Raw genomic sequence first — 72,089 nt, forward strand, 5'->3', positions numbered from 1 at the left:
CAAAATGTGATTTCATCAAAGGTGATCTCATTAAAATTTCTGGTATATTTGAGAAAGGCTATATATTGAGTATATATTGAGGTATATATTGAGAAAGGTATATATTGAGAAAGGGTCTCCCACTTATTCTTGGGAGAGGTCCGGGACAGGCAGGTATTTACTGAACCCTCTCTTTGTGTGTGATTACCGGCTGGTGGTGTCATGTTTTCCCAACTTAAGTTAGGACACATTGACTTTTGCTTTGAACTATCTAATCTTCACAGACAAAACAGCACAACAGAAATGAAATTATGTTGGAAATTGATGATATGCTTTTGGGGACAGCTATGGAAGCATACCTTGTCTGCCTCAGAAGCAGAACATTACTGAAAACATAGAAGCGTTAAGAAAAGGCCCCCTCCATGTCAAAGGAACATGATTCACTCAGTTTAGAGATATCCTGATTTACTCAAAGTTCAATCTTGAACAATTTTTTTAAGTGTATCCATTTCTGCAGTTGTAATTCTTTTTTAAAAAGCAAAAGTGGGGCTCAGTTACCTCTAACTACTGCCTCCCCCGAGGCCCAGCTATTGCTAAAACTTAGAAACTGATAAAGCATAACATGAGCTCTTTTTGACGGCAAGAAGCCCAAAGATAGAGCAGAGATTGTTAAAACACGAGGTTCCCTTTTGGCTTGGTTTTTCCTTTAAAACTAGTTTATAAATTCTTAACTGTGGCTACCTTATCTTTTCTGCAAGCTAGAACACGCTGCGGATATTAAGGGTGATCATTGAATTAAAACCGCACGTATACAATGCCAGTATCGACATAGATGTGCATTATATCGCTACTCCTCATCCCTGAGAATGAGCAAGAAGAGAGAAAAAGTCCCCATCCCTGTATGTACACATCGCCTGTCGCCATGACATCTAAGTCACGGTCATTCTCTCCTTATTAATGAGACGAAACCCATAATATCATAGAAAGGCAAGGTTTTGAGATCTTGCTGTCCAACAACTTCCTTTAAAAGAGGCCAAGAAGGGGGTGCTTGGGTGGCTCAGCCAGTTGAGCGCCCGACTTCGGCTCAGGTCATGAGCTCACAGTTCGTGAGTTCGAGTCCCCTGTCGGGCTCTGTGCTGACAACTCAGAGCCTGGCACCTGTTTTGGATTCTGCGTCTCCCTCTCTCTCTGCCCTTCTCCCGCTCATTCTCCCTCTGTCTCTCTCTCTCTTTTTCAAAAATAAATAAGCATTAAAAAAAATAGGCCAAATAAGGGTATTATAAGGAGGGAACTTGTTGGGATGTGTACTGGGAGTTATATGCATATGATGAATCACTCCTTAAACTTCTACTCCTTAAACTTCTGAAACTAAACAATACACTATAATGTTAACCAAATGGAATTTAAATAATAACTTGGAACTACAAAAAATAAAAACTAAAACAGGCCAAGTGATCTTCCTAAGTTTACAGAGAGAAAAACTGACTTTTCTGGCCTCTAGTCTGCAACTCATTTAATTACATTATTTTCCATTACGAGATATTTAGCAGTTAACTAATTTAGAATTCATGAAATTTTCAGGAAACATATTATTCCATTAACAACTCCCAGTCTGACTTCCCTCAGGCTACTTATTAAATGGAAACACTTGCCAATTTTCTCATTTATTCATGCATTAATGCCACAAATGTTTATTAAACCACTATCTATGAGACAGATAATGTTTCTGATACAGAAGTGTGCAAGGCACGGTCCCCTGCCCTATGTATCTTTCATAGTAAATGAAATGGTTGCTTCATTCAGTTTTTTCCCACCAGCTTTTTAAGTGCATTGGAAAAAAAAAAAAACTAATGTTCTGGGAGCTTCTAAAAATCCAAGTTGAAGTGTCTGGCTTTTTCTTATATTAGAGTAGCTAATATCAAACTAAACCTCCCGGCACAAAACACAATGAGAGTGGGATAGAAATACACATGGCTTTTTGAAAGCTTCAGAAAACAATAAAACTAGGACTTCAGGATTCACATCCCAGAGAGAAGAAAAGTCCATGAAAATCGATCCCTGAATTCTCCGTATATATTTTTCCCTTAAATTATTTTCCAATTAAGTGTGTGGTATATAGAAGCTAAAGAAAAAAGCCCTACATTATGTGGCAATCTCAATGATGCCTGAGATTATGTCATCAGGGTCACGTAAGGATAACATAGAGGGTAAATGCCGGGAAATGATATCTCAGAACTTCCCAAATTTGACAAAAGATGTAAACCTACAGATTCCAGAAGCTGAGCAAATTTTACACACGAAAGATTCAAAGAATAACACACCAAGACACATCATACTAAATTCAATGAAAACTAAAGACAAACACTTTAGAAAGTAACAAGGAGAAAACACCTAATGATGGGTGAGAGGGGAACAATTTGGAAGACCACGGATTTCTCATTGAAAACAATGGAGACAGGGCACCTGGGTGGCTCAGTCGGTTAAGCGTCCGACTTCGCCTCCAGTCATGATCTCGCGGTCCGTGAGTTCGAGCCCCACGTCAGGCTCTGTGCTGACTGCTCAGAGCCTGGAGCCTGTTTCAGATTCTGTGTGTGTCTCTCTCTCTCTGCCCCTCCCCCGTTCATGCTCTGTCTCTCTCTGTCTCAAAAATAAATAAACGTTAAAAAAAAATTAAAAAAAAAAAAAGACTAGTTGGGAATTAAGCAACCAACTCAACTTTAAAAAATAAATAAATAAATAAATAAATAAGAAAACAATGGAGACAAGGAAAAAATGCTACCATAGTTTTCCAAATACTGAAAGAAAACTGTCAATGCAGCCTCCTATATCGAGTAAAAATATCCTTCATGAAGGACTGAAAATGAAGATATTTTCAGATAAAGGAAAGCAAAGAGAATTTGTCACCAGCAGACCTATAATAAGGAATGTCCAAAGGAAACTCTCTAAGAAAAGAAATTATAAAGGGAAAAAAAAAGAACTTGGAACGTACAGGAAAAAAAAGAACATGGTATGCAAAAATATGGGTTAAATAGAATAGAATAGACTTGCCTTCTCCACTTGAGTTTTCTAAGATATATTTAAGTATCGAAGGACAAACTGTAACACTATCTCATCAGGGAAAGGGGACAGGGGCTCACAACAACCACAACATGCATCTGAAAAACCAACCACAAATCCTTCTTAATGTTCATTTACTTTTGAGAAAGAGAGAGACACAGTGTGAGTGGGAGAGGGGCAGAGAGAGAGGGAGACGCAGAATCCGAAGCAGGCTCCAGGCTCTGAGCCGTCAGCACCGAGCCCGATGTGAGCTCGAACGCACTAACCTGGAGATCATGACCAAAGTCGGATGCCTAACCAACTGAGCCAACCAGGCGCTCCAACCACAAATCCTTCGAACTGATTCACAAACTCCACCAAGAGGCTCTCCCAGTAGCCGCATGGGACACCTTACCTGCAGCCCTCCCCCCCCATAACGGGCTGACAAGTGCCCCCAGCACCCTGTGCGTGCCCCTGAGACAGCACCTGTGAGCCCCCGAATTCAGTGTGCACATGCTGCCGCAGATGGTGTGCACAAGCCTTCACAGATGGTGAGAGAGAGCTCCGCAGAGGGGGGAGCTGAAACTCCCAGAGAAAGCACATTGACATCAACAGTCAATTAAACTCTTCGAGATCAGGAGAAGGCACGCAACGCGTCAGGGCACTACCTTGGGAAAAGGAGCTCAGAGGCTCTCAACTCCTCGCCTGATTTTGTGGGATGGGGAGAAGGCACACAATTCCAAGACTTCTCCCCACAAGAGAGACCAAGAACATTGGGACCAGCACATCCACAGAAAATGTGGCAAAAAGTAATCATTTTCTTAGGCAGAGAGCATTTCAAGTAATTCACCTGAGTCACTCTGAATTTATGCCCTCAAGATTGTAGCAGATAATCTGCAAAAGCATCTTGTTATTGCAACATGCAAAAGAGGATTATTACTTCCCAAGAGATGCTTAAAATACTTTTGGCTGGGCTAAGTGGAGTTTATATCTCAGAATCTCCATTGTGTTTAATTGAAAACTCTAGTTTATTAGAATGGTTTTAATATGCTAAACCCCAAACATGGTTAGTTCTGATAAATTCATTTCCTAAAAATATAAGATTAAAGAATATTCTCCCTCTTTTCCACTCAAATCTCAATTCATTTGATTTGGCCGTAATGGTTTGAAATAATCTGTATTTCATTGACCTTATTGTTGTTCATTTATTCCAATCTCCAAGATCCTTAATTCTTGACAATATATCACATTGTCCAGTAGGAAATGATCATTTGGAAATGCTCTAGACAAGATGAGCCTGTATCACAGTAGTAAATAAGAAATTGGAGCTGAGTTTTGATTGAGGTAACCACTTCAGGTCCATTGGGAATAATTCACCTTTGGATGATTCTCAGAACTTTTGGATTTGTATGCCTTATGTAGCTAATGAATTTCCCAGTCCTGAATGAATCATAATAGGAAGTCACAAATATCTATTAAAACTCTATGCTCCATCCACTCAGGAATTCTTCCAGTAAGATTCCAATGAGGCAAGTTAAGATACAAAAAGAGGTTTGGCAAAAGCAAGACAGAACAAACAAGATCATATCACAAGGCAGTTCCACACCCAACTGATGAACACACAAGTAGGTAGGGCTTAGCTTTCTTCATTTATATTTCTCTTTATCATCCCATACAGTGGTCCCCATAGAGAAAGGTGAGATCATAGTCTCCCGCATGGTACTCAATGAAGTACCCTTTTGGGTATCCATAAAGAAATGTTTTAAAAAGTAAACATAAAATTGGGTAACGATTACTCTCTGAGTTAGACACTTGGGGGACCTGGAGGTCATTGACATCAATTTATGTATCAAAATCATGTGGCCGATGAGTTAGACATTCTGATTCCTAGTTTCCTTCTTTTTCTGTTATTTAAAAATATTTCGTTCTTACTCTGCTGTAAAAGACTTTCGAAAATAGCTTATTCATTTGAGTATTTGTCATTAATGGTATATATCATTGACTACAAAAATTCAAGGCATACTTATTGATCAGTTTATTGGATAAAGTTGGAATATGATTCGTCAGAAAGCATGAGAAAGTAATCCATAGAAATTAATGGTGGAGCGTTGGTGCAAATCTGTTGTTGAAGTCCACTTCGTCTCTGCTTTGAACACTTTGGGAGATTGGACTATGAGGGTATGTTGACTCATTGGCAGGACCACAAGTGCTTCCCCAGGAAAGCCTGTGTACCACCCATGCTGAGTGTTGAAATGTTGACCGGTCTGTCCTTCATTTTATTTTGAGTACATAGAAAGCTAAGAAAGCCAATTAAAATTACCACTCACAGGAAACGCGGGCAGCAAAGTTGACTAGCTGTGAGAAAGCCAAAATTATTCAAATGGAATGCATTTAATAGGGTCGCTGGCTAAGGAAGAAGAAGGTAATGCCAATTTTGAAAAATAATTATATGAATTGGCTGAGAGCACCACCATGTAGTGCTAAGCAAAAAAGTACAGAGAATTCAATATTCCCACGGTGTTCTTAATTGCAGCCTTTTAAAATTGGGTATTATTTTGCTTGGATGGGGAATGGCAGCCTATGACTCGTGGTTAACAGTAAAATGGCTTCCTCCTGGATCTCCTCACTGGGGGCATAGGTCCCCATAACCACCAGTCTTGTGAAAGATGTTGATGGTAATCTCTGACAGAATGCTATAATCGGACAAGGAGGAAAGTTGAACTGATGTGTACACAAAACTGCTATATGGACCAGTGATTCTCAGAAGATTCTTAGCTAGTGTAACTGAACAGATGCAACCTTGCAATTGGAAACACCATTTGGATAATGAGGAAATGTTCGTTCGCCCCAAGTGTAGGGGTGGAAGAATTTTTCCTCTACCCTTCTAGGTTTTTTGGTCTGGTCTATGAATTAAATTGACATGAGACAGGTTAACAGGAGAAAAATAAGTTTAATTACATACATGCAGGACCTCCATAAGAATATGAGACCCAAAGAGAGGCGACTGAGGCTTACACGTCATCCTAAAGTAAGGAGAAGAGGGTTGGGTTCTGGGGCTTCAAAGGGGAGGAGGGCTGGGGCGCCTGGGTGGCGACTTCAGCTCAGGTCACGATCTCGTGGTTTGCGGGTTCCAGCCCCGCGTCGGGCTCTGTGCTGACAGCTCTCAGAGCCTAGAGCCTGCTTCAGATTCTGTGTCTCCCTCTCTCTCTGATCCCTACCCCATTCATTCTCTCTCTCTCTCTCTCTCTCTCTCTTTCTCAAAAAAAAAAAAAAACCATAAAAAAATAAAGTACACTTTGTATAATATGGAATCTGAGTTACCCATGGCTTTATTTTGGAAAATGCAGCAGAAAACAGGTATGGATATTGCCAAAGTCATCACCTATTATTTTTAAACAGTTACTTATTTGGATGAATGGTATATTTAAGATTTTTTTTTTTAATTTCAAGGCCTTACCCCTCATTGCCTTTCCCAGTTTATAGATAGTTATCAACAGAAGCAAAAGTTAGAACGAAAATTCAAAGGTCTGGTGATAATTGGTCTCAAGACCTGAACAAATTTCCAATTTTTTTGCATATATGTGGAAAAGTTAGTTACATAAAATAGCCCTAGTTCACAAATTCACTGTTAAAGAATAGCACCAGTCTCTGGGTCTCTTTTCTCTATCTCTCTGTCTCTTTCTCACATCCCTCCCCCCTACACAAGCCCACAAAGCACACATACACACACTCATCACCATGATCACTTTAGTGGACTAATAATTTATAAGAATGGATTTTATGTTTATGATATTTATGGGAGATTATTATTTCACTGTGCTATTTTTTGGTAGTGGAAAACTAAGCCAAAATTATTGGTTTTTTAAATTGGTTTAGAAACTTAGAATAGTTCCTATTACATAGTGCATATTGCTATAGAACACATCAATACACAAAAATAAGAAAATTCATTTTAATTTATTTTTATCATCAAGGTAATCATAGGCTTCATTAATATTCCAGATGTAGGTAAATTTTCTCCCACAGGACTCTGGTACCCTGTATGCCACACTTTCAAAATATATTGTCTAAATATCTTGTGATGGCTATGGAATTGCTTACTTATGGTGGCTCACATTGGATGAATGAATGAATGAATGAATGAGTGCTCACGGCAGGTCGCAGTTTCCCCTCTAATGGACAAGAATAACTATGTGCTCCTAAACCATATTGCCTAATGCTTTCCTTTATCTGGATGCCCTATATAGTCTAAATCTGTTCCCACTGCGAAGAAAATCCAAATTCTTCTATATCTAAATTTTTTAGCGTGTCATAATTATTTTATATGGCGCCCTATTTATAATTTCAAAATCAGTAGGACTTTACGATGGCAAAGAAATATCTGGGAATGGGGCGCCTGGGTGGCGCAGTGGGTTAAGCGTCCGACTTCAGCCAGGTCACGATCTTGCGGTCCGTGAGTTCGAGCCCCGCGTCAGGCTCTGGGCTGATGGCTCGGAGCCTGGAGCCTGTTTCCGATTCTGTGTCTCTTCTCTCTCTGCCCCTCCCCCGTTCATGCTCTGTCTCTCTCTGTCCCAAAAATAAATAAACGTTGAAAAAAAAATTTTTTTTTAAAAGAAATATCTGGGAATGATATTAATAGTTTTTAAACAGATTTGGATAATCAAAATTCAAATGTGGAAATCGTTGCACAACTCTTATGCTGTATGAAGAAAAATGTCTCAAAAATTTTACTTGGTACGATTATTAGTAGGCCAATGTCATGTCCCCATTCTGATGTACTTTGGGTTTGCTCCAGGTAAAGAGACAATAACGGAAGAGAAAACTGGATTAGCCAGCTCAAACAATTTTGTTAGAATATGCCGACTTCACGTGGAAAAGCTAACTCATATAAATTCAGAATCCGACACTTAGTCTGTAGACTAGCTCCTGTTGAAATTTTACCAACTGGACTCAGAGGATTTTGATTTTTTAAATTGTATTTGGAACGATTACACTAATGGCTAACACGGGTAAAAATCAGATATGTCTTGAGGAGAGAAAATCAGTCAGGGCTTTCTCTTTGAACTTGTCATTAATTTTTTGACATGTTTAGCCTGGTTCAAAGAGAAGAGCATTGGCTATACAGGTAAAGGCCAAATGCTCACCCCAAGAAGATGTCATAGGGACTCAAGCCAGAGCTATAGGCAGGAGGTCTTCCTGTTTACCTCTAGCTATCTTCTGAATAATTAATATAGACTGCCACGAAATCAATATGGATCTAGGAATTCCTACTGTTCTCTTTAAAAATTAGCTCACGGACAAGATTGGATACATTACAAAATAAACCCTCTAGTTTTCTAAACAAAGTTTCCATTTTGCCCAAGAATTGTTTCCATATGTTTACAACAGTGTCTGGATCAATAAGACTAACATGGTTAACACCATTTTTTTAAATATAATTTATTGTCAAATTGGCTCACATACAGTGTGTAAAGCGTGCTCTTGGTTTTGAGGGGTAGATTGCCGTGGTTCATTGCTTACGTACAACATCCAGTGCTCATCCCAACAAGTGCCCTCCTCAATGCCCATCACCCATTTTCCCCTCTCCCCCACCCCCATCATCCACCTGCAGTTTGTTCTCTGTAGTTAAGAGTCTCTTATGGTTTGCCTCCCTCCCTCTCTGTTTGCAACTAGTTTTTCCCCTTCCCTTCCCCCATGGTCTTCTGTTCAGTTTCTCAACATCCACATTTGAGTAACATGGTTAACACTGTTTCTGATGAGGTATCTATGGTCTATATGGTCTAGGTATCTATCTGTGTGTGTGTGTGTGTGTGTGTGTGTGTGTGTGTGTGTGTTGTTTTGCCTCCAGAACCACTCAGTATGGGTCGGCAGCCACAAAGCCAAATTATCTTTCAGTGAAACCCTGTCAACTACATTTGTTTCTTTAAAGAAAAAATTAATGTTTTATGTATTTTTGAGAAAGAGAGAGAGTGGGAGCACAAGCAGGGGAGGGGCAGAGAGAGAGAGAGAGGGAGACACAGAATCCGAAACAGGCTCCAGGCTCTGAGCTGTCAGCCCAGAGCCCGAGGCAGGGCTCGAACCCATGAACAACTAGCCTTAACGTATGTTCTAGCTTACTAGAACCTTCAAACACTTTCACATGGTTTTCAAAATCATCAATCTGCAGTTACTTCATGCTATTCATGAATACGAAAGTTCAAAAGAAGTTCAATCTTTTATAAGGTTAAAATTATCAGGATCTTCTTGCATGTGACAGCAATACTGGGAGTAACTCTCATCAGTATTTCATGACTCACACACAAAAAAAGGCAAATATTGGGCTGGGCACTTGTGCCAATTGCGGTGTGTGAGTCGGGGAGTGGGCATAATGTTTCTGAAAAGAGTTTCGTCTGTACTCCTCAACAGTTTGTGAAAGAATAGACCTGAATAAAAGCTCTTAACAAAGCTGTATCTCCTGATTTTTGCTTGATATGTTGAACTGTGATGTTAAATACCTTCTTTTAGGTCCTTGATCAGAAATTACCCTGCAGGAATGCCTGGGTGTCTAAGTTGGTTTCAGCTCAGGTCATGATCTCATGGTTTGTGAGTTCGAGCACCACATCTGGCTCTGGGCTGGCAGTGCAGAGCCTGCTTGGGATTCTCTCTCTCCCTCTGTCTCTGCCCCTCCCCTACTTGTGCTGTCTCTGTCTCTCTCAACATAAATAAATAAACTTTTTAAAAATTAAAAAAAAATTACCCTTCAAAGTTAAGTTGCTATGACCGCATTTGTGGCTACAAACAAGCATGTGTTAATTCTCTTTGATAACATTTTGAATGTAGTAAATGAAGACAGAGAAAAATCCATGGAGAATCAAGATGTGTCAGGTGTAAAGAAAATTTGAGAATTTGCATGTCTAAAACGACTATTGGAAAAATAATGGTGAATAAACTATTTCTCTTTTAGAGAAAAGGTATTGATGGAAAGAATTCATTTTGTTGGAAAAAAGTGAAAATTGGAAATTTATTAGAAAATAATTTGAATCCTCTATTTCCACTGCCATTAAGAAGTAACTAAAATTTAAATCTAAGAACCCATTGGGAATCAGAAAAAAAGAATGAGGAGTTCTTTAAAAATTTGTTTTTAACGTTTATTTATTTTTGAGACAGAGACAGACAGAGCATGAACGGGAGAGGGTCAGAGAGAGGGAGACACAGAATCTGGAACAGGCTCCAGGCTCCGAACTGTCAGCACAGAGCCCGAGGCGGGGCTCGAACTCACGAACCACAAGAGTATGGCCTGAGCCGAAGTTGGCCGCTTAGCCGACTGAGCCACCCAGGCGCCCCAAGAATGAGGAGTTCTTAATTTGACAGATTCCTTCCTTCCTTCCTTCCTTTGTTTTTTTTCTCCCTTCCTCCCTTCCTTTCTAAGATTCCATATATACATGAAATCATGCAGCATTTGTTTTCTCTGTCTTATTTAATTTAACATAATGCCTTCTACATTCATTCATGTTGCTGCAAATGACAGGATTTTCTTCTTTTTTAAGGCTGAATAATATTCCATCTAAGTGAGCAAATGATGGTGGTTCAGGGTCTGGCTTTAAACCGTTTGATCAAAAACAGTCACGATTTGCTGAGGATAGTGCCTCAAATCCTACCATGAGTATCAGTTCAGTATTGGGGAAATGTACCTAGGCTTCAGAAGAATTGGATTTAGGTTCCTATTTACAGCTTATGAATTGCATGCAAGGTATTTAATCTCTCTAAAGGTGAAATCTCTTTATCTGCTCTGAGAATCAAGGGAGGAGATTATATGCAATAAGTTTTTGCCAAGCATAGACCGCAACAAAAACCTGAGGCTACATGTTCAGTATTCTTTAGGATTAAGACATTTTAACTCCCAAAGTCTGAAATCCTGGGAAAAGTGCGTGAGATCGCGGCGATTATTGCCATTGAAACATGAAGAAACTGAGGCTCTGAAACATCTGGTCAGATAGAGACCTGTATTTGGTGGATTTCAGCTTCGCGATAGTTGCCCAATGTTCGCCCTTCTCAACTTTAAGATAGATTTAGCCACACCAGCCTTGCAAGGTTTTTGGAAGAACTGGATCTAAAGGCATCTAGTAGGACAATAACAATAATAGTCAATTGTATAAGGGCTAGCCCTACTAGTCTCTTCCTTCTTCCCTGCTAAAGGACCTAGGGGGCAGCACTGTCCAATAGAACTTTCTCCAATAGTTAAAATGTTCCATATCTGTGCAGTCCAATACAGTGACCATTAGCCACATGTGACTACCAAGCACTTGAAATATAACCAGTGCCACTGAGGAATTTACAAATTTTAGTTAATTTCAATTTTAATTTCAACAGCCACATGTACCTAGCGGCTACCATATTGGATAACACAGCACTATAGTCTATGGACTCATTATTTCAGAAACAAATGGATAAGATAACTCAACTTTTTTTTTGGTGGGGGGACCGGAGAGAGGGAAACAAGCCACAGGAGACTCTTAACGACAGAGAACAAACTGAGGGTTGATGGAGGGAGGTGGTTGGGGGATGGGCTGGATGGGTGATGGGTGTGAAAGAAGGCACTTGTGATGAGCACTGGGTGTTGCATGTAAGTGATTAATCACTGAATTCTACTCCTGAACCTGATGTTGCACTGTATGTTAACTAAAATTTAAATTAAAAAAAGATATCTTTATTTTCTAATAAGATAGTTGAAAGGGCCTATATACATTACAGACACAATAACTGACACATTTATACTTTTTTTCTTTTATTTCATCCAAATAAATAAGGCACCATAATGTAATGAAAAGGGCAGTGGACCAGAAGGAAAATGCCTGGGTCCTACTCCCAGATCTGGGACAAAGTAGCCATGTGGCCACGAGCAAGTGTCTCACCTTTCTGGTCTTTAGTTTTGCCTTTCTACTTTTCTAACTAAATGAAGATCCTTCCAAGATTAAATTTTATAGGATGTAAGCGAATTACCTATGTACTGGCCTTCTTTCATAAAATCTTAATACACATTTTTAAATCTCTTTTAAGCAACTCCCCCCACAGGGGCACCTGGGTGGCTCAGTCGGTTAAGCGTCTGACTTGGGCTCAAGTCAGGATCTCGCGGTTCGTGGGTTTGCCATTTGTGGGTTCGAGCCCCGTGTTGGGCTCTGTGCTGACAGCTCAGAGCCTGGAGCTGCTTCAGAGTCTGTGTATCCCTCTCTCTCTGCCCTTTCCTTGCTCGTACTCGGTCTCTCTCTGTCTGAAAAGTAAATAAACGTTAAAAAATATTTAAGAAAATAAAAAAAAACAACTCCTCCTGCAAAAATACTTAATACTTGAAAAATAAATTTCTCCGTTTTGTTTCTATTGACATCTGAAGTACTAAATCTAATATTCCAAGCTCCAACTGGGCTTATTAAGTAGAGAGGCTTATCATTGCTACTGGCATTAATTCTATTAATACATATATAACTTACCTGAAGCTTATTCTTTTTTTTTTCCCTACAAAGAGTTTCTTTCTAACACTCATAAAATCAAAAGCAGTAAGTCTCTGTCATAGTCCTCTCTGGACATTACTATTACATGATTATTTCAATAATATTAAAAAGTACTCTTAAAAAGTGGCCAAAGAACAGAGATGAATCTCATATAAAAACCTCCCTGATATCCACAGCTCATTTAATAGTTAACTTGGGTCTGTCTGCATATGACCTCAATATGGTATTTTACTTTATTTTATCTAACACAGAATGCTGTTTAGGGTTCATTTGTGATGTGTTCTAGTTTAAATGGCAAGCAAAGGACTTTGCCTCTCAATAGTATTGTCCTAGAATAGTGCACAAAGCATTGCCATTATTATAATTTACCCATAGTTTTATAATAATTACCCAAAATGACATTTTTTGTTATTAGCTGTAGCAAATCCTTTTTTATTGTGTGTGTGTGCGTGCACGCGCTAACAAAAATGAGAAATGAGTTCCCGGGAAATTAATGTAACCTTTGACTAAATGTAGATTTTAAATATTGGGCATCATGCCCTATGGCTAGTCACAAACCTTAGAATCCCAAAGCAAGAAAGAGAAAATAAGACTAGTGGAAATAATAGTCCTCTTTTCTTAAGAATTCATTTTTTAAAAAAAGAGCAAAAGATAAAAAAAAAAATCTATCACGGACCTGACATATTAAATATTTTAATTTGCTTCTCTCTCTCTCAGGCAGTCTGTAACCAGTCACTGCATTAATTAAAGAAACCTGCCTTTTGTTGTGCCTTGAGGCTACTGACATTGAGAAGTTTTTGCAAATTTTAAAAACATCAAAGCTAGAGTTCTATTGTAAGGGCTTATTGTTTATTGAAATATAATGCAATGTATTTTGTCCTGTGCAAGGTTTATATAATCGAGTACTCGTAAGTCTGTATGCTAAGGCACTGTGATATTCCACCCAGAAATATCGCAGTGGTTTCTAGCATTCGTCTGTCACTTTATAATAGCTTCTACCTGCATTTCTTCATCAAGTCCCCATGGCAACCCTATAAGGAAGGACAATTATCATTCATTCTCATTACCAGCTGAGCAAAGGCGTGGCTCAGAGAGGTTATGAAACCCAAGATTATTTGATAAGTAAAAGAGTTGGAATTTAATGTGTACTCCTTGGAACTGAGCCAGAATCAGAAGTCAGGAGGGTAGATTATAGATGTTTAAAGATTAAAAAAAAAAAAAAAAGTTTTGTGGAAATGCCCTTAGCCCAGTTGCTGGTTTACTAGTTTAAAAAAAAAGGTAGGAATTTTTTTTCCCAGTTTTACTCCCTAAATAATGAATTCAATCATATTAATAATTTAGAACATTATGTGTGCCATGCCTTAGAAGCACGCCTATTATTTCAACCTCTTCCCTTGAGGTAATTGCTGACATATTGATTTCCTATGGTTCTGCGTAAATTTCTACCTAACTGCTGACAGTGATCAGGAAATCAAAAGAAAGCACCATAATATTTTAAAAGTTAAAAGACAGAGAACAATGCTAAATAACATAAGTTCGGTGAAGAAAAAAATATGATCATGTTGCTAATACCAAAGGTAAAATGCCTAAGATATAAAAGAAAGCAGTTATAATTGGCTCTTTCTATATCTGCTTATATTTTTCTAGTGATCAATATTACATATATAGGTGTGCAGTTTCAGATATATAGCAACCAGATGACAAGACTCTTTAGAAGAAAAATAAAGAAGAAATTTTAGGTTTCACTTCTGGTACGGCAGATTCACTACCAAGGAAAACAAGCATAATAGCTAAAAGCTATTTAAAAAAAAAATTGAAGGTCTCTGGAAATTGTCATAAGGGTCTACAGCAAATGAACGATCATTTATTCAGGAAAACCCACTAAACCTTGGTAATGATAACAGAAGTCTGTCGCCCTTGAGTAGGGATATGCTCCCTCCACCTGTCCGTACCTAAGCGTAATAGAAAGTCCAATATGAACATGTGTGGCCAAGGGAATGGAACTATCTTCCCCCTCAGCTCTCATTTAAGGGATAGGGTACTGGGGCACCTGTACTGGGTGGCTCAGTGGGTTAAGCGCCCAAATCTTGATATCAGCTCAGGTCACGATCTTGTGGTGGTGAGATAAACCCTACACATTGGGCTCCATGCTGACAAGATGGAGCCTGCTTGGGATTTCCTCTCCTTCTCTCTCTGCACCTCCTCTGCTTGTGCACACCCGCTCTCTCTCTCTCTCTCTCTCTCTGTCTCAAAATAGATAAATAAACTTAAAAATAATAAAGGATAGGGCACCTTATCAAGAGGACCTGGATGGCAACATGTCTCAGCCTGTCTAAAATTAATTTCCAGGGACCAAATTCCTAGAGAGCAAAGCCAAGAGATCCGGGGCTCCCTCCCTTCACCCAGCTCCCAAGCACAACAGACCAAGAAATACTGGCGCATCACAACTTGCTGGTAGGACAGGGGTTTTACACAGAATGAAACAATTGAAAATGATCAGAGACCATCAATCCTGGCCAGCAACCAGACTAGTGGCTCAGAGAGTTTGTGCAGGGGGAGAGGCAGTCCATAAGAAAAGAGGACTCCAAACATCCTCCAAAGGATTTGACTTTATTTGAACAGAGTTTGAGGAAGTTCAGGCCTAAGGGCACTCTGAAAATCAATATGTCAGCCAGCTCACCAGAGAGCTATGGAAAGAGACAACTAAGAAGTGCCTGTCCTGAGTCAGAACAAAACTCAAATGCTACTCCTGCACAAGTTTAAATGGATGCAATTATAGAGCAATTTATGCCCCAAGACCTTGTCAACAGCAGTAGAGCAATCAGCTGGGAATTAGTGGAGCCTAATGATTGCACGCGATACGAAATGAGGCAGACAGCTGAAAATAGAGATCAGTAAAAGAGACAGGGCTGGAGCCTGGGTGGCTCAGTTGGTAAAGCGTTCAGCTTTGGCTCAGGTCATGATCTCACGGTTTGTGAGCCCCTGCGTTGGGCTCTGTGCTGTCAGCACAGAAGCTGCTTCGAATCCTCTGTCCCCCTGTCTTTCTGCCCCTCCCCTGATTGTGCGCTCTCTCGTGCATGCGCTCAAAATTAAATAAACATTAAAATTTTAAAATTAAAAAAAAAGAGAGAGAGACAGGGGTGAAACCATTCTCATCCCATGGTGATTGTGTGTATGCCCAAGGTTGTACCCTCTGAGAGGTGACATCAAAGGTTTCATAAGCAAAGGAAATAAACTTCACCCAAATAGTCTCTCCAAGTAACTAAAACAAACAAACAAAAGCAAACAACAGCAAAAATATTCCCCTGAGAACAAGGAAGGGAATCAAAATCCATATTTGCTACACTGCCTCAGATGACTAGTTTTCAACAAAAATTGCAAGATATGTCAAGAATCAAGGACGTGTGAACCGTGAAAAAGGGAAAAAAAAAGCAGGGAACATAAACTTTTTCCGTAAGGGTCTGGATGTAGGATTTAACAAATAAATGCTTAAATGCAGCCATTATAAATGTATTTTAAAAAAAACTAAAAAAAAAAAAAACATACTTAAGGAAATAAAGGAAGCCACTATGGCAATGTTTCATCAATTAGAGACAATCGATAAAGATAAAGGATAAAAAGAATGAAAAATATCGAAGGTAGCTTAAGGGACTTTGGGGCCAACATCAAGTGTAATGGGGTCCTAGAAGGAGAAGAAAGCAAGGGACAGAAAACATATTTGAAGAAATAATGGCTGAAAACAACTTACCTAACCTGGGGGAGAAAACAAATTATATTTTTTAAAAAAGGAAATTTTGGTGATTAAAATTTTTGGTGAAATGAAACATTTCACTAGAGGGGCTCAAAACATTCACTAGTGGATTTTAACTGACGGAAGAAAGAATTAGGAAACTTGAAGATCGATCAATACAGATTGTGCAATTCAAAGAACAGAGAGACATCAGAAGGGAAAAACAACTGACTGCAGCAGCAGAGACATGTGGGACACCATTAAACCAATATAGGTAATAGAAGTATCAGAAACATGGAGAAGGTACCTGGGTGGCTCAGTCGGTTTAGTGTCCAACTCTGCTCGGGTCATGATCTCATGGTTCCTGAGTTCAAGCCCTGCCTTGGTCTCTGCATTGGTGGTGCAGAGCCTGCTTGGAATTCTCTCTCTCTCTCTCTCTCTCTCTCTCAAAATAAAAAAATAAACTTTAAAAAGAAAAAGAAAACATGGAGAAAGCAGAATTGTTCAAAGAATTAAAGGCTAAAAACTTCCCAAATTTGATATATAAAAAACCATTATTCTACACATTCATGAAACTGAACAAACTCTGGGAGTATAAATGAAAAGAGATCCATCATAATAAAAATTCTGAAAGCCAGAAACAAAGCAAAAAGCTTGAAATCAGTGTCATAAAAAATGACTCCTCATGTAAAAGGAACCCCAATATGATTAACAATCTGACTTCTCATCAGAATCAACTGAGGGTGATTTATTTAAAGTGCTAAAAGAGGGGTGCCTGGGTGGCTCAGTCAGTTGAGCATCCGACTTCAGCTCAGGTCATGATGTCGCGGTTGAGTTCGATCCCTGCGTCAGGCTCTGTGCTGACAGCTCAAAGCCTGGAGCCTGCTTCCGATTCTGTGTCTCCCTCTCTCTCTGCCCCTTCCCCACTCGTGCTCTGTCTCTCTCTGTCTCAAAAATAAATATAAACATTAAAAAAAATTTAAGTGCTAAAAGAAAAAAAAAACCTGTCAACCAGAACTATAGTAACCAATAAAAAGTATCTTTCAACCTTAAAGAAAAAAAAAAAAAACAAAGATATTATCAAATAAGCAAAAAGATAGAATACGTTCCTATCAGGCCCATCTTATAAGAAATAATAAAGGAAGTTACTTAGGCTGAAAGCACGTGGCCAGAGAGTAATTTGAAGCCACACGAGAAAGCAGAGAGTACTAGTTAAGGTAATCATGTAGGTAATTATAAAAGATATTCTAATTGCATACTTTTTGTTCTTTCTTCCCTCAACTGATAAAAAAAGCAATTCTATTAAACCATATGTATATATGTGTATTTTCGGCTCCAGGCCATCAAAGCTATATTTAAAATAAAAAGTTTAATGTAACAAACTATAAATATATAGTTATTCCCCTTTCTTTTATCAGCTTAAGAGATAATGACAACAAGGTAATTTGGCTTGGAACATATACAGATACAATATATATAACAATAATAGTACAAAAAAAGAAAGGAAGCTAAATAGTAATAAAATTTCTATATCTCACTAGAATTAAGTTAGTATAGACCTGAAGTAGATTCTTTTAAATTAAGATGTATATCATGAGCACTGCATAAACTACTAAGAAATTCATTGAAAAATATAGTGAAAAGGTCATTAAAGGAATTAAAATATTACACTAGAAAATATTCACTAAATGCAAATATAGCAGTAAAGGAAGAAAGAAAGAAAGAAATGGACACATAGAAAACAAAAGGTAAAATGGCAGACATACACCCAACTATATCATTAATAACATTGAATGTGAATATTTTAAACAATTCAATCAAAAGACAAAAATAGCCAGACTGGATTAAAAAGAGATGCAACTAGGGGCGCCTGGATAGCTCAGTGGGTTGAGCGTCCGACTTCAGCTCAGGTCACGATCTCCCAGCCCGTGAGTTCGAGCCCCGCGTCGGGCTCTGTGCTGACAACTCAGAGCCTGGAGCCTGCTTCACATTCTGTGTCTCCCTCTCTCTCTGCCCCTCCCCCACTCATGCTGTATCTCTGTCAAAAATAAATAAACATTAAAAAAAAATTTTTTAAGAGATGCAACTATATCCTGTCTGCAGAAGATATACTTTATTCAAAGATACTAGTAGATTGAAAATGAGGACAGAAAAAGAAATACCATTTTAAAAATGATAGTAAGAAAGCTACCGTAGCCATACTAATTTATTTTATTTTTTCAAAAGTGAGAGCGAGAGCGTGTGGGGCAGCGGGAGAGAGAATCTTAAGCAGGCTCCATGCCCAGTGTGGAACCGGACACGGGGGGGCTCGATCTCACGACCATGAGATCATGATCTGAACCAAAATCAAGAGTTGGATGCTTAACCGACAGAGCCACCCAAGCACCCCATATAGTAGCTATACTAATATCAGGCAGAATCGTCATTTAAAATATTATTAGGGATGAAAGGGATGCCTCATAATAATAAAAACATTAATACTGTCATTGACTTAGCAGTGAGGTGCAGTGACAGGTGTATTGGAGCTGAAAGCGGTATCAAATATATCCAGGACATTATGCAATAATAAAGCAGTAAAAAGGTCTTCTCTCTGAATGTAAAAAAAATAAACAAATAAAAATAAAATAAGATAAAATATTATTAGGGATAAAAGGGATGCCTCATAATAATACAAACATTAATACAGCTAGAATATATAGCAATTATAAACATGTATGCATCTAAAAAGACAGCCCCCAAATACATAAAGCAAACACTAATAGATGTGAAAGGAGAAATCGACAATCTGGCAATAACAGTGTAGAACTCCAATACCCCAATTCCAAAAATAGAACAATGAGGCAGATCAACAAGGAAATGGAAAAGTTAATGCTATTACCCAACTAGATCTAACAGGTACCTACAGAATACTCCACCCAACAACAACCTAATATACATTCTTTTCAAACTGGCAGGGAACATTCTCCAAAATAGCCCACATGCTAGGCCAGAAAACAAACCTCAATAAGTTTTAGAGAATTACAATAATAAAATGTGTCATGTCTGACCACAGGGGAATGAAACTAAAGATTAATAACAGAAGGAGAACTGGAAATTGAGGAACATAATGCTTAAACCATCCAAACTTTTTCTAAACTTTGAGATAAATGAAAATCGAAAACAACTACAAGGTGAATGAAAATGAAAATAAAACATACTAAGCTTCATGGAGTCCTGCTAAAACAAGTTTCTTTTTTCTTCAAGTTTTTATTTAAATTCCTGTTAGTTAGTTAATATATAGCATAATATTAGTTTCTGGTGCAAGTGATGAATCACTAACATACATAAAGCAGTTCTTTGAAGGTAATCTATTGCAGTAATTGCCGACACTATAAAAAAAGAAAGATGCAAAACCTAATTTTTAAAAATGAAAATGTGTATTAAAAAAAAAGAAAAGAGAGATCACAAAACAACAACCACTTATCAGTAACAGCAAAATAAAAACACTTCACAACTGTACATGAAACATTCTCCAGGATAGATCATGTTAGGCCATAAAACAAGCCTCAAATTTTTAAAATTAAAAAAGTTAGAAATGGTACAAAATATGTTCTGCAATCACAGTGGAGTGAAATTAGAAATCAGTAACAAAGAAAATTTGGAAATTAACAAAATCTGTGTAAATTAAGCAACACACTACTAAATAACCACCAGCTCGCTGAAAAAAATGACATTAAAATCCTTCAGATCGTTCTGATCTCTATCACTTACAAACCGTGGAAGAACTTAACTATGCTTACATGCCCTAAAAATGTAGACATGACTTCCAAGGTATATGACTGGTAATGTGTTTCTTCTCCAGCATTTATAAAATTTGTTGTTTATTTGCAAAAATTTTTCAGTGTTTATGTATTTTTGAGACAGGGAGAGACAGAGCATTAGCAGGGGAGGGGCAGAGAGAGAGGGAGACACAGAATCCGAAGCAGGCTCCGAGCTCCGAGCTGTCAGCACAGAGCCCGACGCGGGGCTCGAACCTACGGACCGTGAGATCATGAACTGAGCCGAAGTGGGAGGCTCAACCGACGGAGCCACCCAGGCGCCCCTGTGGTTTATTTGTCCACATTTTTGCTTAGATCATCTCATTTTCCCTCATCACGTCAACTTTATTCCTTCATATTTGGTACACGATAAATAAGCAGAGATAGTTATAATAATATTTAAGAATATTAAATTCAGGGGTTATTTTACATCTATCATCTTAGAAGTGTTAAAGCTGCCTTCCCCTTAACACAATGACATTGTCATTAGTGTTATCAAGGGCAGTCTAGGCCCAAATTGTAGCTAATGTTTACAGCAAGAGCCTCAGGACACAGTGTGAATGTTCAGGTCACAAAATATTTGCTGCTGCTCCTGCCAGCATTATATCATTCTTTACCAAGTTCTAATAAAAATGTTTGTAAGCCACCCAATGCCTCACTCCTTTTGTCTGAGACGATGATGGAATACTTCAAATATATGTAAGTGGCATTTAATTCTAAGTTTTAATTCTGACTCTCCAATAGCAGGTACACATTTTACAGGCCCTTGTAAAAGTTATTTTAATTGGCTCCGTGCATCTAGGGAGCTGACAGTGAGTGCGTGGCTGCTTTCTCTTAAATCGGTGACTTTTTGACACACACACAAACATTTGTCGAACTGTAACAACCCAAAATGCAAATCCATTCTCTGATTAGGAGTAAATATGCCATGCGTGGTGTCACATGAAAACTAATTGGGGAGGTGAGAAGTCACTGTGGATTCTTAACTTCTTTTGATTTTACTCCCGTAACATTTTGTCTACATTCGCTGTGTTCCAAAAGCATGTTTCTTCGTCAGAGACATCAAGCCCTGAGGGAAAAAATAATCTAGCCGTCAGTTAGGGCATGGAAAGTCATTAAATTCTCACAGAAGCCATCACAAAGGTGTCAGTAAATCTCAAATATGTATCTGGGAATCTTTGACAGAGGGAGAGACAGGCGGGGACTGAATTAAGTTTGCAGATGCGGGGAAAGAACCCAATTTAAGTTCCAAGCTAGGAAGGTGGAGGAAGGACAAAGACAACTGGGGAGAACTGAATTAGCCTTAGAGTAGATCGGGACCTCGGTCCTGTACGGAGGATCCCGTGACAAAGGGAGTCGGGTTCCGCTTCCCCAGACTGCTCCCACGATGAGGCCTCTCGTCCTTCCCAGAGAATGTGGATTATGCTTCCTAAAAACTTGAGACGTTTTTGAAACCTAAGATGACCGAGTACATAACGGAGGAGTCCAACGGCATTTTAAGCGTCTGGCAATTGCAAGAAAACGAGGAAAACCAGTGGGAGCAAATCGCAAGGTTCTGCGCCAAACTTACCCAAGAAACCGCATTAAGGACCAGAAGCATAAACACCACCGAGGGAGGGAAAGAGATGAAGGGAAGTCAATGTACTCTCTTAAAGATCGGAATGAAGAAAAAGTGGCAAAGCGCAGTCTATTTGTGAAGTCAGAGAATCTGATAAAGAGAAGTTGGGCGTTCTACGGTGTCACCTAATAGGATTTCTTTCTCCTACTAAGACAAAGAAAACACTAGGGACCCGTGCTCGGGTGGGCATGCCCTCTGACCTGTTTGCGAAGAGCAGTGAGTTATTTCTACTTATCTCATTAAAATCTTTTGCTCAGTCGCCCTTGTTATCTCCATTTAAGGGAGCTGGCCAGTTTCAATTCAACCTGGAGTCCAATGCAACTACAGCTCTTACCCTCACACCACTTGATTGGCAAGTTTTATAGTGCTAATGACTTGTATTTTTATGCATACAGCTTGTCTCCCTAACTATGCCGCTGAAGGACAGAGACCGCGCATTTTATCCAGAATCTTCAAGAGCTAGTTGTAAGGCCTGAATCGACATTTGGTGACGGTGAAGAGGTATAATGAGAGAGACCGTGGAGAAATGAGAACCACAGTGAGATGACATTGCATCAGTCCTATGATCTAAACAGTGAACTGAACAGCCACAGGTAAGATTACGATTGGCCATGTGAAAGCCCAAGCCACTATCTCAGGAAATTTAGGTTGTCTAGACCAGCACTACGGTTAGTAAATATCTGCACACCCTGTTTTCCCTCGAAGCCCATTGTATGGTACTGAAGTACCCAAATAATTGCCTTAAATCTGGATTTCATTTCTCGTTGCACCCTATGCACAAGAAAAAATCATCCTAGGTGTATATGATAAAGATGAAGCATTAGGGCCAAACGTAAGCCTCAATAACAACAGAATTAAGAGCAAATCCAAGATAAGTTTTAGGGCAGTGATTTGAGTCTCAGCTTGCTCAACAGTACCTCTCAAACGAGTATCTGATTCAGAGTTACACTTCCTGATTTGATGGCTACAAAAGGAAAATAAAATAAAAATAAACTGTCCCCGGAACACTTTTACTCGAACCTATAACAGCAGAATTTTTTTTTTTTTTACCAGCTAATGCAAATGATGTCAAGGGGCAATCCCAGCTAATTAAATGTGCGTTTGTGTCACTGAATCTCTGAATAATAAGAACAGGGCAAATCGCCCACCAATCAACTTTGTTTGGACTGAAGAGCCATCAAAGTTGAATTCCTGTTTTGAGACTGTGCATCTCCTCGTAGCTAAGTAGCAAATGTACATCATGTCATTATTTTTCGGCCCTTCTTGCTAAATAAAATTCTTCAGTTAGAAAAAAAAATATGAGTCATAAATATGGAGCGATTACCCTTAGATCACGGTTTTCTCTTGTATAATTCCCATGGAAACCAGATGTCACTTACTCAGTCTAATGCTTCATCAGTACCTTGAAATTCCTAACTTTATGCATATTCTTTCCATAGACCATTTAAGCTGAAATGCATGAATGATGTACTTGAACATCATTCATCACATAATATCCAATATTCATGCTTATATTTTTATAAGGGAGGTACCTTCTGCTAAGCAGAAGCTATATATTGCTTGGGCAGAGTTCATGTGACTGAATCAATTTGCTTTCAGATATTCAATAAAGCAAAGAGAGCATCTGGAGTGAGTTTTGACATATTTAAAGAAAACTGTCACAGTAATTCATACTACTCATAAATCTATGGCATCTTCTATAGACAGCTTAAGTTGTTTTTATTTTTGATTAAGTTCTGATGTTCAAAGCTTTCTTCTTTACACTTGCATCCAATTCAAGAACCAACGCATTTAAAATGATATATGCTCACATAAACCCTGGTGGTTCACAAACGAAAGAAGTGACTAAGATATCTGAAATCAATGGCAGCAAGAAAGTCCATTTATCCTGTATCACATACTCAATTTCCAACCTTAGATAATAGAAACACGAACAAAAATCCTCCTTGCTCTAACTTCGGTGGAATATAGACCCAGTATATTGTCTATTCAACTACAATGGCAAACCTCTTATACGACCAGGGGAAAAGAAGTATTTTTTTTCTGAATATTCAACCCTGAGATATTTTGACTCAAATTTTGCAATAAAGTTTGTCTTTTCAACTCCACAGCATTTTTTATAGTTTGGAAAAAATTGCTCTCAAATGCCTTCTGCACATATTTTCTCCTTCATATAGAGAATTTTAGTCACTTTGATAAGGAAAGGCTTCTATTCCCACATTTTTCATGCTCCCTCGCAACGTTCAGTGGGTGAAATCAAGAAAGGGTGACTCTCTCTTTTCCAGGTCAGTTTCTATGTACATCCATATAAGAAACACTGGTTAAAAGAAATATTACACTAAGGTGCTATTTTGTTGCCTTGTTTCTCTTCTTACTCATTTATGCATTCAGTATTACAAAGCTATGTGTTATTGATACTATTCAATAAATATTTATTGAGGACCGACTGGGCACAAGGATCTACAGGTGATGTAAGGAAGAGTAAGATACAGTTCCTGCCCATGTGATACTTCCAAGCCTGCAAAGAAATAAGACCAATAGGCAAATGACTACCCAAAAACTATTGATTAAAGCAAGTGTCAATCGAAAGGTAGGGACAAAGTTCGAAAAGGAATCGAGGGAGCAAGCGCGATGCTTGGGGTGGTTCTCAAAAGATATAGACATTTTAATGAATAACGACAGTGAAGGCAGATGGAACAGCATGCGCCAAACATAAAGACAGGAAACTGAAAAGTGGGTGTGAAAAACAGAAGTAAAAACTAGAGATAGAGATTCGGGAATGGTATTCTGACTGATAAATTACAAGGCGGGAGTCCTGGGAATGTCAGCTCATTGGCACACATACTCTCTCTCCATAAATTCATGACTCATTCAGAAGCAGTGCTGTATGGCAAATCAAGATGGTGACTAGGGTATGCAGTAAGTTCACGGACAGTGGAGCTGGCAGAAATATGGCAAACAAAGAAGGAAAATCCATATCCCCGATAAGTTTCTGTTCCCATGAAGACAACTCTGTCCATAGCCCCTCACAACCATGATGGCAGGTAATTGACAGATCCTCTGATACATGGAGGGGACTCAGAATTGGTCACTGCTATTGATCGACTGTGGACACAACAGCGATACTAGGCAGAAATGTCTTGGAGAGGGAACGTCTACAAAATTGAGCACATGCACGCATAATCCCCATCCCTGCCACCAAGACCATTTTTTCCTTCATGAGTTATTTTCAATAACCTCTGGAGTAGCTGAGGATAGAAGTTGACAGACATCCACTGCATAGGTCATCTTGTCAACCTGATTATCGAAAGCCCACCTTTGCAGTAAGTGCATTTAGGGAGAATTTACACACACAAGACACAAATATCTACAACTGGAGACCATCTTAAGAGGTCCATCCAAATTCCTCTTTCCCAAACTTCTTGTCATCAACCCTTTAATCTTGCTCCCATCAAGCCCCTAACCATCTGTTCGTTCTAATAGCTATTGTCCATGAATTAGTGTACATCCATTCTTTAGACCATGTTATTCTTCAGGCCAACTGGGCCTCCAGAGAAACACTGGAGCTCGGAGCTGTGTCCACATGGAAGATTGTCCTCTCTTATTACTCATTAGGGATACTCCCAAGGAGGCTTGTAATGTGACCGTAATCCACCTCTACCTTGTGATAGCATGCTGTCTGACAGCAGAACCTTCTATAAATCAAACATGAGTTTTCTTCTCCTGAGCCAAATGATCATGGTGATCTCCTCATGAGGCCATAGGAATCAGCAGCCAGGAGGAGTAAGTGCCACTCGAATGTAAGCAGCAGGCTTGGGCAAACTATTTGTGACCAACTTGACAGTGGCCCTACATACTCAACTTCATGGTTTGATCAACCAATATCTTTTTTAATGATAGAAAGTTCCATTTGCATAGCTAAATAATAACATAGATCTGTTCCATAATTAAGCCTTCCATCTCTACCAAAGTATGGTTGTCATAATGGAAGTTCTGGGAATGCCTTACTAGAAGTTCCTTTTAAGTGATTTAAGCAAACCAATAGTATCTATTACAGCACTGCTAAAGCCCTCCCATTATTTGAATGGCTTTTCCTGTAAAATTCTTATAAATTAACATTTTTAGTAGAATATTCCCTATGTTAACAGCAAAGAACTCCAACGTGAAATTGCTATATATCCCCAAGAACACATTGGGTTTTACCTAATGCACGAGCCTACATAATTGCTTTCATAGATAAAGCAAAGTTGATGACGGATGTGGACTGAAATGGAAACACCAGCATTATCTCAGCCTCTCAGAGAGTACCCTATCCTGAATAGCAGTCTCCTAGAATCAACTTAATTCACTACAATTGTTGTCACTAGTTTCCTAAGACATTTTTTCACGAAACTTTATCCATCATGAAACGCCGAGGAAGACCACCTGATGTGATAAGAAAGGAAGATGTATATAGGACAAACCATTCCATGAAAATGGCTGGAGTCTTGAGGATTATGTCATTCAGAAAGCACAGTTGGTTTCTCTTATATATAAAAGATATATGTGTGTGTGTGTGTACATATATGTATATGTGTGTGTATATATATATATATATATATATATCCTTTTGCATAGTTTACATTCACATGTAGCTCTGCAATTTTATAAATGAAAGATTCAGATTTTGAAAGCCAGGATTTGTCCTAGTGTTTCCCCAATCTTGCTTTAATGTATGGAAGCATAAGAGGAGTAAGCAAAAATTTACAGTTTATGTACTTAATTTTGAGAGACAGAGAGAGCGTGCGTGCACGCGAGCGAGTGGAGGAGGGCAGAGAGAGAGGGAGAGAATCCCAAGCCGGCTCAGCATTGTCAGTGTGGAGCCCAACACGGGGCCCTATCTAACAAACCATGAGATCATGATCCGAGTCGGAGGCTTAACTGACTGAGCCACCCAGGCGTCCCAGCAAAAATTTAGAATTGGAGCACCACTACGAAAAATTGTCCTCACCCCAAGTCTCTCAAAAAAGTTCTCCTACGAACTTTGTGTGTTTATGTGTGAAATGAATTACCGATGTGGCAAGGGAAAAACGTTCAGCAGCAGTCAGTCTGGTACCCAGACTGGAAAACATGGCTATTTGGGCAGCACTTACTTTTTTTTTCCTTAATTTAGTCCAACTTCCTTGCAAAGCATGCCACATTGTGAAAACCCAGTGGGCATAAATCTGCGGTGAGGGCCAGAGAAATCCCACTGGCTGGGTGGGTCTTTGCTTGCAGAGAGAAAATTGACAGAGAAAAAAAAAATCTCCTTTACCGAGCGACTTTGCTTCAGGGAGACTAGGTGATGCCGAACAACAACAACAACAACAACAAAAAATTGTATATTCATTGGCTGTGTCGGTACAAATGAAAGTGTCAAACTTATCTGTTGGCGGTGTAAATTTACTCTACAGGCAAATGAACTGCAATAATATCAACAGGCCTCACATAAACTGAAGAAAATTGCCTCCGTAGAGTCATATATGCCAAGCCTGATTCAGAACATGGCACATCGCCTTGGAATTGTTTTTGTCTAGGTTGTCCTTCACTCATGAAGATCAGCGGCACTTCACTCATAAAGGTGAGCTGTTGCAGCTACCTTTGGCACACAGACAATGATGTAACAGGAAGCATGATTTATGGATCAAGTCAAGTAGCTTAATTATAGTGGGAGGCTAAGAAAATAGGGTGCTCTGAATTAATTTCTGATTGAGAGACAATTGAATACAGTATGTTTTATGTAGGTCTTATAGCTCTCCAAGTTTCTGAACTATGCTAGTTCACTTTCCCACCCTGCGGGCACACGGTGAACGGTCGTGCGGGACTTTCTGATTCCTGTCAGTGAGTCAACAATTTTGCCAATCACCCTTTTTATCCCAAGACTCTCTTCTACGAACATAATACATATTAATTCACTTAAGACTTTACATAAGGTAGGCCTTCCCGTAAAACCATATTTTACAGATGAGGACACTCTGGTAAGGGGCGTTAGAACCAACGTACTTTAAATGTAGAGTCCGCATTCTTAACCATTATGTCATGCTGCCCCAAAAGCACAGTATCCAATCACTTAGATGCTAAATATTGCACGTCTTTGTTTATTTCTTCCTTGGTTTTCAGAACCAGTTGCCATGTCATCATCAGTCCCATACCATCCTTTAAATTGTCATTGCCTCTGACCAACCAATTCTTGGACATTTTCATGTGTTTCGAGAATGAACACAGAGTATTCTGATTCACTGACCCATCTGTCTTCACTCTTCACTGTAGTTGATTATATACAATGTTACAAGATTAATCGTTTTGGAACACAACCTGATTTATGTGTCTACACACCTATTTCTTGCTCTAATATAAGAATCCTTTGGTCTAGCCAAGCCTATCCTAATTCCATCCTTGCATTTTGGTCAGGCAGCCCATTTGTACCATTACATTCAATTGGAATGCCTTCCTCTTCTCTATCTACCTAATGGAAACCAATACCCATATTTCAGGTCACATTTTAAGGCTTCCCCAATCTCCATAAAGAATATCAGCCTACAGCACCTATCTCATTACCTACACCAAACATTTGGCTGGGATGCCGGGGTGGCTCAGTAGGTAAAGCATCCAACTCTTGATTTCAGCTCAAGCCATGATCTCACAGTTCATGGGTTTGAGCCCCTCGGCAGGCTCTGAGCCGACAATGTGGAGCCTGCTTGAGATTCCCTCTCTCCCTCTCTCGGCCCTGCCCTCACTCATGCACAAAGCACATACACACTGTCTCTCTCCCAAAATAAATTTTAAAAACTTAAAAAAAAAAAAAAAACAACATTTGGCAACCATTCAGCTTAAGATCTAGCTCTCTACTTTCACGTTGTAGGTAAAAGCTGAACTTCGAATTGATGGTAGAGTTCTGCAGTAGTAGGTTTAGACAACGTTTAATTGAATATTAATTGGCCCCAAAACACTTAGCAAAAAATTTTCTTTTACCTAAATTCATTTTTCTGGAAGAGAACAGAAAATTCAGGTTAACTTACAATTAAGTTATTTGAGTCTTGTTAAAAGAAAGATTACTATTCTGCCCAGCCAGAGTCCACTTCTCTACTGTATAAAAATTATTTAGTTCTAGGAATTTTTCGTGTTTCACAGTATCCTTTAAAAGTTTAATTGGGGGGGGGGGGGGGCGCCTGGGTGGCTCAGTTGGTTAAGTGGCTGACTTCAGCCCAGGTCATGATCTCATGGTCTGTGGGTTCCAGCCCCACGTCGGGCTCTGTGCTGACAGCTCAGAGCCTGGAGTCTGCTTTGGATTCTGTGTCTCCGTCTCTCTCTGCCCCTCCCCCGCTCATGCTCTGTCTCTCTCAAAAATAAATAAACATTAAAAAAATTAAACACATTTAAAAAAAAAGTTTAATTGGTCTTTTTAAACACTTTTAAATTATTAGCAGTAAATTCTCTATGTGCTATGAAAAAGCCCTAAAAAGAGTAGAATCTGGAAGTATGAACACTTTCAAATTAGAGAATGACCATAGTCATGGATATTTCAATGAGTGTGTTTTGGAGAGAAATGGGGAATCACAAGATGAAAGACGGGGTCATTAAAATATATATATAAATACATATATATATAAATATATATAAATACATATATGTATATATTAATACATATATACATATGCATATGTATATATGTATATGTATATATAAATACATATATATATATAATCAACATTCATTTCCAACCTGTGCATATACAAGGATTGTTTATTTGGCTTGCATATGTAGTCAGAATTTATCAATCTTCATCCAATTATAAGCAAAGTATCCACAAATTTATAAGACTGGTTTGTAATCAACAATACAGAAATCAGGGCAGTATTTACGGTCTTAACAGAATTTACCAGAAAATGTTCTGATCCCAGGAATAAGCTAAGTAACCCTGATAAACATATGGGAGAAAGATCAGTATAGTGAAACCCCATTTTCCGTGAAAAGTTGAAATGTAATTGCCAAAGATCTCTTTTAGGAGAAGCTTTAACTTACAGGAAACATACGTGGTTAAGAAACTTGAATTGTTTTATGTAAGAGGTTAGCATGGAAAAATTGACAGAAAAATGAAATGTCACAAAAAGCAGTACCATTATCTACTGCAGTCTTCGTACTTGGTGACAAAAGAGATAATGATTAAAGTTACATTCTCAAAATCATCTGTCACTCCCACAGGTTAACAATTTTCCCATGCAGTAGAAAATGCCTGCTTGATAAACAGATTTGTCATGTGTCAATTAAGGAAAACTAAAGATAAAAGCCCTCCAATAATATGCTGGAAAAAATAACATGTTTTGATATTTTAGCATTACTAAAGTTCACATTTCATTTTGGAACTGCCAGGAAAATAATAAAAAGTGCTATGTGAAAAACATGGTCTTTAAATTCAATTTCCCACTGACGTGTTAATGAACTTGAAAAATATCAAAGTATAATAGAAAAAGCACAAGGCAAGTTACAAATAGGGCAAGACGTTTTTAATAGTATACTTCAATAAAAGTAGACATTACTCTTAATATTTTCATTACTGAAATTTTTACAAAGACATTTTCAATTAACAGCCAATCTGGGTTTTTTTTCTGTCCATTAGATTCTTAGAATTTAGAAAAATTTACCCAGAGACTCAGTAGCGATAACAGTAATCAATACGAACAGGCTTTTCCTGTTTGAATAGAAGTCTCATGTGGGTGTTCCTTGCTTTGTGTAATAAACGTGCAACTAAAAGCGTAGCAGCGTTTTTTTTTTTTTTTTTCATTATTTCTCACTTTAAAAAAGCTTTATTGCTTTCCAGGGGTACCTGAATGGCTAAGACAGTACAGCATGCAACTCTTGACCTCTGGGTTGTGAGTTCCAGCCCCATGTCGAGTGTAGAGATCATTTAAAAATGAAATCTTTTAGGGGCACCTGGGTGGCTCAGTTGGTTGAGCTTCTGGCTTTTGGTTTCGGCTCAGATCATGATCTCACGGTTCATGGGATCAAGCCCCGAGTTGGGCTCCATGCTGACAGCATGGAGCTTGCTTGGGATGCTCTCTCTCTCCTTCTCTCTCTGCCCCTCCCTTCCTTGCTTGTGCTAGCTCTCTCTTCTCTCAAAATAAATGTTAAAAATTTCTTTCAAAGAAATAAAATCTTTTTAAAAATAAGTAACTGGAATTGGAATAAAAACTTGAAAGAAAAAGAAATCAATCAAAATAAAAAAGCAAGAGAAAGTATGTAAATCGTAAGTTGTTTAGTAAGGCAAATAATCACATTGAGATAGTTTTTTTCTTCCTAGTCAGTTCAGATTTTCATACAGAACATTATCCCTTCACAAACAGGAGGTGCTCCATGGATGGAAACTTGCCAGTAACTTTAGCACGAAAACTGAAATCACGTAGGAAATACGGAAATTCATAGAATATTTTCTGGGAAGGATGCAAACCCAAGGCATTATACTTTTTAAATTACTTCTTAAATCAGCAACATGTTTCTACTTAAGAATTGCACTACCTCAGGGGCGCCTGGGTGGTGCAGTCGGTTAAGCGTCCGACTTCAGCCAGGTCACGATCTCGCGGTCTGTGAGTTCGAGCCCTGCGTCAGGCTCTGGGCTGATGGCTTGGAGTCTGGAGCCTGTTTCAGATTCTGTGTCTCCCTCTCTCTCTGCCCCTCCCCTGCTCATGCTCTGTCTCTCTCTGTCCCAAAAATAAATAAACGTTGAAAAAAAAAAATAAAAAAATAAAAAAATAAAAGAATTGCACTACCTCAACCCATGGCTCCCAGAGGGAAGGAGGGTGGGGGTGATGGATGAAGTAGGTGAAGGGGATTAAAAGACACAAACTTTCAGTTATAAAATAAATAAGTCATGGGGATGGGGCGCCTGGGTGGCACAGTCGGTTAAGCGTCCGACTTCAGCCAGGTCACGATCTCGCGGTCCGGGAGTTCGAGCCCCGCGTCGGGCTCTGGGCTGATGGCTCAGAGCCTGGAGCCTGTTTCCGATTCTGTGTCTCCCTCTCTCTCTGCCCCTCCCCCGTTCATGCTCTGTCTCTCTCTGTCCCAAAAATAAATTAACGTTGAAAAAAAATTAAAAAAAAAAAAAAGAAAATCAATTTCATTTCTCTGTTGGTTATAAAAAATAAATAAAAAAAAAAAATAAGTCATGGGGATAAAAAGTATAGCATAGGACCTCTGCCGCCACCACAACCACCTCTGACCACACAGTGACTGTGCTGCCCTACTCCATCGTCTGTTTCCCTGTTCAAGGCCATGGGCACGCTACTGGCTGACCAGGGGCCGACCTGGGAGGAGGAGGTGGTGACCAAGGAGGCCTCCTGTCTGTATGGGCAATTTCCCAAGTTCCAACATGGAGACCTTACCCTGTACCAGTCCAATGCGACACCCGGGCCACTCCCCTGGGCTGTATGGGACGGAGCAGCAGGGGACGATGACCCTGGTGGACATAGAGCGTGACGGCATGGAGGGTCTCCGCTGCAAATATGCCATCCTCATCTACACCAACTATGAGGCGGGCAAGGAGTATGTGAAGGCACTCCTGGGGCACATGAAGCCTTTTGAGACCCTGCCGTCCCAGAACCTGAATGGGGGGGGGGGGGGGGTAGAGGGGCGGGGCAGACCTTCTTCCTGGGCAACAGGATCTCCTTTAAGAACTGCAACCTGCCGGACTTGTAGCTGATTCGCCAGGTGCTGGCCCTCCGCTGCCCGGACTCCTTTCCCCTGCTCTCCTCCTACCTGGTCCGCCTCAGCAACTGGCCCAAGCTCAAGGCCTCCCTGGCCTCCTCCAAACACATGAACCTCCCCATCGGTGGCAATGGGAAACAGGGAGGGCTTGTGGCACCCCCAGCAGGAGGCAGGGGCTGCCTGCCTTCCCTGTCCCAGGACCAAAAAAATAAATAACTAAATAATGAGAAGGGGGAAAAAAAAAAAAGTATAGCATAGGAAATACAGTTAATGATATTGTAATAATGTATTGGTAACTTAACCAATACATTGGGAAAATGTTGGGAAATGTTGGGAAAATGTATTGGTAATTGTAATGGTAACTACACTCACGGTGAGCATTTCTTCATGTATGTAATTCTCCAACCACTCTGTTGTGCACCTGCAACGAATATAACGTTGAATGCCATGTATATTTCAATAAAAATATATCTCCAACAAAAAGAATTAAAGTGCCTCATGACAATTTTTTCTCAACCTAGGAAGCTACTTTACACTCTATTTTTAATTAGAAAGCAAAATTCTCTTCTCCTAGTAATACTCCTTTATATGGCAGCTATTTGCTTACTGTTATTGGACATTTAAATTCTTTTTCGCTTAAGCCTCTTATTTACTCCTTTACAGATTGTTGAGACCATAATGGGAAAGTTTTTACAAGGTGCTAGCTCAGCAGGAATACCTCAAAAACTGTTCTAAAACATCTCGAACACTGGTAGAGTGGGGAGGGAAGGTTTATCAAAAGAGGGTATGGAGTGTTAAAGCGAGCTTATGAAGCAGATTAAAACAGTCAGAACCTGCAACAGTGGAAATTAATTAGTTTCAGATTTAAGGAAAAATTCTGTAAGACAGTGTGGAAGCACTTCAAATAGGAACTAAGGGAGTTAAAGCGACCACCATTTCCATACATAAATCGAGTTGCATTCAGATATTTATTTTGAAATATTCACACAATTACCAGCTATATTCATCCAAGATTCGGCTTCGGTTACGCAGCTACAGTACCCAGATCGTGAGTTGCAAAGTCCCACCGCAAGGTAGATCTCGCCTGCAGTTATCAAATGCAATTCTCTGCACCACATTTTAAAAACAAGTGTTTCCAGAAGCAGGCAACCAACACTGTGAGGAAGCCTAAAATTCCACGATATGTAGTGTGAGGAAAAGAAACACGGGGGACGCTTGAGGTCCGCTTTCAAATAACTTGACTACCATATAAGGGAACGAACACACTTACGAAGCTCCATGGGGTAAATCTGAGAGAAATGACAACTCAGTGCGAGGAAACATCTTACGAAAGTCAAAAGGAACGGGCTGCCTCCAGAGGTGCGTTACTACCGTGAGATTAATTACTCGGTTGTTGTTTCAAGTAAGGAAAATACATAGGGTTAGCTATAAGATCGCACACAAAAAAAGTCCAAATGATCTTATATGGTTTACCAACCTATCGAAATTTCAAAATCCCTTCCTATTATCAGAGTAACAAATGCATTTTATGAAAATGAGCGTAAGTAATTTGCAAAGTGACTTCATGAATTATTTTTTCCCAAATTTTATTATAATTCTTATTTTTGGTAAAATCTGACTTTTTACAGATTACTCTCTTTTTAGGCCACAGGCCATTGGGGCGTGAATTAACTATATAATTTAGTTATATTAGCTTTATATCAAGAGAGTTATTAATGATTAAGATTATACAGTGGGGAAAAGAAAGTCTCTTCAATAAGTGGTGTTGGGAAAACTGGGCAGCCACATGCAAAAGAATGAAACTCGACCCCTGTCTTATACCATTCACAAAAAATCAATTAAAAATGTATTAAAGACTTAAAAGGCGTCGGGGGGGGGGGGGGCGGTCCTGGCTGGCTCAGTCGGTGGAACATGAGACTCTTGGTCTTGAGGGTTGTAAGTTTGAGCCCCATGTTGGGTGTAGAGATTATTTAAAAATAAAATCTTAAGAGGTGCCTGGGTGGCTCAGTCAGTTCAGCGTCCGACTTCGGCTCAGGTCACGATCTCGCACTCCATGAGTTCGAGGCCCACATCAGGCTCTGTGCTGACACCTCAGAGCCTGGAGCCTGCTTAGGATTCTTGGCCTCCCTCTCTCTCTGCCTCTCCCCCATGCTCTATCTCTCTCTCACACACAAAAATAAATAAACATTAAAAAAAATTTTTTAAAGATGAATAGGTCTGAGAATATAATGTATAAAATTGTGACTATAATTGATAACACTGTATTGAAATTTGCCAAGAAAGGAGAACTTATGTTTTTCACCACAAAAAAAGGTAAATATGAGAGGTTACGGATGGGTTAACTAACTCAATGGTGGGGAACCTCTCACTAGGCATACATATATCAATCATCGTGTTGTACACTTTATATTACAACTGTATTTGTCAGTCTTATCTCAATAAAGCTGAAAAACATAATATAATACAATATGATCCAAAACTGAGTTCTAAAGAAAAGTATGTACTCATCTATAGAGTATTCAAGAATTTTAATTCTCCATTTGTCTTCAAACATTCTAAAATGTTTTCAACTTAGAATTTTTGACAAATTCTTCCAGAAAAGTTCATTGCTTAGCTTGCTGGAGATAGACTAGTTTTAGTGAGTCATGTCTAAAAACAGAGCCAAGCACTGCATGGGAGAAACTAACTTGATTTAGAGCTTTACCTCTAAAAGTTTTGCTACCATTGGGCCAATTTTTTCTTCAAGTTGACCATTTGCCCAAGGGTAACGATGAACATACAACTTAAAGAAAGCTGTGAAACTACAGGACCCCGGGGGAGGTGTTGTTTTAGCTCCCTCCAACTCTTGGGCAAATTCTACTTGGCGGATAATATTAATAAGTTTATTAAACCTCAACGATGTGCTAGATCTATTGAGTTACTGGGATGCAAACATGACCTACATATTGACTGTCACTATGCCCCCTGCAGTTCAGTCTAGGGAGAGAGACAGACAAGTGGTAATGGCAATAGAATGCAGTGTGCACCATAATAGAGGCAGGTTGGTTACTCTAGAGATTGTATTTGAACGTGGCCAGGTGGAGACGCAAAGAAGAAGATCCAGGCAGAAGGAAGAGGATATAAACAAGCGGATCCCTTGAAAGAAAATGAGTTGTTCTTACTAGGTGAGTGAATTTTATTTGGAGAAGGTTGGGAGATGAGGCCAGAGATACAGTCAAGGGCTAGACCAAGAAGGGATTATTTTTAACTCATAATTATCCTATGCATGCAACAGGCAGCCACTGCCAGATTTTAGAAGCAGTGGGGAGAATTACCCTGTTGCTAAAGGGAAGCAGTGGCCCTGGAGATGAAGAAGAAGGGACTGATTTGATATGTTTCTGAAAGTATATCAGGGTTAATGAAACAATTCAAATTTGGGATAAGGGAAAGGACAGTGGGACAACATCATGTATGACTCTCCTTTCTCTCTGAGGCTGTTGGGTTGGTGGAAAAAACATCAACTCAAGATGAACAACTGATTTGGGGCGCCTGGGTGGCGCAGTCGGTTAAGCGTCCGACTTCAGCCAGGTCACGATCTCGCGGTCCGTGAGTTCGAGCCCCGCGTCGGGCTCTGGGCTGATGGCTCAGAGCCTGGAGCCTGTTTCCGATTCTGTGTCTCCCTCTCTCTCTGCCCCTCCCCCGTTCATGCTCTGTCTCTCTCTGTCCCAAAAATAAATAAATGTTGAAAAAAAAATTTAAAAAAAAAGATGAACAACTGATTTGAGAATATTATAAAAAATTTTGGTTTTGAGTAGCCTTTTGGGGTTTTGTGGTGCCTGTAAGACATGCATGTGTTTTGGTGAAAGTGTCCAGTAGGATTTGGGATTATAGATCTGGAGTTGGACATTCCTTCCTCAAAATGACTTCTTAATTACCTAGTGTTGGTGTAGTCAAATAGCTGTATAGGTTAAGGCACTTGCTGTCCTGATATACATTTCCAATTTCTGATGATGACACCCTGTAATTAAAGCAAGATATTTTGTTATAATAAAATGTGCACAGAATTACAGGGCTGAAAAAACTTCAGAATTTATTACGCTCTTCTTTTTGTTTTGCACTGAAAACTGTACCTAATGCATTCCCCGAAACACCATTGACTTCTTTAAAATCTCTGGCATAGATGACTAACAACTCCCTTGATAACGTTGTCTAACATCTCACTAAGCTGATAGGAGGGTTTTGCTAATGCTAGTCTATATCCTTCATGCAGTAAGTGTCATTCTTTCTGGTCTTATCCTTAGTGGAAATGGAGAGCAGCTGTTTAATGCTAATGGAAAAATCAGCAAATTTAAAATTGTTGAATGCACACTTTAGATTTTAACTGAATTATGAACTTGGCAATATTTATGAATTTAAAGCATGAAAATATAAACTAGATTCATCACGATATTTTTCCAACTGCATGGTGTGATAAAACACTGTTCAGAATTCTCAACATTACAAGCTCAAAGCACTGCCCTTGAAAGGATGTTCTGTGAATCCTAAAGTGATTAAATATTTTTGGATAAAGTATCTGAAAGTATTTTTAATCCATACAGATCTCACACGAAATGAATAGTACTAAAAAATGAAAATAAATCACTATTTGCATTCCTCGTTTGCACCGTCTTTAGAACCTCCAATATTGCATCCATCTATAAAATTTATTGGGACTAGAGGTTTATATGTGTTTTAAATGAAATATTAATAAGTTGTAATCATTTTCATGTAATTCCAAAGAGTGAACATAATCATTTTTTGCCGTCCTAAAAGCCATATTGATATGAGCTTGCTCATCCTGACATCCACTGATTTCAAGGATGGGTAATAAAGGGAAATAGAAATACAAGAGAAAAATGATTCTTGACTTAAATATAATTCAGTCCCCATTGTTACCCATGACTAACTGAGTCTGAGTCAAAACATTCCCCATCTTCTGCACCTATCTAGCGGTGTGCTTCTTAAGAAAGCAGAGCTGTTTGGTCACCGTTAGCTAAAGGTGGACACGTCCAACCTCTTACCTATTTAAACTCCAAAGGAGAAAATTATACAGGGGAGCGTAAATCTTATGGATGATCTATGTCAAAGTTAGTGGCTTTGTTTATTCTCAAATTTAATTGATTTTATAGTGTTGTAAACAGGCTGAACTATAATACAGATGGTGAATAAAGGAAAAATGATTCTCTTGAAAATGCCCCATGAACCAAAAGGCCACATGGAAGTCAAACACATACCCCAACCAATATCAAAAACAAAACATGTGGGATGGATTTATTTGTTATATGAACTTATTATTTCCTACGGCTGTGGAGACAAAAGAGTCATAAACAAAACCAGAAAAACTTATCGAAGAAACACATGACCATGGCAAGCACACCTAAATCTTTACATGACTCCACACTTCTGAGACTCACCAAATGACCTCTATCAAGTTCATTGTTTTAATAGTGTTTAAGAACCCTGCGTTTATAATCCTTGTTCTACAATGTATTCCCTGGGTGATCTTAATCACGTCACAAACTTTATAAATTTGTTTGCCATTTATTTATTTTGGAGAGATACAGAGACAAAGTACGAACGGGGGAGGGGCAGAGAGAAATGGAGACACAGAATCCGCAGCAGGCTCCAGGCTCTGAGCTGTCAGCACAGAGCCCGACGTAGGGCTTGAACTCATGAGCCGTGAGATCATGACCTGAGCCCAAGTTACATGCTTAACCGACTGAGCCACCGAGGTGCCCCATGTCACAAATTGTAATCTCTGGCTTCCTCATCCCTAGAAGGAGATGAATGCTTACCTTGTAGGGCCATGTTATATCTAAATGTTCCATTGCATGTGAAAATGCCTAGCACATAACGCTGAATTACTATAGTTATTATGATGACTTCCTTGTTATTTTATCAATTTTGCAGATTAGCTTAGTGTTGTTGCTTATTTAGTACATTTTCCACTGTTTCATTTTGACTCAATTTTCTTTGACTACACTGGTCACACATCTGATGTACTCCCACATTAACCCATGCATAAATACCTATCTTATAAAATAATATTTTCGTAGCACATCCATATGTATCTGCCAATATTTGTCTCTTCAGAGAATGTTTCCCAGCGTAAACTAAGAAAAACACTTCTGAATTCTATTTCACACTTAGCAGTGACCAAACTACCACAGCTCACAGCATTTACTATTACAAAAGGAATAATGATTAACTGCATCTTTGAACCCTTTTCTGAACTGCCCTACAAATCGGTGATACTTGTTAAAGATTGACAGCTTAAGTCCGCTGCTTCTATTCAGTCTATCAAGCTGGTTTTGATGAAATTAGTTCAGTGTCATTCCAGAGGAAACAGATAGAGACAACAAATCGCATTGGGGACGAGATGCAAATTATTGATTAAAGCAACGGGTCACCACATACTACATTTCATAAAGCATTAAGGCTGTTGAGCGCACCAAATTCCTGTTCATCACCCAATACACTCTATATTCCTTTGCACCAAGGGACAAGTTCTGCATATATATTCACGCAATGGAATATTACTCATCCACGGAGAAAGAATGAAATCTTGCCATTTGCAATGACATGGATGCAGTTAGAGAGTATTATGCTCAGCAAAACAAGTCAGAGAAAGACAAATACCATATGATTTCACGCATATGTGGAATTTACAAAACAAAACGAGTGAATATGGGGGGACAAAAGAGAGGCAAACCAAAATACTGACTCTTAACCATAGAGAACAAACTGATAGTTACCAGAGGGGAGGTAGGTGAGGGATCAAATGGGTGATGAGGATTAAGGAGTGCACTAGTTGTGATGAGCACTGGGTGTTGTTGGGAGGTGTTGAATCACTATATTGTACACCTGAAGCTAATATTACACTGTATGTTAACTAACTGGAATTTAAATAAAACTTTAATAAGATATAAAAAAGGACAACTCTGCAATATTGAATATTCTTTTTTTTTTAATGTTTTATTTATTTTTGAGACAGAGGGAGACAGAGCATGAGCAGGGGAGGGGCAGAGAGAGAGGAGGACACAGAGTCCTTAGCAGGCTCCAGGCTCTGAGCTGTCAGTACAGAGCCCAACGCAGGGTTTGAACCCACAAACCGGGAGATCATGACCTGAGCCAAAGTTGGACGCTTAACCAAACCACCCAGGCACCCCTTGAATATTCTTAAAGATTGTCCTACCCTAAAAGTCCAAAGTGTCTCTCCAGATTTAATAGACTACTCTATAGCTTAGGGAATATGATGTTGCTAATTATAGCTCAATGTTTTAAGGTGACTATCAGCATAACAAAGAAGAAATGATTACTGAAATAAACTACTATCTTTACGAAAACCTCTAAAATTCATGTCACCTATCAGTGACATTTTGAAATTTAGAAACAAAAATTGGAGAGTGGTGATGGTTTACAAAACTGTGAAGGTATTTTTTTTTAAACCTGGATCATACTTTAGAGACGTGAATTTTACTATTTGTGAGTTGAATCTCAATAAAGCTGTCACTAAAGATTTAGAAACCGTGTTTGAGGGGCGCCTGGGTGGCGCAGTCGGTTAAGCGTCCGACTTCAGCCAGGTCACGATCTCGCGGTCCGTGAGTTCGAGCCCCGCGTCAGGCTCTGGGCTGATGGCTCGGAGCCTGGAGCCTGTTTCAGATTCTGTGTCTCCCTCTCTCTCTGCCCCTTCCCCGTTCATGCTCTGTCTCTCTCTGTCCCAAAAATAAATAAACGTTGAAAAAAAAAAAATTTTTAGAAACCGTGTTTGAGAATAATGGAAAAAAATTCCAGTTGAATATCCCCAAAGGGCAAAAAGGGGGCACTGGTTTCAAAAAAAAATTAAAATTGTCGGCTATGTTCTATAAATTTAGAGATAAGGATCATTTCAACAAACTTTTCAAGCTCATTAAAGACATTTTACAGGTAGGCATTTTTCCTAGGTAAAATCTTGATGAATTACGAGCGGTCTGTATCTGTAAAATTATATGAAATAGAAAAGCCAGCTGCTTCATTTTCCTTCCCTGTCATCATTTGGAGGGCAAGAGGAGTGCAAAGGAGAGAACAAGCAAGAGAAAACAGTGAGTCAAACTTTTATTAACGAAGAACAAATTAACATTGCCCCAGGTGGTCTCCAGAGCTCTTATTTCTTACCTTCTTCTTTCTAAGTTTAAATCTGAAGCTAGGGGGAAAAAAGACAAAAAATACATAAATCACCCTCAAAAGACAACGTAGAAATAAAGAGGCCATGAAGTTTCAGAAAGGGAACACTGAATGGAATGATAAATGGAAGACCGTGTCCACAGAAACAATTTAAATTCCAGCTGGAATTTCCACTTCCTGAAATCGATCGCAAATTAAGACGATGCGAATAGCCACCCACTTTCAAAAACTTGAAAATACAGCAAAGATATTGGAGTTTTGCTACTCCTCCTTAGAGGTGCTTAAATGTAATTGGCACTATCTACGTGGACACAGAAATGGACCCTCCCCTTCCCTTAAATCACCAAAGTGATACATCTGAAGTTTCTTATGTTTAACATCCAATTGATTCGCCATCAAATGTGGTCAACTTTGACTTCTGCCCTGGTTACTGGATGGAGAGTTGATCTTGGATTATCAGGAATGCTAGAGCTTTTGGTTGGGAAAACTGCCATATGCTGTTGTTTTTGTTTTTTTTTTTCTGTAGTTATTTTCTGGTTGATATTCTATAGCTGAGGATTTTCATTAAAGCTTATGAGTCTTGCTCATATTAAGGCAAAAAAAACCTTAACGAATGTCTGGTTCTTCTGAGAAAGGCTTTATGTAAAATACAAACTTTTAACTGTATCATACTTCATTAGCCTTTTTGTATGGAAATCTAATGTTGATGTAAGGTTAGGTTCTCATATGAGTTGATTACAGTGTCCTAAAAATACTTTTTTTCCAATAACTTCCAACATTAGATTTGCAAAATTAATTGTATTTGTCATGCACTTGTGAATACAACATAAATGAGACCTCGCTGCTATTTTTTGTGTAGTGTTGACTTCAAGAGACAAAGGGACATATAACTGTATATAATTAGCTGTAAATGAAGAGCAAACAACTCACTAATAGCAACTAATTGATTCTGCTCAGGAGAATGCTGTCAAGTCTAACAACCCTAGCTTGAAAACGATCTTCAAGGGGCGCCTGGGTGGCTCAGTCGGCTAAGCAGCCGACTTCCGCTGAGGTCATGATCTCGCAGTCCGTGAGTTTAAGCCCCGCTTCGGGCTCTGTGCTGACAACTCAGAGCCTGGAGCCTGTTTCAGATTCTGTGTCTCCCTCTCTCTGACCCTCCCCCGTTCATGCTCTGTCTCTCTCTGTCTCAAAAATAAGTAAACGTTAAAAAAAAAAATTAAAAAAAAAAAAAGAAAAAGAAAACGATCTTCAAAAATGAAAAAAAAATAAATAAAACTGCTTTTCAGATGATGAGAAGACTCCAGCAAGGTCTTCTATTGCAAAGAATTATTGCGCTTATGAAATACTTCACAATCCAATTCCCAGCGTAGTAAGAAACATTATGAAGCCAGTAAAGCCAAGGTCTACACCAGCAGTCATTAGTACAACTGTCAGAACAACAGAAAAGGAAAAGTTCTTCAATAATTTAGCATTGTTCACTTTATCAACTATTAAAGTTCATGATTCTTTTACCGTTTATTTTGAGGGGCGGGGAGGGACAGAGAGAGAGAGACACAATACGAAATAGGCTCCAGGCTCCTTCGGAGCTTGTCAGCACAGAGCCCGAAGTGGGGCTCGAACGCAGGAGCCATGATGAGACCATGACCGGAGCTGAAGTGGGACGCTTAACCGACTGAGCCACTCAGGCGCCCGCCCTCGTGATTCTTTAAAAAAAAAAAAAAAAAAATAGTCGATTGCATTTCATCTGTAATAAGGTTAGGTCTACTTTGATTTGCATTTTAATCTGGTACCTGATCAAACTGTCTCTCTGTAATCGTTTTTTTTGTGCCACATGGTGTGTATTTTAGCTTCCTTAGATAAGCCGTCAGAACTCAGACTTTGCAACAAAGAAGTCAAGCTCTTAAAATTTAAGAGCAGAGATGATTGAATTGCAGCGCACTATCTGCAATAACACAGAGGTGACTTTCTCGGAGCAAAGGCCTCTTTAATAAATCCAATATTGTACTTGCACTCTAGAAACCTCTTTTCCATTCCAAACACAACCAATAGTCAACCAGCATAGTCAAGATGAAAACTGTAGGTCAGTTTGTGTATTAATTTTGGATTTGGTCATTAAATCACCTGGTGCTCATTTTTTCCTCAAGTAAAGCTTTCTTAATTAACTTTATTAATTAGCTTCGTGAGAGCTTATATACATACTATTGCTTCTTCCACACATTTGCAAACCATATGCAACAACATAATTTTTTAAACCTTCAAATTTAAAGGATTTCTAGCCATGGTTACACTGTGAAGTTATAAATATTTCAGATTGCACAGCATGTAAGTGAATGCTGAGTAGGGCTCAGCAGTTCTAATTTATTTTATCAATCCAACTATTCTCCTGAACGGGGAGGGGGAGGGGGCAGTGAGAGGAGATATATTGTTCCAGTTTTGTTCTACTAATACCGTTAATAACCAGATTAGTGATATGCGTTTCCTTAGAAGTATTATTTCACTTTAATTTTTGAAATATTGCCCTAAATGTCATCTTTGTTGACTGTAAGCTTCCAGGAAAATGTAACATCTTTGTGTTTCTACTGGAGCAGGCATATGGAAGGTAAAACGAATGGAAGAAAACTCTTGCCTACTCTGAGATAAACTGTCACTCAATAAATGACACAAGTGGGACGCCTGGGTGGCTCAGTTAGTTGAGTATCTGACTCTTGACTTCTGCTCAGGTCATGATCTCAGAGTCGTGAGATCAAGCCCTGCCTCAGGCTCCATGCTGAGCGTGGAGTCTGCTTGAGATTCTCCCTCTCTCTCGCTCGCTCTCTCTCCCTCTCTCCTCCTCTCTGTCTCTCCCCCCCTTTTCTGTCCCTCTCCCCATGCATTCTCTCTACCAGTGTGTTTGAAAGGCAAACCACCTTCTTAGTTGTGTATGTCTTGTCGGGATTGGTTTTTTTCTCAGAAGGGCGGAGTTGCAAACAATTCTGTTGGGATTTTTTTTAATGCCATATTACTTGATCTAAAAACTTAAAAAAAAAATACTCTCAACAAGCCAGGACCACTGATATAATCTAGCCACAATACTTTGTAATCAAACTAGACAGTAGAGATGATTCTTCCACTGTGTCACTTCAGCCAAGTTATATCGACAAAAAGACTGGAGTCATCATGAAGTCGGAAATGCATAGACAAAGTTAACAATGGCAGATCAATCCATCTAGTTCTTAACTTAGCAGGCTCTTCTTGGTTACTGGGTACAGCACTTTAAAAGATAAAGGTTTATTTTTGTATCATATTTTAGCAGATGAAGGTCTGGTCAAATGGAAAGCTAACAAAGTTTAATTCTCTAGCAAATCTTGCCCCTAGCTTTGACTCTATCAGCGGTGGAAGCATTCGTTACTCTCCACCGAAAGATCACCTAGTAAAAAATTTTTTTCTACCATTTTCCTACTAATGATCAGAAGACACACAGAGTAAAAAGATGTCACTTCACAAATCAAAAGGCCAGAGAATTAATGCTGACTCCGGTAGGCATCTAATCACTGCTGTATTGGCTTTTGCTTCAAGTTAAACTCCACTTTGAGACAATAAAGGATTTCTGTACTTGTCCATAAACTAAAACGTGTATAATTTTTTTGGTGGGGGGAAAAGATTTTATTGAACATTTTTTATTCAGTCTTGAAAGACAGAGCCTGTGCTCTTACTTGCTTTCAATGCATCATCTTTTTTTTTTTTTTAATTTTTTTTTTCAACATTTATTTATTTTTGGGACAGAGAGAGACAGAGCATGAACGGGGGAGGGGCAGAGAGAGAGGGAGACACAGAATCGGAAACAGGCTCCAGGCTCTGAGCCATCAGCCCAGAGCCCGGCGCGGGGCTCGAACTCCCGGACCGCGAGATCGTGACCTGGCTGAAGTCGGACGCTTAACCGACTGCGCCACCCAGGCGCCCCTCAATGCATCATCTTGAGTAAACTCGTGTCGTTCTAGCCTTTGAAATGTGTGGAGACTTAGTCCTGCAAATTTGTTGGTGAGGAGTAAGAAAAATCCTCATTTCTTTGGTGTAATGTTGCAATCTGTGTCAAAGACTTCTTTATATTTACCAATGCTGCCTGGTTGAAACATTTTATTAAAGGAGCAGAGTTAAGGGGCGCCTGGGTGGCTCAGTCGGTTAAGCGTCCGGACTTCAGCTCAGGTCATGATCTCGCGGTCCGTGAATTCGAGCCCCGCGTCGGGCTCTGGGCTGATGGCTGGGAGCCTGGAGCCTGCTTCCGATTCTGTGTCTCCCTCTCTCTCTCTGCCCCTCCCCCTTTCATGCTCTGTCTCTCTCTGTCTCAAAAATAAACTTAAAAAAAATTTTTTTTTAAATAAAGGAGCAGAGTTAATATGTTATCCATAGGAGGGTGGGTAGGAAAATATCCTCCAGTCTGCTCTAGTTCCATGAATGCACCAAAAGTTGATAAACTAACAAGTGAAGCTATTTTGAGAGAAGGTATTTTGAGAGAAGGAGGTGTCACTTGGATAAGGGGATGATGTGGGTCTTAATTCTGTGTAAATATGTCTTGATGAAAAGAGAGAGAAGCAAAGTCTGATAAAGAGGAGAAAGTACCTATTAACAAAACGGATGACTGGTGCTTACTAATCAACTAAATAATTCTTGTTGGCCAGCTTCCCAATGATGATGATGGAAAAGACGCTGACCTTGGTGGTGGTGGCAGTAGTCGTGGGAGCGATAGTGTGTTTTTGATACTTGGCTTGGTTCTGCAATGCTAAATCTCGTGGCTTCCAATATACATTATTTTTCGGAACTGGCAGATGTTAAGGGTTTGCCAAAACCCCTGTGACATATTTGACACCACTGATGAATTACAACAGGGGATATGGAGTTTATACGCCATGTTATCCAAATGAATAAGTTGAGGTTAGTTGATTCTGTCGTTTCCTGGGGAGGATATGGATATCAGGCAAAGCAAAATAACATAGCTGTATGAGTTCTGTAGTGAAATTGATCATTGCTTAAAATTTTATGTACAAGATTTTTCTGTTAAGTAGGCAGCATCTAACAGTGAAATATAGGCCATTATTCATATTCTTGTTTAATAAGTATGCATAAAGAGAAGAAATTTATCTTTTTCAAAAATACTGCAACTTTTCAACAGAAGATCTTTGGGGAGGAAAAAGTGCCACATTTCAAACATTACTGATAAGTGAATTCCTTTTTATCTTTGTTACCCCATCTGGAAAGCAACAGTTGATAACAAAGGGGATTATAAACTCAACCATTTTTCCCCTTTTGCATTACACATTCTAGTTTAAAGAGCTCTTTACCACCTTTGAGATGTGTGCTTGGCTCATGTGTATATTCGAGTAATGGTATATGTCTATTTTTTTTAATTTTTTTTAATGTTTATTTATTTTTGAGACAGAGAGAGACAGAGCATGAACGAGGGAGGGTCAGAGAGAGAGGGAGACACAGAATCTGAAGCAGGCTCCAGGCTCTGAGCTATCAGCACACAGCCCGCCGCGGGGCTCCAACTCACGGACGGTGAGATCGTGACCTGAGCCGAAGTCAGTCGCTTAACCGACTGAGCCACCCAGGCGCCCCATGTATATGTCTATTTAATGTGCAGTGTGTTCACTGCAGCCTTAAGGAAATCACGAAACAACAGCTCTCTGAACTAAGCTTAACTTGAACATCACACCGAACAAATGGCCTCGCTTGTAACACAGCTTTACGTGATGATGGAATGATTTCTTGAGTTCCAGGAAATATTTTTGAATGTTAATTTCAATTCTAGCTTTAGAAAAAAATCTGGCAGCACTGAACTAATAACGAATAATAGCTCTTGGGACAAGAATAAAAGAATAGAGTCAAATAAACCAGAGGAGATCACTCAGTCATGCAAAGACTGCACGGTAAGGTACGTATTTTTGAAAATCCTTAACTCTAGTCTCTAAGCTTGAGCTGAGCATGTTCTGTACCTTATCTTTTGCTCCCATTTATCATATCTTGATGAATTGTATCACTTCTGACGTAAAATAGTTGTATAATCAGGAATTAGTTCCAAGGCTTCTTTGGTATACCTGTGAGCCTGAAATCCTTGCCAATTTGCACAGTCACATAAAATAATTAGTAGGGAGACAAACCAAAAGCTGCCCCAAACATTATTTCCAATTGTGCTTCAATTTGCTCTCCGTGCCAGTTCTTAGGGAACATTTTCTTTGTGCAAATCTCAAGAGTCTTAGGCAAAGACGCGACTGAAGAATATTGAAGTCCACACGCACATATTCTACAGGTTAATAGAAAACAAATTCTCCTTTTGTTACCGCTAACATTCAGTTTGTGTTCGTGAAACTCCCATTGTAACATTCAACTTAATTTACATCCTTTCCTCATAGCCCCAATATTTTTAATTGGATCATTTTCATAGTAGTCTAGAATTATAAAGGATGCCGGGATCCCAACATAATCCTTTTGTTTTCATGATAATAAGCTTCCTTCAGCTTACTGTCCATGGAAGTCCGTAGCTAGTAAGTGCCCTAGGCTCAACAAAACTGTCCTGTGGCCTTGGTACCCTGCAGCAAAGCTGAATCTACGGCAAGTCTTCAGTGCGTAACTTACTCAGTGTGTTTCCAAAAACTCAATATTCTTTTCTATCCCCTAAAAGCAGAGACAGCATTTATGGATCCTGCAAGATTTAGGATTGCAAAGAGCTTTCAATATCATTCGTTTGCTACGTGTTTCTCCCCTTTCCTCACACGTGACTCGCCTTTGTAACACTCCCACTGAGGGATTACCCTTTACAGGGTCGAACACCCCAATACTGGAGAGGTCACTACCTTCAGAAACAGCTGATCCCGCCCTTGGCCAGTTCTGAACGCTGTAAAATTCCCCTACAGAGCCAGAATCTACAGGGCCCACAACTGATTCCTGTTTAATTCTCTTGTGCTTGTCGTTCCTTCAGTTTGCAAATATTTCTAGAATGCCTACTTGGTGTCAGACTTGTTCCAGGCACCGACAGAAAAAAAATACAAATAAGATATGGATGCTGACCTTGGGAATCAAAGCAAACCCCTTTTCCAGAAGAAAATCCCTCACATAGCTGAAGCCAGCTAGCATGTATCCTGAGAGTCTCGTCTTCCGGAGGATACAAATGAAAGTTCATCATACAACATGATTCCAGCCCCCTTCTAACCGAAACATTCCTGTGGATGAACTCCAATCTGCTGATTTCATTCTTTAAATATCGCGCCTGCGAGCACCAAACAGGGCCCGGTTGTATCTTGACTCTTTCTACGAAAGTTGTGAAAGGCCAAGAGAAAATTGGGTTTTTTGGCAATCGTGACTTTGGACTTGGTGATCTTGATGCCAGCTAAAATCCACCAAGAGTTTTCTTGTCCCGTGACCAGAATTTGCACGCAGAAATTTGGTACCCGACGTTCAGCATCTCCCGTTTATTTACCCCTAGTAAGGGCTATCTTGGTCAGCTCAAACTGCCATGATCTCTTTGGGTCATGGGCCAACTTAGTAACATGCTTTCTATATTTATATTCAGGTCCTTGAAAAATTCAGGTTTTACCAGTCCCGCCCTTCTTGGCCTTTCATCTTAACCCCTTTTGTGCCAACAATTAATTATCAGTGTTATTTACATTCTTGGTGCCCCGTATTAAACCGTTGTCCCCGAGGTACTTCTAATTTGGTGGAAGAGATGGTTCCTACAAAAAGAAAAGAAGAAAATAGTGGAAATAATGCAATAATGTTGACTTACAGACCAGGGAAACCAGGCCCGTGAACTTCCGGAGATGACTCTCAAACAAGCAAATATTCTGATGCCTGGTGAAAGCCCTCATTACCGCAGGAATGCACAGTAGAGATCAGAGGGGTCTGAAAGAGTCAGAATAAGGTGTAGACAGAACAAGACTGCTAGCTCAGGGCTAGGAATGAAAGAAAACCCATTGTTGCCCTGGCCTTTCAATCTTGACTTAATTTAAACGAAAGGTCCTAATCGTCATCTTTCTCATTCTGTGCGGGAAGAGCGAAAGGCATGCCCATATTATAAAATGCATTCATCGTAGCCTGAATGTTTCTTTAAAGAACTGACGTCTAAGTAGCTTGCTCTCTCTCCTCCTTGGTGAGGCTACTAGATTATATGCCCCTCTCTCCTCAAACTTACGGGTATATTGGTTGGTTGTTTTTTTTTTTTTTTAATTAGATACTTGATTACTAGAAGTCACAACTACAAGAATGTCAGATACAATTAAATGAATTCGGTGACATTTGTTTAAAAAATAATCAGAAGGACAGATTCCTAATCTTGATATAGCTTTTTATTCTGAGAAGTGGCAAAAATACGTAGACGGGACCTTCCAAATCCTCCCCCAAAGCTTTTTAGTCTCTTCCTCCAACCATCGATGAGAGGATCAGAGAAGCAGAGTTGACTGTTGTTTTTCGCTCAAACGGGGATCTTTCCAAAAACAAGTTGCACTCAGACAAAGACTGACATGATCAGAGACTGCCCCCTGCCTTCGTACACAGCACATAGAGTTCAACTGCCTTCGTCTTCATTAAAAATAATCCTACCAACTTTGAAAAGATTTTGTGTATAATGAGCCATCTGTATCTAAGATTTTTTTTTTTTCTTATTCGATGACCCTGCTTGAGGAACAGTAAAAGAGAAATTTACTGTGTAAAAGGCCATGAAAGTTTATCTCTTTGGATATCGTGCCTCAAGGATGGACATTATGGATATCATCCTGGGTTTTCCCAGTTAAGCAAAAATATGAAATGCGGAAAGTATTATTTGATACAATTGTTTAATTACCCCCCAAAATCCTTCTAACTGTCAAGATTTCCTTTAAACCTAAATATATATATATATATATATATATATATATATGGAAGGAATATCAATATGTCTTGTATTTGTGTCCTGTGGTAAAAATCTCAAGGTAGAATTTTTGTGTAGCTTCCTTTGCTCTGCAAAAACATCTGCCTTGGAGTATTTTTCAGGAAACCAGTCACTCATTATTAAATCAATCATAGTCATATGTGTCTATAATCTTTTACTTTTGTTATAATAGGGTTCTCTGGTCAAGAGGAAAAACCGTAATGAGGAAGGAAGTAAATTATTCCAGTCGGTTACTATTGTTTATAAGAACGTTCCCCAAGTCTTAAATGAGCGATTTTTACCTAGTTGGTAACAATCTTCTTTAAATCTTTCCTGGATTTTTAAGTCTGGAGTTTTGGAAAGGTAGATAGTTGAGGTGGGGGGAATCCCCCTGGTGTGAAAGTTGCAAAGGCAAGTCTATGTCCTTAGAAAAGGGGGCAAGTTTTTGGAAACTGTTCCGGGGACAGCTGGGGATTTGCATCAAAGCCGAGAATTTCACAGTACATGACTCCTCTTTTCCGGGACAACTTCCATAGACCTAAGGAAGGGAAGGGAAAGCCGTGAAAATCCTCGGGCCGATTCCCCAGGACGATTTTAGGCAGGAGTTGGGAGAAAACCTCTCCGGCGACGGCAGTGCGCGCCAGAGGGTGCTGGTTTGGAGTTCGCTCCCCCCGATCTTAAAGTGAGCCCTAAATTACTCCTTGCACTCTACTCTCCGGGCTAGGGTTGCCAAACCCACCAAAACCCGTCGGACCCGCTAGCGCTGGGCCAGGCCGCCGCCTAGAGAAGCCAAAGGGGCGGTACGCGCCTCCTGTGCCGGGAAAGCGGGGCTGGCGCTCCTGGCTGAACCCCGCGCCCCGAGCCCGGCTGCGTCCCCGGCTCCGGCTCGGCCTTCCCCGCTCGCGGCCACCCGGCGAGCGCCGCTCAAGGGCAAATTTGCCTGCCGGTGCGCACTCGAATTTGGAAGCCCAAGGCGCGCTTCAGCCCGCCGCCTGGTGAGCTAACTCTGTGCGGCACCGGGAACCTTCCCCATCCCCGAACGGGCTTCACCCCGGGTCCTTCTCGGCACTGGTGCCGGTCTCGGGGAGAAGGAGAGAACAGCCTAGAGAGCGAGATGGGTAGGAGTAGTAGTAATAGTAATAATCGTAATAATAACCGATGCATCCTCACCCCCAGCCTCATCATTGTCCTGACCGTGGTCAGCGGCTCTCAGCCTGGTTCCCCCAGGGAGCCCGGCAGCTCCAAAAGGTCCCCGGCTTCGCTTCGGCATCGGCGGACGCTCGCTCAGGGCTCTCGGCTCGGCAGAGTCCATCTTGCCCTTAGCGAGTGTATCACAGGCATTTATATTTACATTTTTAAAAGTAGAACTCACGTCTCGGCCTCCCACAAAATAAGGCAGTCCCGCCAGAGAAGCCGGGACCAAGCATTCTGTGCCCGCGGGGACAGAGAAAGAGGACACTTGGGGAATTTTGAAAGACGGGTGCTTCATTAAGTTAGAAGGAAGACATACGTTTGCTCTTCGATATTTACAAATTACCGTTCGCGAACAAAGCCTTGCTAAACACGCGAACGTTGTGCAGCCCCCGGACTTCGCAGCGCGGTCGCCGCCACCTGTGCGGCACCATGCAGTAGCATTCAACAGATGCTCCAAGAACACTGCGATGGGTTTTTGCTTTGCGAAGGAGAACTTGGGTGTGGACAGTATGCTCGCTGCCAAATGAAATGTCAGAACCCTGCAAACTGTCTGAATTCAGTGAAGACGGGGGAAATCCTAGGATTCCCGCAAGCCCCTGTTGGAATAGACCAAAGAGTTCCCTTTGTGAATCGGGAAACTGAGGCACAGACGGAAGTGACCCGAAAGAAGGAAAGGACCCACTTCTTATCATTGCTCCCACCTCTTTCCCCAACCCGAAGTTTTGGTGCTACTGAGCCAAACGGTCCCCAGGGAGGCCAGCCGCTCCCTTCCCTCTGCGCTCCCTGGGGTCCGATCCCCCCCAGCTGCCCTACGGCCGCCGGTGTATGTAGCCTGTTCGTATAATCGCCGCTCTGCGGTCGGGTCCCAAGTAGCCGAACCGGAGTCTCGATCTCTTTCTTCGGTGCGGCTCCTGGGACCGGCAAGGAGCCAATCCCCACTTCTCCCGCGGCCCTCGGTACATTGCGACGGAGCCTCGACCAGGACCGGAGACACACACACCCCTCAATTCCCATTCCTCCTTAGAAGGAATCTGCTTTGGCCCCCTTCCCGGTGGGATCTCCTCCACTAAGTTTGGTCTTTGCTGCCTCCGAGGCGTCTTGGCCCAGGTGGCTCCGACCACCGTTCTCTGCGGGGCGGCCAGGACACCGCAGGCACCTGCCGGGCGCCGGGGAGCCCGGCTGGGGGGGGGGGGGGGAGAGCTCTGCTTACAGGGCTGCAGCTCGGCATCCCGTTAGTTGCCAAAAGGGAGATTTGTGGTTCAGTTCTTACCCTGCTGTCTTGACCATGTCAAGGCAGCCCTCACGACGGCTGGGGCGCCAACTGACCGTGGGCCTCAGGCTCTGTCCCAGAGAAATAGGTACAGCCCCACCGCAGAAACGCAAAAGAGCTGCCCCCGGGTGTCTTTCTAAGCACCTAGGGGGGCCTGTGGGGTCAGGAAGGAAACCAAATTGTACCCTCTTGGGGCATGAAAGCCAAGAGTTTTCCTTTCTCCTTTCTCAGCATTTGGGGCTAGGGACAAGGCGCGGGGGGGGGGAGGGGGCGATGCTGTGGTAAAGGGCCTTAGAGCCACGGCCTTTGCTCACTAAATATGTTTGACCTTGTGAATGCCTCGCTTGTTCCTGTTGTGGAAAGGGGTTAGGAGTTGGAGACAGAACGTCAGAGGGAGTTTCAAAGCTTGGTGGAACTTCTAAGACTTCTGAAATGTTAAGGTGTGTGTGTGTGCGTGTGTGTGTGTGTGTGTGTGTTTGGGAAGGCGTTCTGTGAATCTTTAAGGGTGCATTCTTGAGACACCCCCACCCCATGACTGACCTCGGTTCCCCCCAGACTCCAGGCCTCATAAATCAAGTTAATCACCACCGCCGCCACCACCGCCACCACCACCACCACGGGGTCTCGCGCCCCCTGCCAGCAGGTTCCAGATGCACTAAGACACGGTCCAAACAGGCCGGGGGCAGTGCAATGCTGAGCGCTGATTGGCCGCTCTTGGCTCCACCCCTCCTCCGGTTTTGGCCCAAGAGAGCGGTGCAGCACCGCCAGCGCGGGGTAGGCGCTCTGGTGCTCGCCGAGGAAGCTCGCAGCCTCGGGCGCACCGATCTTTCCGATCTTGCCTTTGGAGCAGCTAGATCGCCAACCTTGGCTGCTCCATCGGCCTGCCGCCCCTTACCTGCGATCGCATACGAACTTTTCCTCCCTCTTGGACACCGCTGTCGTCGGAGTCGTCGAGATCGGCGTGGCGCTCGCGTGATGGCCTTCGTCCGTTTAGAGTAGTGTAGTTAGTTAGGGGCCACCGAAGAAGAAAGAAGACGCGAATAGTGCAGAGATGCTGGAGGTGGTCAGTTACTAAGCTAGAGTAAGATAGTGGAGCAAGACCAGCCAAACCTGTCCGGGGGCGCACGGTCGCCCAGAGGAGGTCGACTCGCCGGTGCTCACTATCGCGCCGAGCTCCCTCCATCCCTCCCTCCGCCGAGGCGCGAGATTGCGGCGCGCAGCGCAGCGCAGCGCATCGACTGCCGCGGGCTCCGCTGGGCGATTGCAGCCGAGTCCGTTTCTCGTCTAGCTGCCGCCGCGGCGACCGTTGCCTCATCTTCCTCCCGGACGCTTGTGGTAAGTTGGAGCCCCGGGCGGCATTGCTAGCCGAGACCCTAACGGTTCAGGCGGGGGGGATGGGGTGGGGAGCGGGGACAGGTCCCGGATGGTTGCAGCTTGCAGAACTGCGCTGGCCCGAGCGGGAGGGGGGTGGGGGCGGGGGGTAGGGAGGGACTCTGAACGCGCAGCTCGAGGAGAGCCTGGGGGTCTCTGGGAGGAGGCGGAGGGGGGTGTCTTAGCTCCACGGGAGGGGCACTGAAGCCTCAAAGGAGGTTGGGAAGCCGGGGGGGGGGGCGGGGAGGGGGGAGGACTTGAGATGGAGGCGCTGGGCGGAGGGGGGGAGGGTGGTCTCGAGAATCCAGCGCCCGGGTTGCTGAGAGAGAAACGGGAGGCGGGCGTGGGGTCTCAAGAAGTGGAGGGGCGGGGGGAGAGGGAACGTGGGTGTCTCTGGGCAGAGGTTCGGGCTGCGGAAGGTGCAACTGAATTGGGGATACGGGCTCCGTTTTTAAGAAAGCCGATTTCAGGAAAGTGGGAGGGGGGCACAGGGCTTGGGACAGTGGGAGCAGCGTGGGGCGAAGGATCCTCTCTGACGTGCTCATTGAAAACCGACCCTGATTCTCGGAGGGTCTCAGGGAACGCCGGTAACTCTGGGGACAGGAACACTGCGGATCTGTGTCTGGGTCTAACAGCTGTGGGCTGAATTTGAACAGCGCTGCTGATGGTCACGTAAGTTTAAGAGGAGAGCATAAGGGCATTCGGCGAGTCTTTTTATGAGTTTACCTAAGTCACTATATTTTGAAGAGGATCGCGGAAAAGTCTCCAGTCTTAACAGTGTACCGCGGGATTGCTAAACGTAAGAACAGGTTGCCGTTCCTGAAGCCACATAAAGTTCGTCATTGCAAAACGTGTCTGTGTGTCTGTTTCTTTTCTTTTCTTTCTTTTTTTTTTTTTTTTTTTTTTTTTTTTTTTTTGCGCCGTGCCCTTTGCCTTTGGCTTCCCGTTGGGTAGTACGCGACCGGAGGTGACCAACATTTTGTATTGTGTTCAAGACCCCTTTATTTGAAGCGACAGCACTCCTCCACTCAGATTCAGCGGGCGACATTTGATACTTGGTATCTAATTTGGTCAAGAATCGGAGCCAGTACCGTGCAGCTTCTTCATTAATGTTTACCATCACGAGCCCTGCCCAAGGAACCTCTGACTGCTGAGCCACTAAGGGCCTATGCCCCTCACCACATACCTTTCAGGCAGGCTAACCGAGGGAACCTCGCTGTAGGGCGAAGTAGCACTTAGCTGAAATGATTGGGGTTGGGGGAGAGACACTGCGCAGTGAGCAACCTCTGAGCTTCCCAGCTTGCAGACCCTCGTGACCTCACCCACAGGGGTGCAGAAGGACATCTGGGTTCTAGAGTTTAAATTTTGATGGAGAGGTGTATCCACATATCAACCATTCTGACAATCACACACACACACACACACACACACACACACCCCTCACCCCCCCCCACCCCCCCCCCGCTCCAGGGGGTGAGGGGGGAGAATTAAATAGTTTTTTCTATGTTGTCGGGAGGTGGGTTCTAGAATATTTAATTAAACATTTTATTCCTTAAATATGTTCTTCTAATCCTCCTGGGGAGGTAATAAAATATTTGTTTATTTCATCCACACAATTTCTTTCCTACTAGCTATTATCATCTACAGCAACAAGCCCAAGGTAAGTCCTGAAATTCCGAAGGTGGATAAGGCTTATGATTGCAATGTCAAGGTAGGATCTGGGGTGCTTAAGCCAGCACTGACAGTGTTTTTCTGTCTGCATGATCTAGAGAAGGTTATTAACCCTTCCTGTGCTTTCCTGAGGGATCTATATCTGGAGCTGTCACGGTTGATGATGATGACATTTTCAGATAATAACATGACAGGCTTTGGTGCTGTATGAATTCATGCGAGGAGAGAGGAGAAACTGACATTTTTCTAGATTAATTTAAGGCAATGGAGTAAGAAATATTTCTTTGTGCTTTCAAGGCTACCTGGGAAAAAAAGATGTTTATTTCTTCAACAGTACAAGTAAAACCTTAAAAACCTAACATCTGTGATATGACGTTGGACTGATCCATTAAAGGTTTAAGCACTGTGGGGATCTCCCCCACCGGGGTTTACAGGTAGTAGATTTCTCCTCTGGCAAGTAAATTCTAAAACCGTGTTAGATGGGCACTACCACTTGGAATTGAATGATTTGAGAATATTTCTGCATGTAGCTGGTCAGTACCTAAATCTAAATAAGAATCTGAAGCCTCCATGAATCCTCAGTTATTTTACTAGTCCATTTATTGCCTTCAAGTAAACGGTATTTCTCTCCACTGAAGGGAAACACAACAATCAAAAGGAAATTTGAGAGAGAGATTATCCAAAACCAACATTAAATGTCTTCAGCTACTCTTATTAAATTGCTCAAGGCCTGAGACCGAAGAAAGTGGCTGCTTTCTGAGCCTGCAGGCACATAGGTCCCAAGCTATAATGGCTCCAGAAGCTTCAGACCATTTGGCCAGCATCATTAAAGAACCTCTTACCACCCCACTCTTATAGCAGCAGAACCCCTCCCAAAATGGGGGTGTACAACGCTTGTATTGAGACTTTTTTGGTAGAACATCTGCTGAAGATCAGTGTTGTCTGGTGGAAGAAATAGTGAGTTGGTACCACTAGGGGCCTAGATAGCCATGAGCAAATGAAGAAAACTTGACCTTAAGTTGGAGTTAATAAGATACAGTGATAAGATATACCATCGTAATATAATAACGTACATTAACGTTACGCATTAATGTGATGATCTGTTAATCCTATTTGATTATTGTGAAGCACATGGATATTAAGCATTTTAAATTTTTGCACAAAGCTGTTTTTGTTTATTATTATTGTTTATTTGTCCCTGTTCCAGGACACTTATGTCATTTAATCTACAACTTGTACACTCTTGAATCTCAGAAACCCCATATGCTGAGAACATTGCTGCAAAACAGCCTAGTAGTCTCCATTTTCAACAACGAACACTGAAACCAACCAAGAGGTTAAGCCGCACCATCATTTGGCCAGTCGCTAGCCGATTTCACCTAATGCTCACACACAACGACCCCTTGGCAGTTATTTCTGACATTGTCATCCACAAATGATAGAGTAAAAGCAGGAGTTCAAACACGAAGCACGTGAGCTAGAATCGTAATTATGTTGTTTTTTTTTTCTCCCTGTACCCAGTATCTCTACTTCATCCTAATTCTTCTTCGTTTCGACTGTGTTTAAGACTATGCCATCTGGGGGCGCCTGGGTGGCTCAGTGGGTTGAGCCTCCAACTGTGGCTAAGTTCGAGCCCCACATCAGGCTTGTTGCTGTCAGCGCAGAGCTGATTTAGATTTAGATCCCCTGGCTCCCTCCCTCTGTGCCCTTCCCCTGCTTGCGCTCTCTCAAAAATCAATAAAAGGTTTACGATATCGCATCTCCAGTGGGCATTTAATAAAGCCAATCTTATTAATTAGGGTAAACTTTATTCAGAGACGACCACTTGCACGATCTAATTTGAGAAGCACTAGAAAGGCCTCTGGGCCCCCAAATGAGTCGCCTTCGTGGTTTTCTGCAGCACTCGAGATCCTACATTGAGGAATTTCCTTCTCTAATGTTAGTTCTCGTCTCCTTTAAATACAAACATCCACTAAGAGGGGCGACTTATTTTTGTCACTGCCTATTAATAACTAAGCCTAAATTTGTTGACAGTTATCGAACAGCCTGCAGGACGGCACAGGATGACAGCCCCAGCCACGCGTGGCTATTTACATGCAAACTGGTCGACGGTGAATAAAACTATAAATTCAGTCCTTCAGTCTCACAGACCGTATTTTAGCTGCTGGACAACCACCGGTGCCCCGTGACCCCCTGTTGGACAGTGCAGGTATAGACTGTCCTCGTCGCTGCAGAAAGTTCTTTTGGACATGAATTTCCAGCACACTAGAACATGTCTCTTCTGCTTTTATTTAAAGAAGTTTTCACTGATGCATACCCCTTTTCAACATTTTCTGGTCTCTTCATGCCTACACCTTCGTTGAAATTTTCGGCACCTGGCCCTTTCTTGTTGTCCGGTTTTAATCTTGCCGGTTTCTAGAGACTTCATTATTTTTGCTGATGGCTGAATAACAGCCTGGCCTCCTCGTTCCTTGGCCTCTTGTTTTCCATTGTCCTCGGGCCCAGGGACACACCTGAAATACATCAGTTTCTAAAATTTTACAGTTCTGAAATACTAGGAAGTTCAGAAAACTTGGACTCAGTACCCACCCACTTGCCATCTCTACTTGCCATCTGATAGTCTGACCCTTATGCCACTCATCGCATTTCTCACCGTCACCCAATACACACGACCGTCCTCGCTGCCCTTCCACTGCCCCCCCCCCACCTTTTACCTCCCCTATTTCAGGATAATCTGTCCTATTTTCTACTCGGATCGCTGAGCATTCCTGGAGAAAACTCACAAAACTACACATTCACCGTCTCCAGTCTCAGCTGGGCCCTCAGCACGGCTCAACAATCCCTTTGCTTGCCAAATTTGCGTGTTGACTCCCTTTCCTATGTTCCGAGACACGTGTTCCAAACTTTTGCAAGTCCTGCCGACTTCTCTAGGCTAGTCCGGTATCCCCCGATTTTAGCAATTCTGCTTTCACACCACACAGAGAAAACAGAAGCTAAAGAAATAGATGTATGAGGAAGATGTCATCTCTATTATCTTCTCCGTCCTCTTCTTCTAGACATTTATTTATTACTTCTGTGCTTACGTCTTTTGCTTTGCCTTGGAAACATAAATGCCCCTGTTCCTTTCCCGAGTTAACTTCTCCCTCTGTGCACTGGATCCTGTTTCCTTCTATGTCCTGAAGATCTCATCCATGATGCGGTCGTCTCTTTCTGCAGTATCTTACATGGTCCCTTTTGGTTCCTTGCCCTCCACATACAAACTCCATCTTCCTTATATTGAAAAAGTGGATCCCTTGTGACCGGCTAGTGTTATTAATACATTTCAAGTTAGTTATTAAAATGACCACGCTTTCCTTCTGACCCATTTTTAAGGAAGTGCTCTCCTGAACCTGTTCTCCCTCCCATCCCCAGCCTTATTTCTCTATCAGTTTCTTTTGGGCCATGGAAAAACATTGAGAGTATATAGGTGGTCAGCGAAGGCCATTTCACCTGCCCTAAATTCCTAAACACGGCTTTAGTTAATTCGGTTCAGGTCACTATAAGAATGAAGTATCCTCTGGTGGACAATAAAAGGAATAGATTTCTTCCTTCCTTCCAATCTTTTTCTTTTTTCCTTCCTTTCCTTTTTTCCTTCTTTTCCTCCTTCTTCTTTTCTTTCTTTCTTCCTTTTCTTTCTTTCTTTCTTTCTTTCTTTCTTTCTTTCTTTTTCTTTCTTTCCTTCCTTCTTTCTAGGGCCTAGATTTCTGATAAAAGGAGTGAGCAATAAAGAAATCAGGGAATGGAGAGTTAGTTCAACACACCTAGGTGCAGCCTGAACTACTTACTGGACAAGGTGGTTAGCCAAGCCTGGGAAGAATGAGGGTGAGGAGTCTCGCCTTCCATGGAAAATGAAGCAGCTTGATTGGAAGGAGGAAGGGAGAGTGAGCGTTCAGAGTGGAATCAGCCTTATAATACAGGATGTAGGGGGTAGGCGCAATATAAATTTTTTTAAAAAAATAAAAATTACTACTGAAACCAAAGACCATATCAACTAATCTCTCGAAAAGAATAGCAATGAACACGCTGAACTGGGGTTCTCTTTATCTTTTTTCATTTTTCTAAAAAAAAAAATTACCGTTGCCTTTAAAGTCGTTAGTGTCTTTGAAGTCATGGTGCATTTTTTTAATGTTAATTCATTTATTTTTGAGAAAGAGAAGCATGAGGGAGGGAGGGAGGGGCAGATAGAGAGGGGCAGAGAGTCTCAAGCAGGTTGCACGCTATCGACGCAGAGCCCGACATAGGGCTTGATCTCACGAACCTTTCACGAACCACGAGATCACGACCTGAGCCAAGATCGAGAGTCAGAGGCTTCACCGACGGAGCCACCCAGCTGCCCCATAAGTACGTTTTAAATCCGCATGTCTCTGAGTTTATCTCAGTAGTCAAAGACTTAATACTTCCAGGTACAGCTTCCTATGATCAAAGTAGGAAGACTCGCCCATTTTAAGAGGGTTACATGTATTTTACTCATGTAAGCCTCACATTTACCCCATGAGAAGGCATATTTGCCCCATGCGAAGGTACAACTAATACCCGCCATTTGCAGATAGGGAAACTGAGGCACCACAAAGGGGTTAAATAATCCACTTACGCTAATTAACTGAAACCAAGCTTGAAACCTTGCAGTTCTGATCCCAGAGACTATGCTGTCCAACGGTAAACTCTCCTGTCTTCGTTACGGAATGGGCTACTTTATCTTTCATACTGTAGCCCCTAGTCTTTGGATGGGACAGATTTGCATGTGAACATTAGGCTATTATTACTGACAGTGTCCATTAATCATTAATACGCTGTTTGACAAAGTAATAAGATAGGCGTGTAACATTTCATCTGGGGATTCAGCTATCAATAAAAAAAAAACCAAAAGTAAAGCAAATGAGAAAGTACTGTTAATGCTGAGGGACTGAGGGACAGGAAGCCTGAGTGAGGCTCAGGGGACCTAGATCATTTAAAAGCTGAATTAAAATCATGGATATAATGCTGTTCTGCACAGAGGCTGACTGGAAAGACTCAGGTGTCATTACAGGGAGTTGGACACATAAGGGTGTGTGGTTTGTCCTATATGTGACACCACAACACAGGCCATTGAAATTTAGTCCTTTATATACAGTCGCCTACTTGGAATTCAAACAGGAAAATTGAAATCCTGGAGGTCCGAGACTGGAAGAAGCAGAGGGTGTTAAAAATTCTTTATCATGGGGCGCCTGGGTGGCTCGATCTGTTGAGCGTCTGACTCTTGATTGTGGCTCAGGTCATGATCCCAGGGTCATGAGATCGAGCCCCACATAGGCTCTGTGCTGAGCATGGAACCTGCTTAAGATCCTCTCTCCCCTCCCCCCCTCCCCTCCCTCCCTCTGCCCTTCCCTTCTCAGGTGCTCTCTGCCTAAAATTAAAAAAAAATAAAATTATTTATCGTGTATCAGAGAGGAGTGAGGGGTTGTCTGATCCTATTTGCCATGTATTACCTTTTCACACTGGCATCAGGAGCAACAATTTAATAGCCATGACCTGGAAAATTGGTACTGTAAAAAGTAATTGTCAACTTTTTAGTTTACTGATCTGAGCTCAGGTAGGAAGACTGTATTCCAGTTGAGTACTTAAAATTAATGAAAGGTTTAAAAGAACATACCAAACAATCTGTATGCTTAAAGGCTTTATTTTGTGATTGATGAAAAAAACTACTTCCATTTTAATGACATAAAAACTGGGACTTGTGATTCCACAATAATTTATTGCTTAGAAATGGGGAGTCAAATGGGAAAACTTAGTTCTGTGCTTTTAGCTTCCCTTCCCAAACCTATCTAAATTCTACTTGGTTTTCAAGGTCTGGTTTAAACAACCACCCCCACCTTGCGTAAAGGTTTTGCTGACTAACCCACATACATGGCAAACTTCTTGCTCATAGTAAGTAATCAATTAATATATCTTGATTAATTGTATTGTCACATATATGATCAATCCATATCTATCTATCTATTTATCTATCTATCTATCTATCTCTCTATCGATCTATCCATCCATCCTCTTAGGAATGGATAGAGGATGGTTCCAATGGTTCCAATGGTTAAAAGTGAGAGAAGACACAGGAAGAAATAGAGTAGAATTTCTCGTACACCTTCACAAAAACTTTTAAAAACTCAAAGCATCAGCAGAACAAAGGATTTCTCTGAAATGATGTCATGTAATCTCTCTCAACATACTTTAGAGCGATTAAGAAATTATAAATCTTCTTAATAAAGTTTTGTTTGATGTTTATTTATTTTTGACAAAGAGAGAGACAGAGCATGAGCAGGGAGGGGCAGAGAGAGGGAGACACGGGATCCGAAGCAGGCTCCAGGCTCCGAGCTGTCAGCACAGAGCCCGACATGGGGCTCGAACCCACAGACCGCGAGATCGTGACCTGAGCCGAAGTCGGACGCTCAACCGACTGAGCCACCCAGGCGCCCCAAGAAATTATAAATCTTCTTAAACTGGTTTATAGCTAAAGTTTAGCCCTGTCATACACAGTTTATTTTTTTTTTTTCAGTTCACAGTGGAATAATATACAACTATAAATATATTTTTATTTTATTTAAATAAACTAAATAGATAATTAATAGATGATAAATAGATAGATAGATAGATAGATAGATAGATATAAAAGAGAGAAAGAGACACCCGATTCCATATTCTGGCTGTAGAATTCCCTTGTTTTTTAGCTTTTAATTAGTAACCTCAAGGGTCTACACTCATTTTGTAGTGTGAGTTGATGGTTCAGAGTGGAGCAGAACTTTTTCTTTTTTAAGTAATAATTCCCGAATGCCTTTACAGCAAATAAATTTATAAACAAGTTTTATTGCTTCATTTTTATACTGTAATAGGAAATCAGAGGTTACTATTTTTTTTTAAACGTTTATTTATTTTTGAGACAGAGAGAGCATGAACGGGGGAGGGGCAGAGAGAGGGAGACACAGAATCTGAAACAGGCTCCAGGCTCTGAGCTGTCAGCACAGAGCCCGACGCGGGGCTCGAACTCACGGACCGCGAGATCGTGACCTGAGCTGAAGTCGGACGCTTAACCGACTGAGCCACCCAGGCGCCCCCAGAAGTTACTATTAATGAATTCCTTGAGTGATAAAATTGTGAACCTGTTAGTTTTGGTTTTTTTTTTAATCTTAGAAAAACAGTTAAAATGAATGTAATGCTTCTGTAGGTAGATTGTTCTAGCATTCTTTGGGGATTTGGTTAGTCACTGATTCCCAAAGGACTAATAGCCCCATATCTTATATTATTATGTGTAATGTCAGTCTACAATAGATGCAGAGAGAAATTGATGACTATTCTTGGTGGAAGTAAAAGAAAAAGGATCTGGTATCTCTCCAACAAATTTTTTTTAAGCCAAGTTTTTAAAAAGCAGAAATGAGTTGGGTTCTCAACAGACTTATTTCCCTCGTCCTTTCATTATGCTTCTATACCTATTTTTAAAATCACTGTAAACAAATGGATAAAATTGATGACATATGGTAGAATTATAAGCCCGAAAACTACTCATGTATACGATGACCCTCTTCCCCACTTTGGAAGGTATTCTTTATTAGGATGGTTACTTATCTTTTTGAAAAATATACTTTTATTGTCATAAAATACACATACCATTAAAGTTACCGTCTTAACCATGGTTACATGTACATTTCAGTAGTATTACATACATTCACACAGTTTTGGGACCATCACCGCCATCCATCTTTGTAACTCTTTTCATCTTGTAAAACTGAAACTCTATACGCATTGAACAAGTTCCCCTCCACCCCAATCCTTGGTTACACTTTCTGCCTGATACATTGCCTCTTGCTCCACAAAATCTTAAGTTAGCACACACTCACTCATTTCATTAGTTTGAAGGTTCATTACCACCCTCTCACTGAATTATGGTCTACCTTAACTTTTTTCCTGCTTCTACTGCCAAACCTCAGCCAATCATGTCAATGTTTGGTAAGTAGATTGACAAAATTCATGATCCATGTTTATCTGTCAAATTAGTCAACTGCATGATGAAGGCGAATCCAAGGCTGGTAACAATCATGGAATTTCAGCAAGTGTTTGTTGAGGGCCTACTGTATGCCTAACATTTCTTTGGATGTTAGAGAAGTGACACACATACTACACAGTACTTCCTTGAAGAAGTTAATAGTCCTGTTAGACCGAAAGGCAATTCCATATAATAATATAGTCCTGCAGCTTATAGTACAGATGACATTGGCTTTCTTTCCTTCTTACCCTCAAGAGCCTCAGTTTCTACAACTATAGAGTAAGAGGATTGTACCAAGTGATCTTTCTGATCTTTCTGGATCAAACTAACCTTTTTGTTACAAACAAGGATGCAGAGGGGCGCCTGGGTGGCTCAGTCGGTTAAGCGTCCGACTTTGGCTCAGGTCATGATCTCACAGTTCGTGAGTTCGAGCCCCGTGTCAGGCTCTGTGCTGACAGCTCAGAGCCTGGAGCCTGCTTCACATTCTGTGTCTCCCTCTCTCTCTGCCCCTTCCCTGCTCATGCTCTGTCTCTCTCTGTCTCAAAAATAAATAAACATTAAAAAAAAAGAAGAATTTTAAAAAAAAAAAAAAAAAAAAAACCACAGGGATACAGAAACCACTGAGGTTAAATGCCTTACATCCCTAAGGTTACAAATCTGGAAACAAATTATATGAATGTATAAAATGGAGAAAGGAATATGAAGAAACCTCTCACAAATTTTACCACTAAAATAAAAGTAGTGAGAATTTAATAGAATTTAATGATTTAATACATCATTACACCTAGAATCTAATGTAATAGTTAAAAACCACTGACAACTTGAGACGATAATCCATTGCTATAAAGTAATTTGCTACCTTTTTAACCTTAGTGTTGTACTTGGCTGTGGATAAGTACAATTTTCAGAAGAGCAGCCAAACTTGTTCCTATCTATGGTCGATATGCTGAGTCTCTTGATTCAGAGTGAAGCAACTAGAGCAAATAAAAGGACATTTATCTGTAGCCTAATACAGAATGCATGTATGAAAACACTCACATTGTTAGAATTTAAAAAGTATTCTATCCCTCCTCCCACATTTCTTTACTTTTTCATGCAAATTGAAATAATGCTTATTCTTTCTGTCTGGGAGTCATTCTTGGATCACCTTTCTCCCTCTATTCTCAAGCTTCTCAGTTATTTTGACAAAATGCTGCTCAAAACTTTCCCCCTTTTCATTCCCATTGTGATTATAGAATCTGAGGATTAGCGCCTTAAGGCTCACTTCCGACGACTCCCCAATTCCGCGTTTGAAGTCTACACGTCTCCCACACACATCACAATGCCACAAAATCGGGCTGCCCAACGTCTGGGCAAAGCAGACGTGTGGTTAATAGCAACCAGATGCTAAGGTAGCTGTCAAATGTCGAGACGTTTTATGAAGGTGGGGCTGGGAGGACGATGCAGATTGTAAAGCCAAGGAACAATACCTAAAATTCACATGTGCTATGATTTTGTATGTGCAGTGGAGAGGGACTGCTGGTCATATAAAGGATTATCTAGGTTGACACCCGCACACGTTGTATTGTGTTTGGTTTTGTTCGTTTGCTTTTTGTTTTTTAGGCCTCAAGGTCTGTCTCCAATGTGCCTGGCATGGTGTTTAAGGTTCTATATGCATCATCTTCCTTTTGAATTTGAGTCTTGTCTTTCCTACTGGCTTATGAACTCGCATAGGACGAAATTACGTATTATTCACTTCCCCCACAACTACCCTCTGCATACATCATTACACATTGTGGGCTCTTTCAATACATATTTGCTTAATAATTAATACATAAGAGCACACGAGCACTGTGGAGAAAGGTTTTTATAGTACAAATTTACAGTTTAATGACTTGCGTTCTCGTCTTTTCTGAGCCTCCATGTCCTCCCCTGTTTAAGTAAGCCAGACTGAATGGTTTACGAAGGGCATTTCAAATGTTGCAATATATGAAAATACCAGCAGGTTTGCAGTTCTGAAAATTCGCTTCAATAATAATGCTCAAGTAGTTGAGTTTTATAGCCAAGAAGATAATTGTAACTCTTCTCCAACTACTTAAGAACTCCTTAAACAATCTAAAATGAAACCTCACTTAGGATCTTGATCTTGTCCTTTCCTTTTTCACTCCAGGGCCTAAGTAGGAAATGATTCATTATTTAAAGGTTACTAAACGAGTGGAAATTTCTCTTCTTTTTGTCTTTTTTTGACAGCAAATTTAGGACATCATTGGCTACCAATAACAAATTAAATATAACCATTTTTAGGGGGTTTAAATTAAACCATCTGCAGCCACAGTCCCTCCACAAGAATTAATTAATATCTCGGTGAATATCAGGGCTGTCATTGCTTAGCTGATGATTGAGCTTCGTGATTAGAAATTGTCTTTTCCTTTAATATATTCCTAGACTGAATTGGATATGTAAGCTATTACTTTATAGAGGACTTCAAAAGAAAAGGAAATTTGTGGGCAGATATTCATCTCGAGGCCTTTAATTACATTTCATATTATCTTTTTCCCCTTGTATCAGAACCTTTCTTTTATGAGGCGTATTCAATTTACTGTATTTGTATTCAGAACTCTTTGAGTCTTTGAGAGTGACCGCAGATGGCTGGACGGAGCAAAGGAAAGGCCATTTATAGCTTGTTCATGACTTCTTTCTGTGTTCTATTTTGATTTCTAATTACTTTCTCTTGAAAATGATATCAAGCTCCTTTATCACCATCTTCAATGAATCTAAAGTTATACCCTTTGTGTTGGCATAAAATAATTTCAAAGGAACTATTCGAACTTGGGTCCTCAGCCGGATTTTAACCTGTGGCACTCAAGCCTACTCTAGATCTAGCTGAATAATCGTGTAGATTTCTATCACCATCATCACTTTAAGGATATTTTTTTTGAAACTTAACTACACGTGACATTGTAAAAACATGGCAGAGAATATAGCAGTTATTCTTAGAGTCACAGAACTGGCAAGCCAGTATTTAATGAACATTTTTTGTGTGATGTGGTTCCTACCATAGAGGAACTTACATTTCTTTCAGCAAGATAAAATAGATACATGCACCATCAGATGTTCTTTGGATAGCTGAAAATATGATATGGATCTCTGGAGATAGGTGAAGCTTGGAGGTAAAAGAATTTGGACCAATCCATACTCTTCTGGCATAGCTGAATTTCAGAACTTTCCAAGGGAAAGAAGGTTGTAGAGAGGGAAGAACAGAGGTCCAAACAGTAAGCATTGATTATGCAAAGCTTTGGGGAATATCTAAGCATTATATTTTTCTCAGAATCTTCAAAATGAAACATGCAGGCTTTCTCTCCCAACTGTATACGTTATCACATTCAATTATTGTTAAGGTTCTGCTCTGTGCAAGACATTTGACTGACTAGTCCAAGGTCTCCCAGAAGAGGAAACAATATATAACTTGTGATCTCCAGGAAGCTGGAGTCCAGTTGGGGAGCCAATATATGAGTGCCACATAAAGGGTTTGGTCTTCCCCCCCTCAAAAAAAAAAAGGTTTCTGTTAAATTAAACTTAGAGAAACTTCCAGGAATAGATATAGAAACGTTTTTGCCCCGAAGCTCAAAGAAAGAATATGGATTTGGATCAATTCTCTCAGGTGCCTTGTTCACTATCACCTGAACTTATAGTGACCAAATCTCTTTTTTGCTGACTCAGAAATTTCCAGATGGATAGCATTTTTGTAGAAAACAGAAACAAGGGGCGCCTGGGTGGCGCCGTCGGTTAAGTGTCCGACTTCAGCCAGGTCACGATCTCGCGGTCCGTGAGTTCGAGCCCCGCGTCAGGCTCTGAGTTGATGGCTCAGAGCCTGGAGCCTGTTTCCGATTCTGTGTCTCCCTCTCTCTCTGCCCCTCCCCCGTTCATGCTCTGTCTCTCTCTGTCCCAAAAATAAATAAAAAACGTTGAAAAAAAAAAATTCCTTTAAGAAAACAGAAACAAAACCAAAAACATCTCCCCGAGTCTGGCATCCTTCATACTCAATCTTGTTACTAGTAAGTAAGTAGATATCTGAATTACACATTGACTTATAGTACTAGTACGTAAATGATTCGCTGTGGATTAAACTCTCAGGTAAAATCAGTTGTCTATCAAGTGACTACTAATTCTCAATACCAAAAGAGTCACACATTTTTATTAGATAATTTACAGAACTTAATATTTTTAGGAATATTAGCAAAGTAATTCACAATTCCAAAATACAAGGATGACATTATGAAAACATTAACAAGTTGGGTACTAAGAATTTTAATAAAGCAATGGCACTAAAGTATACTGATAGAATTTGTAACAGACTTCCTATTGCTTGTGTTTCAAAGCTAAATGAATACAGGCTTAAAAAAGGGCCCCTAACTTGTTCCAGGTCACTCAGCTAATTATTGGCAAAGCTTACAAGGAGAACCCAAATCTCTTAAACCTCAAATGAGGTTCTTTTCCACCATGGTCTACCTCTTCTTGAAGGCTATGTGGCACATGAAATGAAAGCCTTTAAAAATTTGACATCATACTGTCCTTGAGAATCACGTCATGCTTAGTAAATCTAGAATAAACAGAAAGTGAATTCACACTGTTGGTTTCAATAACCAGAAAGTTCATAGTACCAGTGTATGAATATTTTCAAGGTTGTGATTTTCATTCTTACTGACATAGATAAGAGATCCCGTGTGTGATATATTATATATATATATATATATATAGATAGATAGATATATATAGATATATATATTCAGAATGAGAGGAAGAGAATCATGGAAAAGACAAGAGTATTTTCTGCAGTTTAAATTAGATAACTGACCAGTTGACAGGCCGTGTGCATTTATTTATGGTAGCATTTTTATTTTTTAATTTGTTAAAGCAACTGAAGTCTGAAACAGCTCAAGGCTGGATGATTCCTTTCTATAAATTACGTCTCTTGAAATGTACAAATGCAAGCATGAGTCACTAGCTACAGAATTCCAGCTTTAATCCATTATGTCATTTTTATAAGGAAACAAACCGGTGACCTTCACATGGTGTTAAGGACAATGAATCTGTGAATTACAGACTATGGGAAAGATGTGATCATAACACGAACAATCAAATGAGTTCGATGCTATGATCTAAAAGGGAAAAAAAAAATAAAGTACATTTTGAAGGCAAACTGAAACATTCACATACCTTGGAAGCAAATGTCAAATAGTTAACTTTCAGTTAGATGTGCATGGGCAGAAACGGTAACCAGAAAGAAAATGCACAGCCCAAGCAAATCTGCAATGTAGGTTTTGTGGAGTGGTTTCAATTTTCTATTGACTCATCGGAACTTTTCAACTATAGGGTTACTGAAATTGTAAAAAGGGGGAAAGGGAAAGGAATTAAATATTGAGCCCCACTCTATCCTAGTCAATGCATTTGACAAAGTACATACATTCCCTCATGTAATTTGCACGACAACCGTAATAAACAGGAAATGGACACACAGAGAATTTAAGTCACATGCCCAAGCGCATAGCCCATCGACGTAGAGCCAGGCATCAAGCCAAGCCTGTCTCACTACAGAGGTTATGGATACTTTTTCCATGGCACCCTGATTAGCAGCCTGAAGTTTTTAAAATACGCCAAATGTTCATGCCCAAAATGCACTGTCACTATAACATTTACTTAGTCACTGGCAATGTCCTCAAAGGACTACATAAACGGAAAACAAGTCAGGAGACATCAGTCATAGGTAAGCTTCTACAAATCAAGGATGCGTGTATTCTCAAAGATGTCAGTTCATTTTTAAAGGTGAGGGAATTATTATTTACTAATAGGATTAAAGGTGGAAAAAGCATGCAAAACGTTATCTAATAATAGTAATTGGCAATGAAATAGGAAAATGGTAGAAATGAATCATAATATTTTTTTAAAAAAATACCTGACACAGTTTATGTAATCAGAGGTCTTTGTGATTAAGAACATTTAGAGTATGTAAAAGTAAAAAAAAAAAAAAAATTGTTTTGAAGATGGCGTTTAAGATTAGATGAGGAGTTTTATTTTATTTTTTTCAATGTTTATTTATTTATTTTCAGAGAGAGCTTGAGCAGGGGAGTGGCAGAGAGAGAGGGAGGGAGACAGAGAATCCCAAGCAGGCTCCACACTGCCAGCATAGGGCCCGATGCAGGGCTCAAACCCACGAACTGTGAAATTGTGACCTGAGCCAAAGGCAAGAGTCGGACGCTTAACCGACTGAGCCACCACCCAAGGCGCCCCTAAAGAGCAATTTAAATAAATTTTACAGTCTGAGTGTTCTCATCTTATGAGGATAACAATTTGTCCCTTGCAAGATTGTTCTAAGGATGTGATGCATAACGTATACACAGAAGCTAGCGCATGATCAACTTAAAAAAAACAAGAAAAAAAAAAAAAAGACAGATTTACCTTAAGTTCCCCAAAATCACATTTACTAGGGGGAAAAAGGCAGTCATAATAACACAGGAAACATTTTGAGTACGTATGCCGTGAAATTCCATTCTGCTCTTATAGCTTCATAACATAATAAATGCTTCTATTTTAATCTAATTTCGTATATGATAGTTATATTTTCTCATCATTTAACAAGCTCAACTTTATTTATTTATTTATTTTTTTAAATGTTTATTTTTTAGAGAGAGAGAGAAAGAGAGACAGAGTGTGAGCAGGGGAGGGGCAGAGAGAGAGGGAGACAGAATCTGAAGCAGGCTCTGTGCTGTCAGCACAAAGCCTGATGCGGGGCTCGAACTCATAGACTGTGAGATCATGACCTGAGCTGAAGTCAGACGCTTAGCCGACTGAGCCACCCAGGTGTCCCAACAAGCTCAACTTTAAACATGGCATCTGCATTTTATTTATTTATTTTATTTTATTTATTTATTTTTTTTTTTACATTTACAACCAAATTAGTTACCATATAGTGCAACAATGATTTCAGGGGTAGATTCCTTAATGTTCCTTACCCATTTAGCCCATCCCCTCTCCCATAGCCCCTCCAGTAACCCTCAGTTTGTTCTCCATATTTAGGAGTCTCTTCTGTTTTGTCCCCTTCCCTGTTTTTGTATTATTTTTGTTTCCCTTCCCTTATGTTCATCTGTTTTGTCTCTTAAAGTCCTCATACGAGTGAAGTCATATGATATTTGTCTTTCTCTGACTAATTTCGCTTAGCATAATACCTTCCAGTTCCATCCACATAGTTGCAAATGGCAAGATTTCATTCTTTTTGATTGCCGAGTAATACTCCATTGTATATATATACCACATTCTCTTTATCCATTCATCCATCGATGGACATTTGGGCTCTTTCCATACTTTGGCTGTTGTTGATAGTGCTGCTATAAACGTGGGGGTGCATGTGCCCCTTGGAAACAGCACCCCTGTATGCCGCGGATAAATGCCTCGTAGTGTAATTGCTGGGTCACAGGGTAGTTCTCTTTGTAGTTTTTTGAGGAACCTCCATACTGTTTCCCAGAGTGGCTGCACCAGCTTGCATTCCCACCAACAGTGTTTTCTTTTGGTATACTGATAATATATTTTGTACTGAGTTTTTCCTGCAACTTTTACAGTGAAGCTGATCGTGCCAAGTTGAGTAAATATTGTGACTAAATGGTTTTGAATAAAAACAAAGCATACCAAACAAATCCACCAGTGATCTGAGAATATTTTAAGAACGAGTTTTCAATATTACTCAGAGCAAAAGCCTATAGAGTATTCAGAACCTGTCATTAGTTTTTAGCTGAACTCTGAATTTGTTAGCTTTAAGGAAACTGGAAAGAAAATCGCTGGCTGTGTATATGCCACGACAAGTTAAACAAAAAGGGGGCTGTGAGGAAGACATAAACTTGCACAACAAACTACAAAACCAACCCCTCCCCAAAATAACCCGTAGTGAATATCAACTGTGAAAAGAGGAGTTAAAATAAAGTTTCAAACACAGCTTTTGCCCATAATAAAGAAGGCATAGAGTTTCTTCTACTTGGTCCTTTTTTGGATGCTTACGGACTTGGCACGTTCCTCACCAGAGAAGTCACTGGAACGTATGGTTTCGTATTAAGATCAATGACTGAAAAGACTCATCTCAAATAGAAAAGTTTGCATCATTCTGATTATACATAAACACTTAATATTTGCTGATGCGAGATAGAGGCCATATAAAAATTGACCTTTGGGTGTATCTTATTCAATTAAAAAAGATTTCATAATGCTTCAGCTGTCTGGCTATATTTGTCATAGGTTTTTGGGGTTTTTTTGTTTGTTTGTTTTTTAATGTTCTGCCCCAGCTTCAGCATCACTACAAAATACGTACACTTGCAGAGCTTCGGGTATTGACATTATTGTTACTTTTTAATTTTTATTTATATAGAGCGTGAGCAGGGGGAGGGGCAGAGACAGAGAGAGAGAGAGAATCCCAAGTCGACTCCATGCCATTAACACAGAGGCCAACGCAGGGCTCGACCTCAGGAACCGTGAGATCATGACCTGAGCTGAAACCAAGAGTCAGTCCCTTAACTGACTGCGCCACCCAGGCGCCCTGCATTATTATGTTTTAATTAAAACCTGGCCTTTCCTGATTCTCGATGTATATGTGTTAACACAATTACCATGTGAAATTAATGCAGTTCCCCATGTATTTTTAACAATGCTATCAATCTTTCAAAGTTATTTTAAGATCTGATGTTTTTATTGGTAGTAATGGATTCAATCCCAAATCTGTTTTAACAGTTTTATTGAGATATAATTCGGATACGATGCAATTCACCCACTTTAAAGTATACAGTTCGATGGTTTCTAGGTTGAGAACTTTTTCATGATCCTCAAAAGGATCCTTTCTTTGTGTATAGACTTGCTTATTCTGGAACCCACAAACTTGACATATGTACTTGCTGGGAATGTCAGACAGGTTGTTTTATATTAAGAAGAGTTGGCAGGGGCGCCTGGGTGGCTCAGTCGGTTAAAGCGTCCGACTTCAGCTAAGGTCAGGATCTCGCGGTCCGTGAGTTCGAGCCCCGCGTCGGGCTCTGGGCTGATGGCTCAGAGCCTGGAGCCTGCTTCCGATTCTGTGTCTCCCTCTCTCTCTGCCCCCACCCCCCGTT

At 40.6% G+C, this 72,089-nt stretch overlaps 1 pseudogene; it reads left to right on the forward strand.

The window, feature by feature from the left end:
- The first annotated feature begins 21,487 nt into the window (after positions 1-21,487).
- Positions 21,488-50,416, forward strand: LOC122477127 (annotated as a pseudogene).
- Positions 50,417-72,089: the final 21,673 nt, after the last annotated feature.

The sequence above is a fragment of the Prionailurus bengalensis genome, chromosome X (genome assembly GCF_016509475.1).
Source record: "Prionailurus bengalensis isolate Pbe53 chromosome X, Fcat_Pben_1.1_paternal_pri, whole genome shotgun sequence".
Taxonomy (NCBI): Eukaryota; Metazoa; Chordata; class Mammalia; order Carnivora; family Felidae; genus Prionailurus; species Prionailurus bengalensis.